This window comes from Phodopus roborovskii, unplaced genomic scaffold (genome assembly GCF_943737965.1).
Source record: "Phodopus roborovskii unplaced genomic scaffold, PHOROB, whole genome shotgun sequence".
Lineage (NCBI taxonomy): Eukaryota > Metazoa > Chordata > Mammalia > Rodentia > Cricetidae > Phodopus > Phodopus roborovskii.
Window position 1 is genome coordinate 547,581 of NW_026126724.1, and position 72,089 is coordinate 619,669.

The 72,089-nt window shown below is 39.7% G+C and overlaps 1 pseudogene; it reads right to left on the reverse strand.

Annotated features, from left to right (window-relative positions):
• Positions 1-9,899: 9,899 nt before the first annotated feature.
• Positions 9,900-22,315, reverse strand: LOC127214515 (kinesin-like protein KIF2C; annotated as a pseudogene).
• Positions 22,316-72,089: the final 49,774 nt, after the last annotated feature.

Sequence of the window (72,089 nt, forward strand, 5' to 3'; positions counted from 1 at the left end):
ATATTGAATTTCCTGGTTTCACAGTGAAATACGTAAGTGCAGCATTAGATGATGTGATGGTCTGGCACGATGGACGTCCATAAGGAGGCTCAAAACTCCAGTGATCACTGAATACATAATGACAGATTTTCTTCATTAAATGAATAAACATTACACAAGCGGATAGTGTTTTATAGGTGAAAGCTGAAAGATTGCTCAATACTGAAGGGTCATTGAGTTAATAATCATATATTTGAACAAAAATATATTTGAATAAAGAGATAATTTCTCATAATTCACCCCTAGAGAGTTAACAAAATGATATCAACATTGAATTAAATAAATAATTAAATAAATAATGAAATCACAAGAGACAACACCAATAAGGTAGATCCAAACTCCACTCTTCCTGGAGTAGAAAAAGACAGATTTGAATTATGAAATAATCAGAGAGTCAGATCGTCTGTCACACTTGAGTCACACAAGGTGGCACCAAACTTCAGGATTCACAGATTATATAATGAAACAATTTAATAATTACACCTTTAAATATGTAAGTCGCTGACCGTTTTTGTATCATCAATTCTAGGGCATACTTGCCAGGTATGAAAAAGTAGGCTGTCATCACGGGTTTTTAAAATTCCATAAGTTAATCATACTGTCTTGCCTGATGAATTCTGTTGGCCTGACATCATCACCAAGGACTGAATCTCTGTTGCGGTGTGACAGGGCCTGAGATAATGGGCCCATTCCTGGCTTAGCACTAGTAGCCAAAATGTTGCTATCAGCTGAAAAGATGGCTGCAGCAGGGGCATCACCATCATAGCTGAGAGAGAGATTTTCTTCAGTGTTCTGGGTCGTCATCCTCTTGCTAGGTCTCAGTGATGGTGCCGACCTCCTTGTGCCATCACTCCTTCTCATCGTGGATCACAACCGATGGGAAGATGTGGAGGAAGAGCAGGTAGTCAAAACCCAGACCACCATGCCAGCCTTGGTGAAGTCCTTGTCCTTCTTGGAGGGCACCATGCAATATTGTGGACTCAACCATCCAGCATTCCCAGTGCTCTGGGGTATGCATAGATCACTCAGAAAATGCTCTGCCCATGTCTCCAACTTTAATAACCTTGTCCCTGACAGATATTTGCACCTGATCGTAAACGGTGATGGCATTGTCTGTCGTTTAAATAATTTAAAGAATTAAATAAGTCAGTAATAGTTACCTGTCACAATAAGGAGGTGATGGAGCATTTAACTGGCAGGGAAGCATGGCCAGACTGCAGTCATGAAGGATATCATCATCATCCATTGAAACCATGAATCCTAAAATGTGATGATATTGCACATTAACTCCACAAGAGGGAGCTTTACAGGTCTCTTCATGGAATGGAGGATTTTTGGTTTACTTAAGTATACAAATATTTACATTATCTTGGGTATTAACACGAATTGTCAGTTTCAATACTGTAATTATGTAATTAGATGATCTGTGGCACCAAATTCCAGGTGTCATGGATGATATAATCATTGTTTTTTTATTACTGAATAATCAAATAATGAGTTTATGTAACATCATCCACTTCCCTAAGGCGGATCCAAACCAGACTTGTGAACGAGCTGTGGTGATCAATTTCAAAATTTTAACTACATAACTAATTTTTATATGGTCTATAATAATTGACTCCCACCCCGTGGATCCACATTCCACTGATCATGGATTATCTAATGTCCTATTTAATAATCAAATAACAACAGAATCTGAGTATGAAATGGTCTGCCATACTCGACACAATTGACTCTCACTTGACTCCCTCGTGATTGTCTGAAACTCCCAGATTCATCCACTTTTTTAATCATAGAGTTGAGTAGTAAATGATTGAAAGGCTGAAATGTCATTGGATATGCAGGGTTTTAGAAGATACCACATATTTAATGTTGGACGACTGCCTCAAAAGAGATGGACTGCAATCCAGTAATCCCTAAGTCTACTCTAACAAATTGATTATCACCTTTCTGAAGGAATTTAACAATGGAAAACTCACCTCTTGATGAATAATTTTGAGTCTTGTTATCTTTTTTCCATAGTTTTACTTCCTAGGTGAGAGAGCATTCATAAACAGAAGCCTTTGATCTGTTTATCCACAGACTCTGTTCTCCGAAAATTAGGTAATCTTGAATTTGGTAACCAGTCAAAGCTGTAGGCAAACTTCCCGAGGTTTGGCTATGACTTGGTTAGGTGAATCAAATGTTGTTATTAAAAGTTTTAGGAGATAGATGTCATGGGAGTCTTTAATGTCCCATGACAACTCTCTCTCTCGATACTGCTTACTGGTCCTTGGCCCATGATACCAGGATACAGAATGCAAGCAGGGTGTCCAGGCAACATTTATGATCCAACATTCTGTCACATTCTAGTGCCCCTCCCACATGGTAAAAGTAGCATACCCACCCTTGAACTAAACTTCCAGTCTAACTGATTTTCTCACCAAAACTAAGCAGGTCAATTTTTTTTGTTTGTTTATTTTTTTTGTTTGTTTGTTTTTGTTTGTTTTTTTTTGAGTTATACATATTTACCTGTCTCTGATGGTACAACATGCCTATAGTGACATAAGCATGGAAACGAAAGCATTATTATGCCATTCAAGTACATGGATGAGTATTTAAACCTTTTTTCTATGATCCAGTGTTCTAATTTCAAAAAAGTAAAAATACAATTAACCGCCTCTGCCATAATCCTCTTCTCTGTATTGAAAATAAAATAAAATCGCCTTCATTTTATTACCTTTAGAGGAGCTTAATCACATGGTTTCTCGGAATTGTTTAGATTTGCATTTGACTGTCTCGTGTTTCTTTCAGTCAGTTTGGACTCCTCAATTGATAGTTCTCTATTAAGTCCTGTACCCCGCATTCTCATATGGTTATTTAGAGTTATATATTGTTGGTGGTGTGTCATGTTATCAGCCCGACAGAGTTCATTAGATGAGATTCCCTGATCATGAGATTATTCAGTTATTCCATTTTTAATGTCGGTGGTGAGTGTGCCCTTCATGGGTCAGTTCCTTTGCAACCTCTCAAAAACTGATGTTGCAAAATAATAAAGTTTTTTAAATCGTGTAATCATTCGATTGTCAATAATCTACTATTACATAATCAGTAATCAGGGAATTAAGCACTGTCCCTTTTTCTCTGGGCACTGCTTCCTGTACCAATCTCCTGCTGTGTCAACCGCACAGCAGCCAAAGGATGGATGACACCATCATTACTTGTGCAATCCAATAAGTTAACAATTGGATAGTCCTGCATACTTAATTTTCAGAAGATGGAACCAAAATCCAGTTATTGGCAAGTAAGTCGTTCTTAGACAATTAAATAATGCCGCACGATTAACTCCCACACAGGAATGGCCAGACTCCACTCATGACGAACAACATCTTCATTGATTTAAACATTTAATATATAATGAAAAATGATTGAATAATGAGATAGTGATGCATAATTAAATCCCACATGGAGTAGTCAGACTGATCTATTCCTGGATTAATGACTTATTTAAAAAATTATATTGAAATTAATTAGTTGGCGTTTTAGATTAACACTGACGTGATAGTCCTAAACCTATCGCTGATGTAAAGATCTATTTACATAGCTAAATGATGAAGTAATGAGATGATGTTACATCATCAACTCCCAAAATCTGACTCCAAAAGGACTTATGGTCCATAACATTAACTGTATTTTAACCATGTTGATTAAGTGATGATTTAATATTGAATTTCCTGGTTTCACAGTGAAATACGTAAGTATAGCATTAGATGATGTGATGGTCTGGCACGATGGACGTCCATAAGGAGGCTCAAAACTCCAGTGATCACTGAATACATAATGACAGATTTTCTTCATTAAATGAATAAACATTGCTCAAGCGGGTAGTTATTTATACGTGAAAGCTGAAAGATTGCTAAATACTGAATAGTCATTGAGCTAATAATCATATATTTGAACAAAAATATATTTGAATAAAGAGATAATTTCTCATAATTCACCCCTAGCAAGCTAACAAAATGATATTAACATTGAATTAAATAAATAATTAAATAAGTAATGAAATCACAAGAGACAACACCAATAAGGTAGATCCAGACTCCACACATCCTGGAGTAGAAAAAGACAGATTTGAATAATGAAATAATCAGAAAGTCAGATCGTCTGTCACAATTGAGTCACACAAGGTGGCACCAAACTTCAGGATTCACAGATTATATAATGAAACAATTTAATCATTACATCTTTAAATATGTAAGTCGTTGACCGTTTTTGTATCATCAATTCTAGGACTTACTTGACAGATATGAAAAAGTAGGCTGTCATCACGGGTTTTTACAATTCCATAAGTTAATCATACTGTCTTGCCTGATGAAATCTGTTGGCCTGACATCATCACCAAGGACTGAATCTCTGTTGTGGTGTGACAGGGCCTGAGATAATGGGCCCATTCCTGGCTTAGCAGTAGTAGCCAAAATGTTGCTATCAGCTGAAAAGATGGCTGCAGCAGGGGCATCACCATTTAAACCTGATCGTAATCGGTATGATATTTTATGTCGTTTAAATAATTTAAAGAATTAAATAAGTCAGTAATAGTTACCTGTTACAATAAAGAGGTGATGTAGCATTTAACTGACAGGCAAGCTTCGCCAGACTTCAGTCATGAAGGATATCATTATCATCTATTGAAACCATGAATCCTAAAATGGGATGATATTGCACATTAACTCCACAAGAGGGAGCATTACAGGTCTCTTCATGGAATGGAGGATTTTGGTTTACTTAATTATAGAAATATTCACATTATCTTGGGTATTAACAGGAATTGTCAATTCCAATACTTTAATTATGTAATTAGATGATCTGTGGCACCAAATTCCAGGTGTCATGGATGATATAATCATTGTTTTATATTACTAAATAATCAAATGATGAGTTTACGTAACATCATCCACTTCCCTATGGTGGATCCAATCCAGACTTGTGAATGAGCTATGGTTATTAATTTCAATATTTTTACTATATAAGTATTTTTTAGATATTCTATAATAAATGACTCCCACATCGTGGTTCCACATTCCACTGATCATGGATTATCTAATGTCCTATTTAATAATCAAATAACACCATAATCTGAGGATGAAATGGTGTGCCATACTCGACACAATTGACTCTCACGGAAGGAACATATGCAATTTCTTGTTTTCTTTTGTTGGAGCCTATAATCAATTATAGATGTTTTACACAATGTCTGACTGGAAATTTCTTGGTGTCCTTAGAGAAGGACAATCAATAATCTTGATAAAGTACTGATGTGATAATGAAATCAAATTGCTGGCTTTTGTGTAGACTGTGCAATGAAATCCACAGCCCCATAGCATCATCATTGTGTAAGCTTCAGAGCAGGAGGAATAGACCTGCCTATCTGTCATTGCTGCAGGTACAGGAAAGGAACATTTGCCCTGTGCTGACCTGGGCAATGGCCTTTTTCCTCTGATCCTCCGTGAGTGTAGGTTCCCTTGGTTGAGTGGAATCTCTGTGTCCACACTGGGCTGTGGTGGTGCACAATTTTTATTCAAGCACTTGAGAGGGAGAGGCGAGAAGCTCTATGTGCATTTGAGGCCAGCATGATTTTCAAAGATAGTTCTAGGGTAGGTCCCAAACATAAAGAGGTACTCTGCCTTGAAAACCAAAACAATAATCAAAGGAAAAAAACAAAAAACAAAACAAAGCAAACAAACCAAAAGGAAACAAATATCGGTGTTCAATATGAATGAGAAGGTTTCTTTTGGTATGTGTTGGGAACATCCAAGGGAAAAATGGAAAGTTTGATTATGGAATTTATGAATATTGCATTCCACATTCAGATTTGTCTTTATGTGTCACACAGTTTAGAAACCAATGGAAATACGTCAAGTTAATCTTCTTTCAGCAATACATGATCGCAGCTCTTTTAACTTTCCACACTTACTAGCTACCATAGTATATTTCAGGAATGTTGAGTTCCTGGGAACAAAAGGAATTTCTTATCTGTTCTTTTCTCAAGTGTGCATGGTGTTCAGTGGGTGGACAAGACAGTTTCCACATGTTGTGTCATTATAAATGTGGTTGGAAGCAGAAATTACATTATTCTTCCTTATTAATTTTTGTGTGGGCATCATGGGGCTGGTTTTCCATTAAACCACAAGGAGCCCTGAGAGTTTGGAGAAACACAGATAGAGATTACTCCCATTTTTAGAGAGAACTCTAAACAATAAGGCATCTCTGTTGGGAAAAATATCAGAACCTGGAGGGTCAAAAGTAAAAGAGAGCGAACATTCTTCTGAATCAATTTTGTGGGAGTTGTGAATTCTTTTTATTTAAGATCTAAACAAGTAGCATGATGGGTAGCTGGTCAAGATCTTAGTTTTCCTGGCTGAGTTTTCTCTGGTCTGTGTTCTTTGTTATGTCCCCCTTTTTCAACTCTGATTTTGTGAATTTGCATGTTCTCTCTCTGCTTTTTCAGTAGTTTGGATAAAGGTTTGTCTATCTTATTGATTTTTTGAAAAACCAACCCTTTGTTATATCGATTTTTTTTGCATCATTTCCCTGGTTTCTGTTTTATTGATTTCAGCCCTCAAATTTATTATTTTCTGGTGTCTACTCCTCCAGGGTGAGTTTGCTTCTTTTTGTTCTAAGGCTTTCATTTCTGATGTTAATTCTCTATTGTGACTATCCTCTGTTTTTTTCATATGGGCACATTGTGCAATGAACTTCTCTGGTACCACTGCTTTCAAGGTGTACCATTAGTTCAGGTATGTTGTGTCCTCATTCTTCTTGAATTTTAGGATGTCCTTAATTTCTTTATTTCTTCTTTGACCCAGGTATTGTGCAACTGAACATTGTTCAGTGTCCATGAGTTTGTAGGGGTTCTGCAATTTGTATTGTTGTTGTATTCCAATTTTAAAGCATGCTGGTCATATAAGATACAGGAAACTATTCCAATTCTCTTCCATCTGTTGAGGTTTGTTATGCCACCTACTATTTGGTCGATTTTAGAGAAGGTTTCATGTGGAGCAGAGAAGAAGTTATATTCTTTTGTGTTTGGATGGAATGTTCTATAGATGTGTGTTAAACCCAATTGAGATGAATCTTCTGTTAATTCTTTTGTTACTTTAAGTATGTGACTGGTGGTCCTACCAATTGGGGACAGTGGTGTGTTGAAGTCTCCTAAGTGTGTGAGGTTTTATGTGAAGTTTGAGTTTTAGTAGCATTTCTTTTATGAATGTGGTTGCCTTTGTATTTGGATCATAGTTGTTTAGAATTGAGACTTTGTGTTGATGGATTTTTCCTGTGATAAATACGGAATGACTGTTTCTTCTCTTTTGATTAACTTTGTTTGGAAGTCTAACTTGTTAGATTTTAGGATAGCCATACCTACTTGCTTCTTTGGTCCATTTGATTGGAAGATCTTTTTTTTTTTCCTTGAACTTAAATTTTTGAATCAGAGCATTTATTAAAAAAAATTATTAATTTACATGTCGATCCCAGTTCCCTCTCCCTCCCTCCCTTTTGCCCTGTCTCCCCTCTCACATGCACCCTAACCACCCTCCCCTCCTATCTCCTCACCCCAATTCAATATGTAGGGGCATGCCATCCAGTTGGGGTCATGTAGATCTGACAGGTCTTGTGAACTAGTGACTAGGGCTTCTCTCCTATCTTTAGGTTAAGGCAGTTATCCCTCCATGGGGGATATGTTAGCAAGGTTTTTTTTTTTTTGTGCATCAGGGATACATTCTGGCTCCCCTGTCTGAGGTCCCTTAGATGCTCAGTCCTTCTGGCTGAGACCCATATTCAGGGGGGCCCTGAGTCAATCCCATGCTGGCTTCCCAGCTATCAGTCTGGGGGCCCTATAGTTCCACCTTGTTCAGGTTAAGTTGTTTCTGGGTTTCTGCAGCTTGGCTTGTCCTCTCCATCTGCATCTGGGTTCTATATCTCGACTCAGTGTTTATGTATGGGTGGTTGCTCCTGTTTCCAACAGGCATTAGGTGAGGGCTCCATGGATAAGTTAGTTGTTGATCTCACTATCCGGGAAGAGCATTTATGGCAGCCTTTCCATGGAAGCTCAAATTGTTAGTTGGCAGGAGTCTTGTAGTTCTCTAGACTTATCTTTGTGTTCAACTTTATCTTCAAACCAATATTGGCTACCTCTTTTATGCTCTCTCTCTCTCTCTCTGTCTCTGTCTCTCTCTCTCTCTTTCTGTCTCTCTCCTGTCTTCTATTCCAACTGGGCTCAATCTGGAAGATCTTTTCTTATCCTGAGGTCATGTCTATCTTTGAAGCTTAGATGTATTTCTTATATGCAGCAGTGAGATGGATTCTGTCTTCATATCCACCCTCTTAACCTGTGCCTTTTTACAAGCAAGTTATGACCACTAATGTTGAGAGAGAGTAAGGACCATGGATTGTTAATGCTTGTTTGTTTTAGATTTGTTGTTGGCAATGGTATTGTGAATATATTTGACCTCGTTTATATGCATGGTTTCTGGTGTAGCGATACTACCTGTTGCCTACAACTTTGTGGATGTAGTTAACCTTCTTGGGTTGGAGTTTTCCTTCCAATACTTTCTGTATGGCTGGATGTGTAGATACATATTGTGAAAATCTGACTTTGTTATTAAATATATTGTGTTCTCCATCTATAGTGATTGAGAGTTTTGCTGGGAATAGTAGCTTGGGCTGGCATCCATGAACTCTTTTGTACTTGTAGAACATCTGTCCAGGACCTTCTCACCTTTAGGCTTTCCATGAAGTAATTTTCATAGGTCTGCCTTTAAAATGTTACCTGGAAATTTTCCTATACTGCTCTTAATGTAATTTCTTTATTGTATGTTAGATGTTTTGATTATTATATTCGAGGGGTCTTTTTTGTTGTTTGGCATGCTCATTGTACTTTCATGGGCATGCCCTTCAGATTGGGAAAGTTTTCCTCAATGATTTTGTTGAATATGTTTTTGTCACCTTTGAGCTGGGCTTCCTCACCTTCCTCTATACCTATTATTCTTAGGATTGGCCTTTTCACGGTGTCCAACATTTTCTGGATGTTTTGTGTTACAAATTTGTTGGATTTACAGTTTTCTTTGGTCAATGAATTTATTTCCTCTACTTTATCTTCTTTGCCTGAGATTCTGTCTTCCATCTCTTGAATTCTCTTGGTTGTGTGTGCATCTGGAGTTCCTGATAGTTTGCCCAGTTTTTCTATTTCCACCATTCCTTCGGTTTACGTTTTGTTTATTATTTCCATTTCTGTTTTGAAGTCTTGAACCATTTACTTCACTTGCTTAATTGTTTTTCTGGCTTTCTCTACTTTCTTCAAGATATTTGTTCATTTTTTTCATTTTTGTTTGTTTTTTCTTCCATTTCTTTAAGGTATTTTCTCACCTCTATTTTGAGGGTCTCTACCATATTTTATGGCAAGAATTTTTAATTTGTTCTATTCTACTTCATCTGCTTTGTTGTTTTCCAGTCTATTTTGTGTAGATTCCATAGATTCTGGTGCTGTTATTCTTATCATTCTGTTGTTAGGTGTTTTATTATATTGCCATCTTCCCATAGCTTCTTCCCCGGTGTGTTTTGGTGGGTCAGAAGATTGATGTCTGTAGCTCTTTGATGATCCAAGCTCTCTAGGAGGCCTCTCCACAGGCAGGGCCTGGCAATGGAGCTATAAGTTCAGATTCCAGCAGAAGACTGGTGATGCAAGTCAAAGATATTGAAGGCTGGGACACAGGATGCTCCTTACCTGGCATTTACCAAAACCCATCCAACTCAGTCCCTACCAAAGCCAATAGGTGCCTAAAGTTTTCTGGGTAGGCGACGAGGCTGGTGTGAAACTAAACAGATCTTTATTTGAAGTCATCATGGTGCCATTTCTTGCTGTTTATTTATTTGCTTGCCTGTTCTTCCAGCTGCATGGCCACTCGCAGGGCCTTGATGACCTCTCGCAGGGCTGAGAAGTGCTTAGCCTGCTGGGCCAGGGCAGACTCTGCTTTGTTCACGAAGGTCTCCAAATCATAGTCTGGCTGATCGGTCATCTCAGAGAGCTCAAGCCAGCCAGGTCCTTGCTGTATGATCTCCCTGAGCTCCTCAATGGCCCTCTCTTCCAGCTCCCTGATCTGAGTCATGGCTTCATTGAAGCTGGACATCTGGGAAGACAGCTCCTCCTCTTCCTTGCAATCGACTGCCAGTGAGGTCCCATTAGAGCTGGCTTCCATCTCTTCTGTTTCCATTTGAATTGGCTGCTCTCTACTGGGCCCACTTTGGGACTCAGCTTCTTGACTCTGTCTGCGTATCTCAGTGTGTTTAAAGTATATTCACAGGAGCTTATGCCTGGTGAGATCATGGCAATCATGCAAGTCCTGGAGTTCTCCCCAATGAATGAATCCCTTAGCACCTGTGTGAGCTTGCTCTCACAGAATGGGGTGTGAGCCTAGTTCTTTCCCAGTGCCCTGATGCACTCCTTTAAAGCTAGGAGAGACTTGTTAATCTCTGCACCCTCCTTGTGAGTCTGCTGGTCAGCACTGGAAGTGTCAGCCCCTCGTTGATTCCCTGCTGGATCCACCAAGGGGAATTTGCCATGTAATCTCCCTTTGGATCGAAGAAGAATCTGGAAGCAGGCATGGGAGCGGGAAGAATTGGAGTTGGCAAATGTCTGTCCAGACGTCCTCCAAGCACTGCCCATGTTGATCATCTTGATGACATCATCAGCACAGTTAACCAGGTACTCCTGCAGTCCCACAACCTGCACCTGCTGCTTACTGTCTTCTAGCACACGTAACTTGGCCTTCTTGTTGAGCAGATCAAACACCTTCCCATTATAGATCTCAAAGAATGTCACATACACTTCCAAGTTTAAGTTCCAATAGCGAGGTTGACTCTTCAGAAGGAAGACATCCCGGGAAGCCATTGCATAGATCCCTTTAGATGCATTGTGAGATTTACCGGACAGGTCTTGACCCATTGTATGAGTCTTCCCACTGCCAGTCTGCCCATAGGCAAAGCAGATTGCTTTCCCCCCTTCAAAAATCATATGTACCAGTGGTCTTGCTGTGAATCTGTAGACGACTTCATTTGAAGCTGTTTCATCACAGGCAAAATCGAAGCAGAATGCCTGCTTCTCCAGATACTTTGTCAAGTCCACTTTCAATTTGGGTTCATGCACAAGGAGGAAACATTTTCTGGGGACAGAAATCACATCGATTTTTTTCTTGTTCTTGTTTATTCAGTGGGTGCTTCCTAACAAACACACAGATCCTGTGCTCTTCAATAGGATCAGTCAGATTAAGTGGGTGACATTCCATAGTAATCCAGAATTCTTTAATCATCCGGGCAAATTCCAAGTTTGCAAAGCTGCTATCATATTCCTGAGCTGGCTTTATTCTTATTTCCAAGTTCTGGGCTCTCTTCCCGTTTGCTCTTCATTTTTTCCATTTCCTTCACAATACATGATTTCCTCTGAACTGAATTCCCAGGGTTTGCAGATATGTTTCGGTTGGGGTGGACTTGCTCTTCTGCCTCCTCGCTGACCATCAACAATGGTAATTCTGTCACTGCAGAACAGGAGGGCCTAGGAAGGCTAGCGACAACTGAGAACCACTTCCAAAAGTGTGTAGCCACAGGCAGCTCCACCTCCATCTCATTCTCCTGAGTGGCAAGTTGAACCTCTGGGATAGCAGGTATGCAAATGGACTGGCTTCAAAGACCTTCTTTTGGAGCTGGAGTTTTGGAATTGACTGATCTGCGTTTTTGCTTCGGGACTGCCAAATTTTCTGGCAGTGGCAGATTGTCCTTTGGGTATAAGGGAAGAAGCTGTAAAAGCTCTGGGTTTATTGCAGCCACATCATCAAAATCAATCTCTTTGCCCTTCGGGTTACCTCCTTCTTTCCATTCCACCAAAACACAGGATTTCTCTATGTTCACTGTGCTTATATTGGTACTGTGAATTAAGCCATTACTGTGTTGAATCTTGATGGAGAGAAGAGGAAACAATCGGGCAGGAAGCGACCCATTGACTCGGGGACAGTAGCAGGTAAAACAAACCCAAGAAACTTGAAAGAGACGTCTCTGCTAATACAGCGCAATCTAGAAACACCTTTTAAGTCAACTTCTACATACTTCAGGTGCACCCACTGAAAGCATGGCCACAAACTTCCAGAGACCTTTTCGTTAAGTACCTTTTAGAAGGTCAGCTCTTTGCATTATAATTTTATGTGTAATATCCATGTATTGTTAATTTTCTGCAGGTTGTAAAACACATCTCATGTAAGGGTAGCACTTCACTATTGAGCAGTGATGTACAGGAGTAGAATTTTTAACACAAAGGATTTAAAAATGCTTTGAAGATATTACGTCTCATAAAGTAGAATTTAACTGAGGTAGTACTGCCTCTAAACACACGAAGATATGTGTATGCTGACCAGTCATGTTAGAATTTTGAATCCTAGCTACACATTTGTTCACCATGATTTTCCAGACATTTGACTCCAAACCATTACACAGAAGCTACTCCTGTTTTACAACAACATCTAGTCCCTTACCCTTATCATAGAACTTCCCCATAACATGATGCTCAGGGAGATATTACAGGGTCACAAGCAACCTTAAATTTTATTATATCATATCATATAGTTGTAGTTTTCTTCTCCAGAAAAGCATAGTTCTACCAGTGTGGTAATTGGACACTAGATTTTAAAAAGTAAGCAAATGATATATGAGTGGCCTGATAATGCAAAGCGTTCACTTAGGTCCTCATGCAGGGATGAGAAACATTCTTAGAAGAGATAGTAACAACCAGGAGCCTAGGCCTTGAAAGCTTTTACTAAGGGCCTGGTGTATTGACAACAAAACAGAGAACCTTGTCAAAAAACACGATATTTGCATGAGAGAGCTGGTAATTGTATGCAACAAAACCTTTGTGGACAGGTTGCTTCAGATCTGTAGATATAAACTACATAGAGCTATGGTTCTCAGTCCCAAGGCTTATTCAGCAATGATAATGAGATACACTGTATTCCCTAGCATTGCATTGTTTTAGTGGTGTTCTCCTGAGTTTGTCCCACTGAATGGGACAAACTTTAAGAACAGTACTGGGAACACATTTCCTGTGTAATCCTCCCATCTCCCTAAGTAGCTAGACATGCTGTCTCCCGTCCCTACTGAAATTGTTCAATGTGTAAAATGGAGCTTCAACTTAAAAGCCATTTAAGAAGGATAGCATATATGAAATGCAAACTATGTCTAGGCAGGCTCCTCTTTGAGTATTTTCCAGAGATAGATACATGTTATGTTAGAAATATTTGTGTTTATGGATGGCCTCTGTGGGTGAAGTGATTTCTCCCTGGGAAGGCATATTAATTCTAGAACAGATGCATTTTCATCCTGTTAGAAGAATGTTTATGAGATAAGCTCTTATGTTGATTCAAGTAGCATTAGTTCCAGTCTGTTGCTCTCCAAAGCAATGGCCTTACTGTCTTCTGTACTATACCTTCAAAATTCTTAAATTACTGTAACACCTCAGAGATTTAAAATTTCCATTAGAGTCAAGTAGCCAACTATCCAGTGCAATCACAGGAAAAGGATTTGCATATGGAGCATTGCTTCTGCCTTCAGACCAGAATAAGGAAAATTTTTTACGTTGCAGGAGGATTCAGGGTAAGAAACCAGGTGCTGGAGTCACCACTATGAAAAATTACATGACTGTTGTAGGGGGAGTGATTTTGTAATTTCCCAGCATGTTTTAATCTATGTCATGTGTTTGAACACAGACCAGAGTATGTATTTGTACAGTTTGTGAAAGTTGTTCTGAGCCAATGAATATTGATTTTGCTAATAGGTAACTCTCTGTTTGCAGATATGTTCAGTCCTGCATGACAGTATAATGTCAGCTCATAGGTTTGGGAAGCAGGTCATTGACTGTAACTAAGTGTCAGGTTACAGAGCTTAACACAAAATAACAGCATATTGGCAGCATCAGTCTGTCTCTTCTTAATTACTGTTCTGATAATTTGTTTGTGATGTATCAAATTTCTGAAGATCAGATTACTAAGCTAAGTCACTATTTATCTACACCCATGGTTAAGTATAAGTCACTAGTTAGCCACAAACTAACCCATTAGTTAGCCACACATACTAGCACACTAGTTACCGACACACACCATGCCACTTGTTAGCCATATACTTAACTCACTAGTTAGCCACACAATGAAGTCACTAGTTAGACAAACACCTAAATCAATAGCCAGCCCCATACCTCAGTCACAAGTCCATAAAACAAATAAAGCAGTACTTAGCCACACACACTAAGACATTAGTTAGTCACATCCCTAAGTTACTATTCAGCTACATGCCTAAGCAGTAATTAACCACATTGACTAAGTCACTAGTTAGCCACAATGCTAGGTTACTAGTTAGACACAGTCACTATGTCTTTAGTTAGCCACACATAATATACCACTACTCACCCACCCATAAAAAGTCACTCTAGTCAGCCACATATCTAATTCACTAGCTAGCCACAAACCCCAAGACAATAGTCAGCCTCACACACTAAGATAGTAGTCTATGTATTTCTATGTATTTAGTCACCTACACATCTAAGTCACTAGTTAGCTACAAACACTGTCACTAGTTATCCACAAACAATAAATCAGTAGTTAGACACACACACTATGACACTAGTTAGACACATACTAAGTCTGTCTAAAAGACTAACACTAAGGTGGACCCAGGACTTGGGAATCAGGCCTTTAATCCCGGCAGCAGGGATTTGGAGATAGGAGTGGCATGGCTGGATAGGGAGAGGAAGATAAGTTAGAGGAGCAAGAAGAGCATGCCGTAAGATGATTTTGTTTGAGAAGTTAGTCTGAGGGATCGAAGTGATAGCAGTCAATCTGAAGAGGCAGTGTGAGGACAGGAACACATCCCTTGTCTGGGAATAGGTATAGGTAACAACTCTAGTAGCCACATGCTCTGAATCTGTGATCCTTCAGTTTTCACCTTCCCCTCCCTGTTAGATTATTGTGAGTTTTTATTATTAAGATCTATTAGAACTTGTGCTGGAAGTGATGTTCTCTATGTGGAAGTGTGATATTTCAAAGTCAATAGAGGTAAAAATTTTAAATTATTAAAATATGTTAACTTTGTTTTTTGAAAATTACATTGGTATCTTTTTAATGTTTTTAATTTGTAAAATTTTTTTATTACACTTATCAAACCAGTTATCTCCAACTTACTCCCACCCTCCTTCTTCCCCTCCCAACTTCCCGGGCCCCCAGCCACTCTCCTCTCCCATCCAACCAACACTATACATGTAGGTGGATGCCTTCCAGGAGGGGTCATCTAAATCCTTCAAGTCATTTTATGTAGACACTAAAATGTCTCTCCTGTCTCAAGGTTAATGGAATATCCCTCCATGGGGATTTCCCCCCAATGTCCTTTTTGCAACAGGGATACTTCCTGGCCCCACTCTCTGTAGACCCTTAGACTGCACAGGCCTTTTAGCTGAGACCCATATTCAGGGTTCTGTGTCAGTCCCATGTTGGATTCCCAGCTATAAGTCTGTTGCCCCATTAGCTCCTCCTTGTTCAAATCAGCCGTGTCTTTGGGTTTCTGCAATATGGTCTTGTCCTACCTCTCTGCATATGGATTCAATTTTGGCTCAGTGTTTAGTTGTCCAAGGTTGCTTCTGTTTCCATCAGCTACTAGATGAGGTCTCCATGATAGTGGATAAGTTAGTCATTGATCTCATTGACAGCGAAGGGAATTTATGGTAGCCTTTACACTGTTGCTCAAATTGTTAGTTGGGGTCATTCTTGTAGGGCTCTGTACATTTCTCTGGGTTTTGTTTCCTCTTCTAACCTATAATGGCTCCCTCTTTTATAGTCTCTTTCTTTCTTTTCTCTCCTCTGCTCTCCTCTCCTCTCTGCTCCTCTCCTCTCTTCGCCTCTATTCTCTTCTCTTCTCAAGTCTATTCCTCCCCTGACCAAATGTTCCAAGACCCACAATCTTTCCTATCCTCCCATTTTCCTTATGCTAGTTCCCTCTCCACTCACTACCCACCAATACCCATATGCACTGAGGAACTTGACCCTTCCTGCTTATGTGAGTGTCCTTAAATGTAACTCTTAGAATCCTCCTTCTATCCTAGTTTCTCTGGCAGTTTGATTTGTAGGGTGGTTATCCTTTGCAATATGTCTAAAATCCACATATGAGTAAATACATACCATGTTTCTCTTTCTGTGATTGGGATACATCATTCAGGATGGTTTCTTCAAGTTCCATCCACTTGTCTGTGAGTTTCAAGAATTCGTTGTTTCTGCCCACCCCCACAGAGTAGTGTTTCATTGTGTAAATGTGGCAAATGTTCTTTATTTATACTTCAGTTGAGGGACATCTAAATTGATTCCAGGTTCTTGGTATTATAAATAATATTGCTAGGAACATAGGTGAGCACAAGTCTTAGTTGCATGGATTGGGATCATTTGTGTATATACATAAGAGGGAGAATACTGGGTTCCGTGCTAGTCTGATTCCCATTATCCTGAGGAACTGCCATGCTAGTCTCCAAAATGGCTGTACAAGTTTGCAGTTCAACCTGAAGTGGAGGAGTGTACCCATTTCTGCACATCCTCTCAAGCATAAGTTGACATTGCTGTTTCTAATTTTAGCAATTCTGACAGGAGAATGATGGTATCTCAAAGTTGTTTTAGTTTGCATTTCCTTGATAGCTAAGGATGTCGAACACTTTCTTTTTTTTAATTATTTTTAAAATTTAATTTATATAACAAAGTCCATTTAAATGAAAACAAATATTTATAGAAAATATTTGAGAATTTGGGCCTTGTTCTTTCAAAACTACTTCATGCTGGTAAGGGGCACTGTCATGGGGGATTCAAAGAAGATTCCGAAATCCTGGCTGTAGTCTGTAAGGCTGATTTGTCCAACTGTTTTGAATGTAGGATCACCTGGTACTCTTTTTCAGGTGGTCTGGCTTGATCAAACCACATTAGTCTGGAAGTAATCCACATCTTTTCATTTTCTGTGGAAACAAAAATAGAAATCCTTTTCTGCAGTAACTTGAACTTAAATTTTGGATTCAAAGCATTTTTTTAAATTTAATTTATTATTTTACATGTTGATCCCTGTTCCCTCTGCCTCCCTCCCTCCCTCCATCCTTCCCTCCCTTCCTCCTTCCCTCCCTCCCCCCTTCCCTCCCTTTTACCCTCTCTGCCCTCTCACATGCACTCTAACTACCCTCCCTTCCCATCCTCCCCACACCAATTCCATATGTAGGGGAAGGCCATTCAGTTGGGGTCATGTAGACCTGACAGGTCATGTGAAGTAGGGACTAGGGCTTCTCTCCTGACTCTAGATTAAGGCAGTTATCCCTCCATGAGTGATGTGTTCACAAAGTCCTTTTGTGCACCAGGGATACACCCTGGCTCCACTGTCTGGGGTCCCTTAGACTGCTCAGTCCTTCTGGCTGAGACCCATATTCAGGGGGGCCTTTGTCAGTCCCATGCTGGCTTCCCAGATATCAGTCTAGTGGCCATTAGCTCCTCCTTGTTCAGGTAAGCTGTCTGTATGTGTTTCTTCTGCCTGGTCTTGTCCTCTTCATCTGCATCTGGGTTCTAGTTCGACTCAGTGTTTATGTAAGGGTATATTCTCCTATTTCCAACAGGCATTAGTTGAGGGCTCCATGGATAAGTTAATTGTTGATCTCAGTCTCTGGGAAGGACATTTATGATAACATTTCCATGGAAGCTCAAATTGTTAGTTGGGAGCAGTCTTGTAGTTCTCTAGACCTTTCTTTGTGTGTTGAACACTTTCTTAAATGTCTTTCATCATTTTTTAATTTCCTCTATGAAGAGTTCTCTATTCACTTCTGTGCCCCATTTTAATAGAGTTATGTGGTGTTTGTTGGCTAGTTTCTTGAGTTCTTTGTATATTTTGGAAATCAGCCCTTTGTTGGATATAGGATTGGTGAAAATCTTTTCCTAGTTGTGGGCTGTGGTTTGTTCTTGTCCATTGTTTCCTTTGCCTTACAGAAGCTTCTAAGTTTGAAGAGATCCCATTCATTAATTGTTGATCTCACTGTCTGTGCTCCTGGAGTTATGTCCAAGAAGCAGTCTCCTGTACCAAGTTGTTCAAGAGTACCTCCCATTTTCTTTTCTAAGTGTTTCAGTGGGGATGGATTTATTTTGAGGTCTTTCATCCTTTTGGACTTGAGTTTTGTGCATGGCGATAGACATAGGTCTAACTTCAGTCTTCTACACTCCATCATCTAGTTGTACCAGCACCATTTTGATGGCAGATGTCATTCTGAAAATATGCTTCCCATACTGGTTAATGAATAAAGCACTGTTGGCCAATAGGAAAGCTAGATAGGTGGGACTAGGAGATAAGGAGGAAAGAGGAAGTAGGAAGGAGGAGGCAAGATTGAGAGACTGGGGTGATGAGATGCCTGCCCTCTTCCCCGGTAAGAAGAGACCATGTGAAAATACATAGAGCAAGAGAAATGGGCTAATACTTAAGACAGAGCTATTCAATAAGAAACTAGTACCTGGCCAACAGCATTATATCAAATACAGAGTGTGTGTATATTAATTGGTGCTGGCACAGCAGCAGGACAAGACCAGTGGCGGGCGGAAAACCTTACCATTTTTTGAAGATGCTTTCCTCATCCCATTGTATACTTTTAGCTGTTTTGTCAAAAGTCAGGTGTTCGTATGTGTGTGTGTGTTAATATCAGGATTTTCTATTCGATTTCATTGAGCTACTTGTCTATTTTTGTGCTAATACCAGGCTGTTTTCAGGACTATAGCTCTGTGGTAGATCTTAAAGTCAGGGATAATGATCCCTCCTGAAGTTCCTTTATTATACAGGTTGTATTGGCTATTCTGGTTCTTTTGTTTTTCAATATAAAGTAGATTATTATCCTTTCAAGGTCAGTGAAAGTTTGTGCTGGGATTTTAATGGAGATTGCATTGATTTTTTTTTAAATTTAATCTTGTATCCTCATACTTTACTGAATGTATTTTTCAGCTGTAGGAGAACACTGGTAGAATTTTTTGGTTGCTTATGTAAACTATCATATCATCTGACATAGAGAAACTTTGAGTTCTTCCTTACAAATTTGCATCCCCTTGAACTCCTTTTCTTGTCTTATTTCTTTAGCTAGCCCTTCAATTACAATAATGAAGAGATATGGAGAGATAGGGCAGCCTAGTCTTTTTCCTGATTTTAGAGGAATCACCTTAAGCTTCTCTACATTCAGCTTGATATTTGCTATGGCTTTACTACATATTGCTTTTATTATGTTTACATACATTCATGTTATCCATGATCTCCCCAAGACCTTTAACGTGAAAGTATGTTGAATTTTGTCAAAGGATTTTTCTGCATCTAGGGAGATGATCATGTGACTTTTCATTTTCAGTTTGTTTATATAGTGGTATATTTGATATATTTTCATATGTGAAACCATCCCTGCAAGCCGGAAATGAAGCCTACTTGATCATAGTAGACGATGTCTCTGACATATACTTGGATTCAGTTTTCTCACATTTTCTTGAGTATTTTTGTATCAATGTGCATGAGGGATATTGGTCTGTAATTTTCTCTCTTATTTTTGTCTTTGTGTGGATGGGTATCACGGTGATTGTAGCCTCATAAAAAGAGTTTGGTAATGAACCTCTGTTTCTATTGTGTGGATCAATTTCAGGAGTATTAATATAGCTCTTCCATGAATTTTCGGTAGAATTCCTCACTGAAGAAGACATCTGGCTCTGGGATTTTTTATGTTGGAAGGCTTTTCATTATTACTCCTACTTTGTTAGTTGTTATAGGTCAATTTAAGTTGCTTGTCTATTCTTGATTTAATTTTGGAAAGTAATAGCTATCCAGAAATTTGTCCATATCCTTTGAATTTTCAAATCTTGTGGAGTATAGGTTTTCAAAATATCACCTTAAAATTGTCTAGATTTCCTCAGTGTCTACTGTTATGTACTATGTTTTGTTTCTGATTTTGTTAATTTTCATGTTCTCCCTATGCTTTTTGGTTAGTTTGGATAAAGGTTTCTCTAAATTGTTAATTTTCTTGAAAAACCAACTCTTTGTATCATTGATTTTTTTTTTTGTATTGTTTTCCTGTTTCCTACTTTATTGTTTTTTAGAGACCCCCATTTATTTTTTGGCTCTGCTGCCTGTCCCACAAGTATATCTTGTGGAATAGGTTGATCTTGAACTCACAGATCCTCCTGAGCAACAGCATTAAATGCATTTGCCACCACCACCCAGCTATTTGTACCTTTTTAAATGTCTTCTTTAAAAATATTACTGTTTTTATCTCTATTTTGCTGCACTCCTATGTTTCTTAGATTTTACTTATTTCATTCCTTTTCTCAAGTGAGGCTGATTATTGATTTCTGTGTAGAGCAAAGTGTCTTCTAACTTTGGCTTGTCTTATGCTATGTAATTGAGAATTGTTTTGAACTCCTAATCCTGCTTCTCCTGTACAGTGCTGGGAAGAAAATCCTACACTTCGTTCCAGTTGGACCCTTGCCTGGTCAGGGAGAAGGAAATAGACCAGAAAATGAGTGAACTCCCAAGATCTCTGATTATTGTGGGGTCTTATAAATAAAGAGTGATTTGTGCAATGATTTAGTTCATGTCCTACTTGGATACTGGTGGAGTCACAGTGCAGAAAGGGAGAGGCAGGATGGAAGCTGAGATTTCCTCCTTCAACAGTAGTTGAGGTGAGCAATGTGGAATTAGATAATCATTCCTAGAAAATCCATCATTATCTCGGTGTGCAGTTTCTTGGAATCCACAGATGAGGGCTATCATGACTTTGGCTAGAGGGGAGACCTTATCATGTATACAAATTGCTATAATTACAGCATTTAGCCAAAACCGGTCTGGGTGAACTCTTGTGGACTATGTAATAGGACTATTTTTTTGTTTGTTTGTTTGTTTGTTTGGATGTACAGTCTGAGAGAAAAGGTTTGAGGAATCCTTGGTGTGTTCTAATTCAAACCCCTAGTTTCTGGAGCACATGGCCAGGAAGCTACTTTCAGCTTTTCAAAAAAAATTTTTTTTAGATCATAACTACATCTTATCCACATACACTTTTCTGCCAACAAGCTCTGCCATGGTTACTCAGTGTTCTCTAATTCACAGCCTGCTTTTCTTAAACAGGAGTTTCACATTAAAAACAGTCAATATTGGAAGGTGTCATACATTTGGCTGCAGTATTTCCCAGCTATGAGGTCAATGGTTACTGGCAAGTAACAATGAGTGTGTAACAAAATGTGCACACAAATTACACTGTGATTTTCATAATAAGCAGCTTGACTTCCAGGACAGTAGAAGAATGTATACTAAAACACAAACTTTCTGGACTTAGCCGCTATCTGCTGGGTGGGTAGTGCAGAGCTACAAGGACTATGCAATCTGAGTCATTGATTTCTGATTCCTTTTTAGTGCACTGCAAAATTTTTGGTCCTACTAGGTGGTCTCAGCCCATGCTGGGCTCTGAGAAGGCTTCTTTCCATGACTCTCTTCTCCTTATGCTCTATCGAGTTGTAAGGAAGAACACAGGGTTTTCAAAAAGGTCTGTTCAGATGTCATTTCTGCAAAATTTGTATGGACCATGAGACATACTGGGGTTCTTTTGGTCCATGTGGTAACCTGGGCAGTAACCCTTGTCCTCTGAATCTTCCTCTTCATGTGTTTCTTGGTTTGGGGGAGACTCTGCAGCCCTGGCATTGGAGGGTGTGTTGCTTATTATATAACTGTTCAGTGTGCACATGCATGCAGTGCTGTTGGTGTGCTGTGTGGGCTGACGCTGGATAATTGAAGGACTGATTTCTTGAAGTTCTGAATATTCCATTCCACTTTCAGGTTTGCCTTATATTTTAAAAAGTAGTAAAAAATGGTGATGCAGATGTCTCTCAGCAATACAAGATTATAATGTTTTTAACTGTCTGCTACTAAGAGTTACAATACTGTGTTAACTGATGTTTAATTCCGGTGTACAAAATGAGTCTCTATTCTGCAGAGATATCTCAGGTGTGTATGGTTTGGGGTAGAGAGTTCGGTCAGGGTATTCACCTTGGGCCATAAACCACTTGGCAGGATGTTGATTTAAATTATTCTTCCATGTTGTTTGTGGAGTGTGCATCAGTGCGGCTGGGTTTACCTGAAACCATAAAGGGGTATAAAGGTCTATAGAGCCATAGCAGAAGTTCAGCTCCTTTTGCATGGAGAGCTCTAGAACAGGGACATCCTGTCTTTGGAATAGATATCCATAGCTACAGGGTCAAAAGTGTTGAAGAGTCACTTTTAGTTGATTTAATTGGAGTGTTGAAGTCTGTGTTTATTTAATCTCTGTACACATGGATTCATAGGATTTGGATAACATTGGTCAAGATCACACTTTTCCTGGCTATGTTTCTTTTGTACTTTATATTAATACTTGATATTTTTTGACTTTGCTCTTGGGTTATTCTCTCTATCTTATTCTTTTACAAATATTATACATATTTTGATAGTTGTTGCTTTGTGGTAAGTATAAAAGTCATATTATGTCAGTTTGTGTACTGTGTTTTCATAATTCCATTGAGAATTCTGAGTATTTCCAAAAGAAAAATGTTACTGTGTCTTTGCAATCTGCATTTTGTTATTAATTGTTGTTCATTGTCATTGGATTGTATTCATTTCATGTTACAAACTTACCATGTATAGGATCTTAAATTCTGATACTTCATGTTCCAAAACCATTATTTAATTCTTTATTTAATTTGGTTTTATTGTTAATCTGTGGAAGAGTTTTGGTTCATCAGATAAAACATGTTTATCTTGACAAGAGACTCAGCACATCTTTTGGGGATGACCAGAGTTCAGATACTGACACTCAACTTCACATAATTATCTACATCCCATAACCTGTATACTTATACAAACTATTTTCTCTCAAACTCATACATACAAAATATAGCAATAAACTTGATAAAATGGTAAAGATTAGTACTATCAATATTATTGCCATAAATTCTAGTCTTGTACACTACAGTTTAGGTTTGACACACTGCACTGGAAATTGTAAAGCTAATTCTAGTTTTTCTTAATAATCAAAATGTGGATTCAGATATGCAATTAATGACAAAAGATCACAGAAGCAAAGCAACCAAGCCCCAGCTCTTATTTCTACTGAAGTACTCATACCAAAGGGGTGGGCAATTCTGATACTAGGAGTCTTCCCTCAGAAAACAATGAGCTTTTTTTCTTCTTCCTCCTTATATTTCTTTCTCCTCCTAGCTATATCTACCTCCCAATTTCATGGATAAAGGAATGAGTCACTACTTGTCTCTCTCTTTTAGACTGGATCAATGTGGTATAACCTGGTTTGGCCATGAAATTACAGACATGCTCCTGATTATGTCTCCCAAGTGCTAGGATTAAAGGTGTGCTCCATCATGGCCTGTCCTCTATGGCTAACCACTGCATAGCTTCACATACTATTCTTATATCAAGTTTGCTTTTTGTTTATATATGTTTATGGTTGAAGAAGAGAATCGTTTCAGTCTCAATTGTGTAATGGTCATTGCAAGCTCTGCACATTGCGTGGAGAGAGAAAGAGAGTTTGAAATTCTCCTCTGCAGGAACAGAGCTGGTTCATCTACTGATGACATGGGAAAGTGACATCTAAATTTATGCAGTGGTGGCTTTTGCCTTTGGTTCCAGCACTCAGGAAGTAGATTCAAGTGGCTCTCTCTGATTTAGAAGTCCGCCTGGCCTACAGAGTAAGTTCCAGGACAGTAGGGCCACTAAGGGAAACTCTGTCTCAAAAAATCAAAATAAATAAATAAATAAATAAATAAATAAATAAATATTAGGCAGTTAATGAAAAAATCTATTAGAAAACAACAATAAGATTAATATTAATAATTAGGATGAAATTTACCAGCGCAGTTTACTAAGCAAGGAATAGGATGGTAGGAGCCACACAGGGAAATTCTGTCAAAAAAACCCAAAAACAAAATAAATTCCTATTTGTGCAGATCTCTGAAATGTCTAGGTCTGGAGTAAAAGCCAGGGCCAAAGGAGGTGCTGGTCTTGGTGTGTCTTTAAGAACACTCTAACCCTTGAGGAAGAGCTCTTGTCAATCAAGCCTCACTAGCTAATGAAGTACACTGAGCTGTGATGTAGAGGAGTGGAATTGTTGATATAAAGGATTTACCAATTCTTGCAATATAGTGAGTCACAAAAAAATATTTACCTGAGATTGTGCTGCCCAAATTAAAAAAAAAAAAAAAAACAAACAAATGAGTTTTGTGCTAAACAGGCATGTTATAGAATAGGATATAAAATACAAATTTGTTCCCCAGGATTACCCAGACATTTGGCTTCAAACCATGGCAATGGAGAAACCAATGGTTTACAAACCCCCAAGGTCCACATCCATAACTTTGAGTAAGGCTGTTACAAGTTGTACAAGGTTTCATTATTGGGTTACAAAGAGCATTATGCCTGATGTGCCATAAACATCCATTTTCTTCTAGAGAAAATCATAGCTCTGTCATATGGGCAAGATGATCCCAGGTTACAACAGTTTGAAAGAAAACAGTGATGTGTTGAGAGCTGGACAAAGCAAGGAAGAATTTCTGGTTAGGTCTTCATTCATGAGGAATGAACATCTCCTTCTGAAACCGAGAGCCAATAGCACCCAGGGTTTCTAGGCTTTTAGGATTTTTCCATCAGGTCCTGCGCTATCGAAAATGACGTAGAACTCCTCTTTAAAACAAGGAAAATGCTTGGGAGAAAATGCAATTGTCTGGCACCAGTTTCTTTGTGGAGGGGTTGCTCCAGATCCTGAGAACACAACTCTTCCCACCACATGGATCTGTGGTTATTAGGTCCATGGCTACTGTGGGCTTAGTTGGTAATGTTTTTGGAAATCCCTGTGTTCCCCTAGTACTTCACTTTTTGAGTATTCTTCTCCTGAGTTTGTGCTATTGATTGGTAACTCCTATTGACGTCCTAGAGTCTCCCATTTCCTTCCATTTCCCCATGAAGAAGCTATTCCTCATAAGAAACGTACATAGAATATGGCTTAAGCAATAAATCCCTATTCCAGCTTTCAACATTTCTTTGTTCTGCCTTCCCTTCTTTTATCATCTTCTGACACTTCTCCCTCAGGTCCTGCCAGTAAAATGTGACCTGCTGTCTCACATTACTCCTGTACTATGAAATAATTATGGTGCTATCTTTTCTGTTTAAAGCTTATAATGCCTTATTGGCCCAACTTGCAGTATTCTTTCACCATTAAATTCCTAAAAAGAAAAAAAGGAAAAACAATAAAAAACCAACAGTAACAACAAATTAACATCTGTTGTAGGTTCTCTCCTGTTTAAACATTAGCCAGAAATGAATGCAATTTGTCATTACAGACATATTTCTTTATTAATTTCTTAAGTCTGTGCACAATGTCCTTATGTCCTCTTGATTACCCCTTCTTTAATTAAGTGACTGTGTGTCCTCAGTGGGTTTTTTGGAACCAAGCTTCTTAAAAACTTTATTTGTGAATACCAATTATTTTTTGGATATATTTAATAAATATAGCTCATTAATTCGTAACATTGCTCATTAAATGAATATATAATTTTCTGAATGACAGCAGACTATTAACCCCATTTGCACAGAGATCTAGACAATACAGTGTCTCTCTTTGAAACAAATATCAGTAAATGGAGGGTCAGATGCAGAACAGTTGAGGCGTCCTTTTGAGTTAATTTTGTTAGACTCTGCGTATTTAAGTACTGAACACATGGAATCATGGGTAGATGAGTAACACTGCACAAGATCTCAGCTTAGCTGGATGAGTTTCTCTTGGTTTTTTGACAAAAAGTTGATGGAATATAACTCTTATTGTTCTTTTCTTTTTCTTTTTCTCCCCGTAGTTCTTTCCCTAATATTGTATAACTCTCAATCACTGCATGGTTGTTGTAGGTATAGAAGCCATGCTGTGTCAATATATATATATATATATATATATATATATATATATATGTATGTATATATATATATATATATATATATATATATATATATATATATATATATATACATATACTATGTTTTTCACAATCCTATTGGGATTCTAACTGGTTCCCATTTGCATGAATCTTTGTAATCAGATAACATTTTAGAAAGGGTGTCAGGAATTTAGTTTGCAGTATATTTGACTCATGTTGCAAATTTATCTTATTCAGAATAGGCATACTAATGCATCATGTCCTCAATGATTATTGCTTAATTTTTTATTTATGTACTCTCTTTTATTCTGGTTGTTTTTCAATCTGGAAATCACATTTACTGTTTTACCTAAAAAGTACAATGAGTCTTAGAAGTTGAGTCATCACATATTCTACTTGGGGATGACCTGAGTTCAGATCCCAAAACCTAAAATTCTAGGCTCAATACAACCTCACCTCCAGATGCAGGGTATCTGACAATCTGTGGTATGTAATAAATACACATGAGAAACATCTCTCACACACAATCTGAATAGATAAAAGCTGGGAATGAATTTGTGTTCAAAATCCCTGTTACAGAAACAACAATGAGAGCAAAATCAGTCACTTTGAGTGCATGATTCTAATAAAACTTGTTTCTATTTTAATTTTATTAAAAATTTAGTTTTCATTTAACATACCAACCCCTATCTCCCTATCTTCTTCCCCAACCTCTCTCCCTTCCCTTCAACTTTTAATAGTAAGGGAGGGTAAGGCCCTAATTCAGGACTCAACAAAATCCGGCATACAAAGCTGAGGAAAGAGCAAGCCACTATATCTTTTATCTAGACTGAGCAAGGTATCCAACTATAGCATGTGGGCTCCAAAACCACTGTTCAAGCAACTAGGATGGGTCCAGGTTTCACTGCCAGGTCCCCCCTAACAGATCAAGTCATCTACGTGTCAACCACATTCAGAGGGTCCAGTTTGTTGCTTTGAAGGTCTCTGAGCTGTCAGTAGATGTGGTGTGGCTTTGTTGGAGAGGGCTTTTCCCTGTTAGAGGAAGCACATCACTTTAGGGTTAGGCAGAGATTTTTCTTATTCCCAGCATGCTGCCCTGTGTGTCAGACAACTCCCTGTTGCCCCTGAGTCATGCTGTAAGGACTCTAACCTCGAGGGCTGCAGCATCCTCAATTCTGACATGCCCCTGCCATAACAGAAACTCTGAAATTTTAAGTGTCACACTTCAATTAAATGTTTTCCTTGTAAGTGTTGCCCTGGTCCTGCTGTGTCTTTACACAGCAATGAAAACCTAAAAAACACAGATGTTGGTTCTAGGGCCTGGGTTATTTCTATGATAGCTCTTTCTCAGGGCTATATGCTAAATAAACGGCAAAGAAATGGTACATGTGGACCTCTTATTCTAATGTGACTGGGTGAGTCCATTAAAATGTCCATGTATAAAATATATGAGGGAAGCACCAAGAATTATATGACTATATTGTCAATTAAGTTTACATTTAAGATCTCTGCGGGTACACTCTGAGTTCCTACGGGCAAGATCCTTGACCCCCAAATCCGGGCCTCTGCTAAAGAAAGAGGCCTCAGCTGGAGAGTTCCAGTTTCCAGTGAGATCAGACTATCCTGCAAAACCTGCCCAAGTTTCAGCTCAGCCTTTGTCCTCTTCCGCCAGCTATTGGCCAGAGGTGAGTCTGGGCCAAATCGGAGCTGCCTGTCCCCTACAACCTCTCCCCCCCCTGCACAAACTCCCTGGGTTGGCCCTGATCCTGCTGATCCTGTCTCCTGTCCCCATCGAGAACACCCTTGGAGATCTGATACACCCCCACTCATCACCACCATGAGCCTGCCCACCCTACCCTTTGGCCTACTCTACCCATGGTCCTGGTGCTCTGGTTGAGCACTTGGACAGAGGGTGGAGTCAACAGTCCACCCCTACTTCAGAGACTTCTTGGAGCAACTCTGAACAAAGGAGACCTGCCTATCCACATGGGACCACCAATAATTTCCACCTGCTTGGTCTGTGACCCCACCTCCACTCCTCTGCTTTAGTCCCGGGCCCCCAACCCAGAGATATGCCTATCTCTGCAGCACCACTGTGAGTTCCTGCTGGCATCTTCTAGTGGATCATCATCCTTAAACCCATCCCTGGGTCCCTGTGTGCAGAGACACCTCCTAGAGAGCTTGGACCACACAGAGCTACAGATATTGAATCACTGACACACATAAGCCCACTGGGGAAGTACCATAGAGAGAAAGGGAGACCCTACCAACACCTATTGGAAGAAGCTATGGGAAGAAGGCAATACAAGAAAACACCTAACAACAGAAAGAAAAGCATGACACCACCAGAATCTAGGGAATCTACACCAACTAGAACGTAACACAACAACAAAGCAGAGGAAGCAGAAGCATACGACTTAAAAATCACCATCATAAAAATGATAGAGGCCATCAAAGAAGATGTCAGAAATTCCCTTAAAGAAATGGAGGAAAAAACAAATGAAAAAGTGGAAGAGATGAACAAATTCTTTAAAGAAAGTACAGAAAGCCAAGAAAAAACAATTAAGCAGGTGAAGGAAACAGTTCAAGACTTGAAAACTGAAATAGAGAAAATAAAGGCAACACAAACCTAAGGAATGCTGGAAATAGAAAAACTGGACAAAAAGTCGGGGACTACAGACACATGCATAACCAACAGAATTCAAGAGATGGAAGAAAGTATCTCAGGTGCAGAAGATAAACTAGAAGAAATAGATTCATCGACCAAAGGAAATCATAAATCCAACAAATCCTTAACACAAAACATCGAGGAAATGTGGGACACCATGAAAAGGCCAAACCTAAGAATAATAGGCATAGAGAAAGGTGAGGAAGCCCAGCTCAAAGTGCCGAAAACATATTCAAGAAAATCATTGAGGATAACTTTCCAAGTCTGAAGAAGGACATGAAGTACAAGAAGCATACTGAACCCCAAATAGGCTGGACCATAGAAAAAAGACCCCTCCACATATAATAATCAAAACATCTAGCATACAGAATTAAAAAAGAATATTAAGAGAAGCGAAAGAAAAAGGACAGGTAACATATAAAGGCAGACCTATCAAAATTACATATGACTTCTACATAGAAACCCTCAAGGCCAGAAGGTCCTGGATAGATGTTCTAAAACTATTAAGAGAACATGGATGCCAGCCTAGGCTACTATATCCAGCAAAACGCTCAATCACTATAGATGGAGAAAACAAGATATTTAATGACAAAATCAGATTTTCCCAATATGTATCTACAAATCCAGCCCTACATAAAGTATTGGTAGGAAAACTCCAACCCAAGGAAGGTAACTACACCCACAAAATGTAGGCAACAGATAATCCAACTACACCAGAAACCAAGTGTAAAGCAGAACTAATATATTCACAATACCACTGCCAACAACAAACCTAAACCCAACAAGCATCAACAATCAATGGTCCTTACTCACCCTCAACATTAATGGTCTTAAATCACCTACAAAAAGACATAGGCTAACAGAATGGATACAAAGAAAGAATCCATCCTTCTGCTGCAAACAAGAAACACATCTAAACTTCACAGATAGACATTACCTCAGGGTAAAGGGTTGGGAAAAGATTTTCCAATCAAATTGTAGGCCAATGGAATCAAATCAAATCAAAAAAATCCTGATATTAATCCACGCACCTAAGAACACCTGATTTTCGAGAAAACAGCTAAAATTATACAATGGGGTGAGGACAGCATCTTCAACAAATGATGCTGTCACAGTTGGATGAGGGTGTGTAGAAGACTGCAGATAGACCCATGTCTGTCAACATGCACAAAACTCAAGTCCAAATGGATCAAAGACCTCAATATCAATCCAGCCACATTGAACTTCTTAGAAGAGAAAGTAGCAGGTAACCTTGAACAAATTGGTATAGGAGAATGCTTCCTGAACATAACTTCAGGGGCATAGACACTGAGAGGAACAATTAATAAATGGGACCTCTTCAAACTTAGAACCTTCTGTACGGCAAAGACACAATGGACAAGAGCAAATGGCAGCCCACAGACTGGGAAAAGATTTTCACCAATCCTATATCCAACAAAGGGCTGATCTCCAAAATATACAAAGAACTCAAGAAACGAGTCAACAAAACATCAAATAACCCTATTTAAAAATGGGGTACAGAACTGAAGAAAGAATTCTCAATACAGGAAATCAAAAAGGCTGAAAGACACTTAAGAAAGTGCTTCACATCCTTAGCTATCAGGGAAATGCAAATGAAAACAACTTTGAGATACCATCTTACTCCTGCCAGAATGGCTAAAATTAGAAACACCAATGATGACTCATGTTGAAGATGATATGGAGAAAGGGGAACACTCCTCCACTGCTGGTGGGAGTGCAAACTTGTACAGCCATTTTGGAGATCAGTATTGCGGTTCCTCAGGAAAATGGGAATTAGTTTACCACAGGACCAAAAATCCCCCTCTTAGGCATATACCCAAAGGATTCACATCCATGCAACAAAGACATCTGTTCAACTATGTTAATTGTAGCACTGTTTGTAATAACAAGAACCCGGAAGCAACCTAGATGCCCCTCAATTGAAGAGTGGTTAATGAAGATGTGGCACATCTACACAATGGAATACTACTCTGCAGAAAAAAAAAAATGATGGTATCTTGAAATGTGCAGACAAGTGGATGGCACTTGAAGAAACCATCCTGAATGAGGTAACCCAGTCACAAAAAGAGGAACACAGTATGTACTCACTCATATATGGATTTTAGACCTAGATCAAAGGATCACCAGCCTATAATTCCCATCACCAGAGGAACTAGGAAACAAGGTGTATTCTAAGAGATTTATATAAAGTCCCTCACAGAACTGGGAAGGGACAAGTCCCCCAGAGCTCAGGGAAAGTGGGGGGGGACAGCGAATTGAGAGAGAAGTAGGAGAAAACAAGGAGGAGGAAAGGAAATCATGTGAGACCAGGAAGATTGAGCCTGGTTAGGAATAGAAGACAGGAAAGAGAGAGACAGAGACAGAGAGAGGAGAGAGAGAGAGAGAACATAAAAGAGGGATCCAATATTGTTTTGAAGATAAAATAGAACATAAAGAAAGGTCTAGAGAACTACAAGACTGCTCCCAACAAACAATTTGAGCTTCCATGGAAAGGCCATTATAAATGCCCTTCTGGAAGAGTAAGATCAACAAATAACCTATCCTTGGAGCCCTCAACTAATGCCTGTTGGAAACAGGATCAAACACCCATACATAAATACTGAGTTGAACTACAACCCAGATGCAGATGAAGAGGACAAGACCAGACAGCAGAAACACATACAGACAGCTTACCTGAACAAGGAGGAGCTAATGTCCACTAGACTGATACCTGGGATGCCAGCATGGGACTGACTCAGGCCCCCCTGAATATGGGTCTCAGACAGAAGAACTGAGCAGTCTAAGGGTCCTCAGGCAGTGAAGCCAGGATATATCCCTGGTGCACAAAAGGTCTTTGCGAACACATCCCCCATGGAGGGATAACTGCATTAATCTAGAGACAGGAAAGAAGCCCTAGTCCCTACTTCACATGACCTTTCATACCTACATGACCCCTACTGGATGGCATTCCCCTACATATGGAATTGGGGTGGGGGATATGAGGGGAGGGTGGGTAGAGTGCATGAGAAAGGGCAGAGAGGGTAAAAGGGAGGGAAGGAGGGAGGGTGGAAAGGAGAGAGGGAGGGAAGGAGGGAGGGAGGCAGAGGGAACTGGGGTCAACATGTAAAATAATAATTTAAATTAAAAAAATCTTTGACTCCAATATTTAATTTCAAGGACAAGTTACTGTGGAAAAGGATTTCTATTTTTGTTTCCTCAGAAAATGAAAAGGTGTGGATTCCTCCAGGCTAATGTGGTTTGGTCAAGCCAGACAACCGGAAACTGTGTCCCAGGTGATACTACATTCAAAACAGCTTGACAAAGCAGCCTGACAGTCTATAGCCAGGATTTCTGAATCTTCTTGGAATCCCCCATGACAGTGCCCCTTACCAGCAGGAAATAGTTTGGAAAGAACAGTGCCTAAATTGCCAAATATTGTCTATAAATGTTTGTTTTCATTTACATTTAAATCTGGGATTTCTCCTGATCAAATGGCACTCAGCGGGAGTGTTTCACCCATTACTTTCTTTAATGAAACAATGTATGATAGGTGAAAATGCATATATTATTCATGTGTTAAACTTATTCATTTGGTGTATTGTGTGAGGAGTCTGAAATTCATTAAGTATTTGTAATGAAGAAATGGTATCTTCATAGAATAGCGGCATGATACAAAGTGTAACAAAGGATATTATGAAATAATATTTGGATATGAAATCTATAATGGAATCACACTTATGTTTGGATATAAATATGTGCAATTGTAAATACATGAAATGATGAAAAATAAAAGAAAATACTGACAAAAAAAGAAGACAGGAAAGAGAGACAGAGAACATAAAAGAGGGAGCCTATATCGGTTTGAAGATAAAACTGTACACAAAAAAGGTCTAGAGATCTACAAGACTCCTGCCACCTAACAATTTGAGCTTCCGTGGAAAGGCTACCATCAATGCCCTTCGCAGAGAGTGAGATCAACAACTAACTTCTCCATGGAGCCCTCAACTAATGCCTGTTGGAAACAGGAGCAAACACCCATACATAAACACTGAGTCGAAGTAGAACTATAAATGTTTGTTTTCATTTAAATGGACTTGGTAATATAAAAGAAAAAAGAAAAAAACAATGATTTTATCATCTGTGACACATGGAATTTGGTGCCACCTTGTGGGGTCAAGTGGGATCATCTAATTACATAATTAAAGTATTTAAATAGACATTTGTGTTAATACCCAACATAATGCAAATATTTATATAATTAAGTAACCCAATAATCCTCTATTCCATGAAGTGTCCTGTAAAGCACGTCTTGGGTAGATAATATGCAATGTCATCACATTTTATGACTAATGGTTTCAAGTGATGGTGATGACAACCATCATGCCTGGAGTCTGGCCATTCTCCCCTCCCAGTTAAATGTCACTCCACCATTTTATTGTGACAGTTAGCTAGTAGTGACTTATTTAATTATTTAATTCATTTAAACGACAGACAATGACATCATCGATTCCAATTAGGGTGCAAATGACTGTCAGAGACAAGGTTAGGAAGGTTGTAGACATGGACTCAGCCTTTCTGAATGATCTAATCATCATGCAGAGTACTAGGGATGCTGGATGATTGAGTGCAAAGGATTCCATGGTGCCCTCTGAGAAGTAGAAGGACTTCAACAAGGCAGGCCTGGTGGTCTGAGTGTTTGACTCCCTGCTATTTTTCCACATTTTTGCATTGGTTGTGATATGAGATTAGAAGAAATAGTGGCACAAGGAAGTCGGCCCCATCATGGACAGAGACCATGCAAAAGGATGATGGGCCAGAACACGGAAGAACTGCTATCTCACAGCTCTGCTGGTGATGCCCCTGTTGCAGCCCTCTTTTCAGCTGATAACATTTTCTCTATTTTTGCTATGCAACGTATGGAGCCATCATCTCAGGTACTGCCACAACACAGTGGAGATTAAGGCACTGGTCATGATGTCAGGCCAGCAGAGTTCATCAACATGACAGTATGATTATCTGATTATTAACTTATGAAATTTTAAAAATCCGTGAAGATAGCATACTTTATCCTGTCTGGAATGTCTGTCCCAGAATTGATGATACAAAAAATTTCAACGAATTAGATATTTAAAGATGTAATTATTAAATTGATCCATTATACAAAATGTGAACCCTGAGGTTTGGTGCTACCTTGTGTCATTCAAATGTGACAGGCGATCTAACTATCTGATTATTTCAATACTCAAATCTGTCTTTATCTACTCCAAGAAGAGTGGAATCTAGATCCAGCTTGTTGGTGTTAATTGTCTCCTGTGATTTCATTGTTTATTCATTTAAATCAATGGTGATATCATTTTGTTATCTCACAAGGGTTGAATTATGAGAAATTATTTCTTTATACATTCATGTTTTTGTTCAAATCTATGACTAAAAACTCAATGATCTCTTCAGATTTGAGCAATCAAGTAGGAGTCACATATAAAACAACATCCACTTGATTCATTTTCATTCATTTAATTATGAAAATGTGTCATTATTTATTCAGTAATCACTGGAGTATTGAGCCTCCTTATGGGAGTCAATCATGCCAGACCATCACATCATGTAATACTACACTTACTTATTTAATTGTTAAAGTAGGAATTTAAATGATAATCCATCATTTCTTTAACGTATACAAAATTATGATTTTATCGACCATAAGTCCCGTTTGAAGTCAGGTTTTGAGAGTTGATGAGGTAACATCATATCATTAATTTATTATTTAGCTATTGAAATAGATCATTACATCAGCCATTGGTTTATGAGTATGGTGCCATCTTGTCAGAGTCAATATAAAATGCCAACTAATTAATTATCAATATAAGTTTTTAAAGAAATCATTATTCCAGGAAGAGAACAGTCTGACTTCTCCATGTGGGATTTAAGTATGCACCACCATGTCATTATTCAATTATTTTTCATTGCATAATAATTATTTAAATTGATGAAGATGTCCTTCCTGACTGGAGTCTGGCCTTTCCTCCATGGGAGTTAACCGTGTGGCATTATTTAATTATCTAAGTATTACTTCCTTGACAATCACTGGAGTTGGGCTCTATCTTATGAAAATTAAGTTTGCAGGACTACCCAATTATTTACTTATTTGATTATGTAATTAATGATGGTGTCATCCATTATGGGTTTGGCTGCTGTGCGATTGACACAGCAGGAGATTGGTACCAGAAGCACTGCCCAAAGAATGAGGAAGACTGGATTATCCAGTGATTATTGATTATGTAATAATAGATTGTTAACGATCGTACCATTAAACGATTAAAAAAAACTATTATTTACCATCATCAGTTTCGGAGAGGTTGTGACAGAACTGATCCGAGAAGGACACAATCACCCCCGATATTAAATATTGAATAATTTAATAATCTCATGATCATAGCAACTTATCTAATGAACTTTGTCAGGCTGATAACATGACACTCCTCCAAGTCCAAATAACTCTATATAACCATATTAGAAAGTGGGATACAAGACTCAATAGAGAATTATCAATTGAGGAATCAAAAATGACTAAATAATTGATATTCAGATGGTCTATAATAATTGCCTCCCACATCTTGGATCCACAATCCACTGATCACGGATTATCTCATGTCCTATTTTTATAATCAAATAACAACATAATCAGAGGATGAAATGGTCTGCCATACTCGACACAATTGACTCTCACTTGACTCCCACATGATTGTGTGAAACTCACAGGTTCGTCCCTTATTTAATCACAGAGTTGAGTAGTAAAATGTTCACATGCTGAAATGTCATTGTGTATGCAGGGTTTTTAGAAGATATCACACATTTAATGTGGGGCGGCTGCCTCAAAAGAGATGGACTGCAATCCAAGAATCCCTAAATCTACTCTAACAAATGGATTCTCACCATCCTGAAGGAAGTTATCAATGGAAAACTCACCTCTTGATGAAGAATTGTGAGTCTTATGATCCTTTGTTCCATAGTTTTACTTCTTAGGAGAGAGAGCATCAATAAACTGAAGCCTTTGAACTGTTTCTCCACAGACTATGTTCTCTGATAATTAGGTAATATTGAATTTGGTAACCAGTAAAAGCTGTAGGCAAATTTCCAGAGAGTTGGCTATGACTTGGCTAGGTGAATCAAATGCTGTCATTAAAAGTTTTAGGAGATACTTATCTTGGGAGACTATAATGTCCCATGATAACACTTTCTCGAAGCTGCTCTCTGGTCCTTGGCCAGTGATACCAGGATACAGAATACAAGCAGGATTGCCAGGCAACTTTTATGATCCAACATTCTGTCACATTCTAGTGCCCCTCCCACATGCTAAAGGTATCATACCCAACAATGAACTAACCTTACAGCCTCACTGATTTTCTCACAAAAACAAAGCAGTGCTCTTTCTTTGGAGTTATACATATTCACAAGTATCTCAAGCTACAACATGCCTATAGTGACATAAGCATGAAAATGAGAGCATCATTATGCCATTCATGTATATCGATGAGTATTTGAAACGTCTTTTCTATGCTTCAATTTTCTAATTTCTAGAATGGTATCAATAAAATTAATCACCTCTACCAGAATCCTTCTCTCTTTATTGAAAATAAAATAGACTCCTCTTCATTCTCTTACCTTTAGAGGAGCTTGATCCCATGGTTTCTCAGAGTTGGTTAGATTTGCACTTGGCTGATGACTAAGGATTTTGAGTACTGTCTTATGTTTCTTTCAGTCATTATTGAATCCTCAATTGATAGTTCGCTATTAAGTCCTGTACCCCACTTTCTAATATGGTTATTTAGAGTTATTTATTGTTGGTGGTGTATCATGTTATCAGCCCGACAGAGTTCATTAGATGAGAAACTCTGATCATGATATTATTCAGTTATTGCATTTCTAAAATCGGTAGTGACTGTGTCCTTCATGGGTCAGTTCTGTTGTAACCTCTCAGAAACAGAAGATGGGAAACAATACAGTTTTTTTTTTTAAATCGTGTAATCATCCAATTGTTAAAAATCTATTACTACGTAATCAGTAATCACTGGATAACGCAGTGTCCCTCATTCTCTGGGCACTGCTTCTGGTACGGATCCACTGCTGTGTCAATAGCACAGCAGCCAAATGACGGATGTCACCATCATTACTTACACAATCAAATAAGTTAATAATTGGATAGCCCGGCATACTTAACTTTCAGAAGATGGAACCAAAGTCCAGTAATTGTCAAGGAAGTAGTACTTAGATAATTAATTAATGCCACACGATTAACTCCCAGGGAGCAATGACCAGAATCCACTCAAGAAGAACAACATCTTCATCGATTTAAATAATTAATATATAACAAAAAATGATTGAATAATGACATGGTGGTGCATACTTAAATCCCACATGGAGTAGTCAGGCTGACCTCTTCCTTGAATAATGATGTATTTAAAAAATTAAATTGATAATTAATTATTTGGTGTTTTATGTTAACACTGACGAGATGGCATCAAAGTCTTAAACCTATCACTGATGTAATGATCTATTTAAATAGCTAAATGGTGAAGTAATGAGATGATGTTACAAGATCAACTCCCAAAACCTGACTATAAAAGGGACTTATGGTCCGTAACATTACCTGTATTTTAAATACATTAATTAAATGATGAATAATTATTTAATTTCCTAGTTTAACAGTTAAATAAGTAAGTGTAGTATTAGATGATGTGATGGTCTGGCACAATGGACTCCCACAAAGAGGCTGAAAACTCCAGTAATGACTGAATACATAATGACAGTTTCTCATAATTAAATGAATAATTATTCAACAAGTGGGTGGTGTTTTATACGTGAAGCCTAAAAGATTGCTCAATACTGAAGAATCATTGAGTTCTTAATCATAGATTTGAACAATAGCATGAATGAATGAAGAGATAGTTTCTCATAATTCACCCCTAGAGAGATAACAAAATGATATCAACATTGATTTATATTAAAAAAAATAACTAATGAAATCACAGGGGCCAATTAACACCAACAAGTTGGATCCAGACTCCACTCTTTCTGGAGTAGAAAAAGACAGATTTGAGTAATGAAATAATCAGAGAGTTAGATCATCTGTCACACTTGAGTCACACAAAGTGACACCAATCATTAGGGTTCACAGATTATATAATGGAACAATTTAATAATTACATCTTTAACCATGTACGTCGTTGACCTTTTTTGTATCATCAATTCCTGGGCAGACATGCCAGATATGAAAAAGTATGCTGTCATCAGGGATTTTTCAAATTCCATAAGTTAATCATCAGATAATCATACTTTCTTGCCTGATGGATTCTGTTGGCCTGCCATCATCACCAGCGCATGAATCTCTGTTGTGGTGTGGCAGGACCTGAGATATTGGGCCAATTCCTGGCAGAGCAGTAGTAGCCAAAATGTTGATATCAGCTGAAAAGATGGCTGCAGCAGGGGCATCACGAGCATAGCTGAGAGAGAGATGTTCTTCCGTGTTCTGGGTCGTCATCCTTTTTCCTGGTCTCGGTAATGGTGCCGACTTCCTCGTGCCACTACTTCTTGTCATCGTAGATCACAAACGATGTGAAGTCGTGGAGGAAGAGCAGGGAGCCAACACCCAGACCACCATGGCAGCCTTGGTGAAGTCCTTGTACTTCTCGGAGGGCACCATGCAATCTTCTGGACTCAATCATCCAGCATCCCTAGTACTCTGGGAGATGCACAGATCATTCAGAAAATGCTCTGCCCATGTGTACAACTTTCCTACCCTTATCCCTGACAGATATTTGCACCCTAATCGTAAACCGGTGATTGCATTGTCTGTCCTTTAAATAATTTAAAGAATTAAACAAATAAGTCAATAATAGCTAACTGTCACAATAAAGAGGTGATGTAGCATTTAACTGGCAGGGAAGCATGGCCAGACTCCAGTCATGAAGGATGTCATCATCATCAATTGATACAAGGAATCATAAAATGTGATGACATTGCACATTAACTCCACAAGAGGGAGCTTTACAGGTCTCTTCTTGGAGTGGAGGAATTTTGGTTTACATAACTATACAAATATTTACATTATCTTGGGTATTAACATGAATTGGCCATTAAAATACTTCAATTATGTAATGAGATGATCTGTGGCACTAAATTCCAGGTGTCATGGATGATATAATCATTGTTTTATATATTAAATAATCGAATAATGAGTTCCTGTGACATCATCCACTTCCCTAAGGTGTCTCCAAACCGGACTCAGGAACGATGCTGTCGTGATTAATTTAAATATTTTAACTACATAATTGATATTCATATGGTCTATAATAATTGCCTCCCACATCTTGGATCCACAATCCACTGATCACGGATTATCTCATGTCCTATTTTTATAATCAAATAACAACATAATCAGAGGATGAAATGGTCTGCCATACACAATTGATTCTCACTTGACACCCACATGATTATGTCAAACTCCCAGGTTCATCCCTTATTTAATCGCAGAGTTGAAAAGTAAAATGTTCACATGCTGAAATGTTATTGTGTATGCTGGGTTTTTAGAAGATATCACACATTTAATGTTGGGCGGCTGCCTCAAAAGAGATGGACTGCAATCCAAGAATCCCTAAATCTACTCTAACAAATGGATTCTCACCTTCCTGAAGGAAGGTAACAATGGAAAACTCCCTTTTTGATGAAGAATTGTGAGTCTTATGATCTTTTGTTCCATAGTTTTACTTCTTAGGAGAGAGAGCATCGATAAACAGAAGCCTTTGAACTGTTTCTCCAGACTATGTTCTCTGATAATTAGGTATTCTTGAATTTGGTACACATGCTTTAGCTCTGCAGATCATTGACATCTATGAGACCTGAGTGCCACTTGCAAATGCAGAAGGCCTTTTACAAGGACGTCAACTTGTGGGCAGAACATTGGTGTTTGTAGCCCTTGCACTTGGTGCTACTTTGCCACAGCATTAAAAAGGCCCAGGCCAACTTTCTAACAAGACAGATACTGACTTTTGCTCAAGAGAAAATGCCTCTGCCCATGTGTGGCTGACAAACTATTCACCAGTGACGGGTAAGGCAGAGGGGGCAAATATTCAACCTAAGACAGAAAGGTTACAGGTCTGGGTGACCTCTCAAATGACGGGTAAGGAATTATGCTGACGTCTTCTGTCACCTAAGACAGGTGTTAGTTTATTAAAGTAAGGGGGACCTGTAGGGCCCCAAGGCACCTTGAGCTAGCCTGAAGCTGTTGGTGGGACTCCTTGTCCCAAGGCTTTTGTTCCTATTCTACCCGTGACACACACCTCATGACAACACATCTTGTGACACATACCTCATGACACACACCCCATGACAACCACACCTCGTGACAACACACCTCATGACACACACCCTGTGACAACCATACCTCGTTACAACACAGGGAGGAGCTAGCCAAAAAATCCTGTAATTTTCCACTGTGCTGTAAGTCAGTATTTAAGCCCGTTCTTGCCCCTCAATAAAGGGCATTCGGCATATGGCATTCCATTGAACGAATGACCCGGTGTCTTGTCTTTATTTCAATCTCTAGGCCTTCACCCGATTCGTGGAACAGATTGAAGCGTGGGCGCTAAACTCTATATACAAAATTTGGTGTAAACATTTCTTGTTACTTATGAAAGACCCGCAGAGGGCATGGACCCTCTTGCCTGACTCAGGAACGGTGCTTGCCCCACCCCAAAAAAACTCATGAGAAGTAGTCTTGTTGCAAAAGCATGAAGTCTTTTATATTCCAGTGCACAGCCATACTCCACTTGGGGTAGAGGACTGGGAACCCTCGTACAGGGTTTAGACAGCTTTTATAGGGTAACAACAAAACCCATGCTTCATAAACCAATCATCTCATAGCATCCAGTGCGAATCAATCAATTTGAACTATCCCAGCCTGCGCTTAGCCCAAGAAGTCTGCTTTTTCTAGGGCTTCTGGGTGGTGTGAAAGGCTCATTTCCTGTGTTCAATCACTCACAGGTGCTGTCAGAAAAAGCCCTGTCATAAACAGTCTACAATGTGACCGTTTGCCTACTCACTGCTAGTGTGCAGTGTCTAGGGAGAGTTAAGCTAAATTTTTCCATCCTTATGCTTATAGGGAAACGAGAACAAAACCAGTTACTTTGGGTACATGATACAAATAATACACTGCTTCTTTTTAAATGTTATTTTAAAAATTTAGTTTTCATTTTAAATACCATCCACAGTTCACCTTCCTCCCCATCTTCCTTCCCCAACATCTTCCACTTCATAAGCCACATCCAATCCTCACAGTTGAAAAGAACTTCCTTTGGGAGTCAACAAATTGTAGCATACCAAGCTGAGGAAGGCTGTAAGCACTCCATCCTGTATCATGACAGAACAAGGTGTTTCTCCATGGGTGTAGGTTCCAAACAGCCAGTTCATGCATCTGGGATAGCTCCTGGTTTCACTGCCAGGTTCCTTGAACAGAACAATTTAAATAATTATCACAGACATTCACAGGGTTTAGTCTGATGCAAGAAAAGTCCTCCAACTCTCAGTCCACAGTCTTTGAGTGCTACTAAAAGAGTATTAGGGGGTGGGGCATTGTTGGAGTAGGCTTTTCTAGTTAGAAGTAGTATGTTACTGGATGTGGGCAGAGTCAGGCATTGATGTTTCTTATATACAGGATGCTGGCCAGTGTGTTGGTGAACATCCTGTTGGCTCTGATTGAAGATTTAAGGACACTAACCCCCAGTACCATATTCACCTGCAGGCTGCCATGCCCCCCCCATAATGATGATTAACTGAATCTTTGAAATATTAAGTGAGACAACTCAATTAAATGTTTTCTGTTCAAGAGTTCCCATGGTATGTAGTATCTCTTCCCAGCAATAAAATCCTAACAAAGACAGATGTAGGTACCAGGGGCTAGGATATTGCTGTGAGAGGCTGGCCCTATCATAAAATTTCTTTGATTTTTTTTTTTATGAGTGTAGTTGATCTGCTAGCTTGTGTCTCCCTTTATGTCTATTTGTTTTGATTTTTTTTCTCAGTGCTATAGGCTTTTTAAAGGGCCAAGGAAATATCTATGTGAACTTCCAATTCAGTTTCCTTCTAAGGAAACTTGATTAATACATTATAATGTCCTTGCAATGAAATAATGTGGGAATTATATGACTATATTGTCAAAGAAGAAGACATTAACAATTTGTTTATCACACTTCCTGTATAACACAGTTATAATGTAGGACTCTGCATGGACCCCCGAGAGAACTTGAGCAAGCCTGAAGCTGTTGTCTAGAACTCCTTGCCCCAAGGCTGTGTTGGTATTCCTCCTGTTTTGATAGCACACCTCATGACAGCACACCTCATGACAACACACAGCTCGTAGGGAGGAGCTAAGCCTAAATTTCCTGTAATTTTCCACTGTGCTGTAAGTCAGTATTTAAGACCATTCTTTCCCCTCAGTAAACTGCATTGGGCATTTGGTGTTCCATCATTGCCATTGAATGAATGACGCTTAGTCTTGTCTTTATTTCAATCTCTAGGCCTTCACCCGATTTGTGGAACACATCCTGGCACAGGTGCTACAAGTGTAGGTCCCACCAATATTGGGAAATAAAGGATCATCTATGAGATCACCCTCAAAGGCTGGCCCACAAAAGTAAGTGAATGAGGGTGTATTGAAGGATGAGTGCCACTAACTGTAAGGAAATGCTCAGTGGACTATTAGTGGCCCTATTGAAAAGACAGGGCAATAGGACTAAAACAAGACAGGTAAAGAATTCATTGCAAAAATTTAAAAGAAAATTTGGCAGAGATGAATAGGACTTTTGAGGAATTACCAGATTTAGAATCTGAAGAGTCTATCAGGGAAAAAGAGGGGGTCCCAACTAAGAGATGATAGTCATGCTGTAACTGATGAAGGGGATACTTTGGAATCAGAAACTGAAGCTTTTAAACGCATATGCCAACCACCAAGGCACAACCCTTTTGTGATTCTGATTCCTTTGTAGGTCCTCTGTACCTCAAGTGTTAGAGGAAGAGTCCAAAAATTTAATAACCAAAGTAGAAGCGTTAGAATAGGAAAGACAAGTGTTTCCAGTGATTGAGAAACTGAATCTGGAGGATACCATGGTAAGGGAGAACAGTCCATTAAATTTTAAAGATATAAAACAGCTTAAAGAGGCTTTCACTGTTTATGGGACCCATGATCCTTTTACTCAGACAATTTTTGATTCTTTTGCAGCATTAAATTGCACCCCAAGTGATTGGATGCAGCTCTATAGAGTTGTGCTGAGTGTGGGTGACTATTTTCTCTGGAGAGGTGAATTTCAAGAATTTAGCAAGGAAACCACGCAAAGTAATGCTGCTACTGGATTTCCTGCTAGGAATTTAGATATGTTCACAGGCACTAGACAATATTCTACACTTGCAGCTCAAATTCTTTTTGACCCAACAGTTCATGCACAAAATGCTGTTGCTGCTACTAGACCTTGGAAAGCCCTGCCTAATAAGGCTGCAGGAGATCAACTATCTAAGGTATGGCAGGGACTGTCTGAGCCCTATTCAGATTTTTCAGACCCCCTTCTACAGCTGCCAGGCCACATATTTGGTGATGTTGGAAATGCCATACCCATTGATAAACAATTCACATTTGAAAATGCAAACAAGTTTTGTAAAGAGGCTTTAAGTCCCCATAAGGCCAAAAGTCTTAATGAGTATGTATGCATATGTTGGGACATAGATTGTCATCACATTATGGGCCAGGTTATAGCTTCAGGCATGCAAATAGATGGGAATGATGGAGGAGCCAGACAAAAGAATTGCTTTGGATGTGGACAACCAGGACATTTCAAAAGGAACTGCTGTGGCTCCAGAATGTAGTACTCGATTTCCTAAATGGTCAGCTGATAGACATACAGGTCTTTTTTCAACTTTTGTGTTAAGTCATATATCTGTTAATCTTTGGGGAAGAGATGTGCTTTGGCCATGGGAGCAGTTCTTACTACTGAGCCTGTGAAAAATATGCTGGCTGAACAATGCTATATACAAGGAAGAGGACTGGGTAAATTCCCCCAAGGTGACCCTCAGTCTGTTGTATCTAAAAATTTAATTATCAAAAGAGCCTGAGATGGCTCTGAGCTGGGAAATTTTCCCTAGGGGCTATTGCTATGCAGCCTGGTCCCATTTCTATTATCTGAAAAACTGATGACCAGGTATGGGTGGAGCAATGGCCACTATCTATTGAGAAATTACAGGCTGCACATCAACTTCTAAAGGAACAATTAGAGGCAGGACATATTGTTCCTTCTACTTCCCCATTGAATACTCCAATCTTAGTTATAAAGAAAAAATCTGGAAAATGGAGACTCCTACAAGATTTCTGAGCTGTTAATGATTGCATGCAAATTATGGGAGCCACATACCTGGCTTACCATCCCCTGTAGGTATCCTCAAGTTTATAATTTGTTATTTATAGACCTAAAAGATTACATTTTTAGCATTGCCTTGCATCCTGAGGATAGTGAGTGATTTGCATTTGGCATACCTCCTATTAATTTTAAAAAAGCCTTATAAGAGATATCAATGGGTGGTGTTGCTTCAAGGAATGGCCAATAGACCCACTATTTGTCAAATTTATGTAGCATTGGCCATTGCCTCCATTAGAGAGAAATTTCAATCCCTGTATATTTTACATTATATGGATGATATTCTTTTAGCCAGCCTGGATTCTAAGGAAATGAAAGAGGCTTTTGGAGAATACAACATAATCTTCAACTAGCTGGTTTAAGAATAGCCCCAGAAAATGTGCAACATTTTCTCTATCAATACCTGGGTCACCAATTGTTATATTCTGGTATCAGTCCTCAAAAGAATACTTTAAGCCTGGATAAACTGACCAACATTAATGATTTTCAAAAATTATTGGTAGATACAAATTGGGTTTGATCTATTTTGGCCCTAACCACTGGACAGCTTAGACCCTTATTTGATATTTTACAAGGAGATTCTGATTCCACTTCTCCTCACTCCTTTAATGCCAGCTGCATGAGAATGCATACAATATTTGGCAAATGGATGTCACTTACCTGCCTTAAGCAAGAAAGTTAAAATATATGCAAGTTTCTGTGGATACATATTTTAAGGTGGATTTTTTGCATCTCTAACCTGTGGAGAAAAGTTTAAAGATGTCATGTCTCATTGTTTACAGGTCTTTGCCTGCCCCGACCAGTGGGGCCTAATTATTCGTGGGTCGAGGTGGGCTAGAACCTGAAAATAATGGGAGAGAAAGAAGGAATGAGACCAAGCAATCTTTGTCAAGGTCTAACTTTATTAGGCACAAAGAGGGGTTTTTAAAGCAAAGCAGGGAGGAAATGGGGAGGGGTAGCTGTGCTGACTCTGGGGCTCTGGTATTGTCCCAGGCCATAAATGTCTATTTATCTCAGTTCCTGGCATCTTGGTTCATCTCAGTTCCTGGGTTGAATGGAATAAACTGCTTTTTTAGCAGTTTTCTGTTTTGCCAAGATAATTAGAGTTTTAAGGTGTAAGTAATTCTGCAAGAGCATGTGACTCAAGGCCAGCTCCCAACATTTGCCTATATGGGTGTCCCTGATATCTTAAAAACAGACAATGGCCCCGCATATGCTAGTCATCTCTTCTTGGCCTTTTGCAAGGAACATCTTATTAATCATGCATTTGGCATCCCACACAACTCTATGGGACAAGCCATCATGGAACACACTCATGCCACCCTTAAGCAATATTTTAATAAAATAAAAAAAGGGGGAATATAGGACCTCCCCCAATTCTCAATCATCCACTATACTTTATAATTTAAATTTTTTTGACTGTAGATAAAAATAACTTGCCTGCCATGGAAAGACATTTGAACAAACCCTTCCAAACATTTGGATGGGTTAGATGGAAAGACATAATTACAGGACAATGGCAATCGCCTACCACCCCTATTAGCTAAGGAACAAGGGCCTGTTTGTTTTTATCCCCCAGGAACAGAGAAACCTATTTAGATACCAGAGCAATATGTTCATCCTGTGGATCCTGACCAGGAATCTAATCCTGCTGTAGTGGAATCCCTGGCCCATGGAGGAACAAGTGGTTTGGGCCTTAGTGAGGAACTCCACATCCTAATGCCAGTTAGTCAGGAAAGAACATTCTCTGGGAATACTGGCTGCCAATGTGCCAATAGAAACTTCATTAATGAGTAATTTGACCTTTCTGACACAGGCGATTCTTCGCTTCCAGAGAGTGCTTAATTTTTAACAATTGCCCAATGGGTGATTCTCGGTTTCATGCATAGCTTTGAGTAATGCCTCCCTTGCTGATTTTCACCCCGATGCCAGCATGAGCCATTGCTGGGGACTCTGAGAGGTCCTATACCATAAACTTCCAGTGGGAACAGAAAAATGCTGCTATGTGACCCCTAGGTCTGGGCCCCTAAACTGGAAGTCATGACATGCAAATGTTCTTGCCTTGGAGACACTGTGGTCCACCTTTAATGGGTCCTTGGGGGAGGGAAAGTCTCTCAGTAGTTCTTCCAGAACCTGCTTCCTGAGCAATTTCTGGCCCCCGAGGGACACCGGAGCCCTGGTAGTTCCAGTTCCTGACCTCACCCCCATGATAATGGAAGACTGACATGGGGGAGAAGAAATTATCCTCTACAGCCAAGAGGGGACTTTGATATTGCCCTGCCATCATTCCTGTCATTGCTGTGTAAGCTACTGCTGCTGTCCTTGGGGGGATTGCTGTCACTCAGTTCATAGCCAATGCAGAGACTGTTAACAGCTGGTGGACAGAATCAGCAAAGTCCTAACTGAGCAGAATGCCCTGCCTGAATGCTCATATTCGATTTGGATAATCATATTCAGTTTTGACTCTTTAACAAACTGCCTTACTTCAGGAACAATTTGGGGTTTTGCATTGGTGTAGCAGGCCTCCTGCTTTCACTCTGTCATTCCTCTTGTGTCACCATGATTGGAATCCAAATGTCTCTGTACTAGTCAACAGCTTCAATGCTGGTGGGGCCTTGTCTTTTGTAAATTTTACCAGTGTTTTGGCTGACCAGAGAGTAGAGGTCAATAAGACCTCTATTTCAGCAGAGGGCTGGTGGAATGCCATGGCCCAAATTGGAGGTTGGTTACAGATTTTGAGTGGCACATTGTCTCTCAGCAAGTTGGAGCCAGAAGTGGTTGTGCTATGCATGATCTGACAGTTCTTTTCACAAAAGAAGCATAGTCTGGCCCATGGAGCTCCCAATAGTCATGAGGTCTGGATACAGATGCTACAGAAATGAGGTACCCCCATGATGGGCAACTTGCAGTGAAGCCCGTAGCCTAAAACATGTGGTTGTTGGGGCCCATGAAGATGGGTAAGGGGTGCTACACACTGCAATACCTAAGCTAGGGATCTCTCATAGAAAATAAAAAAGGGGGAATTATAAGAATTAAGACCTAGGCTAAGAATTCACTCCCCCTCTTGCTGCCCTCAGGGCAGGCAGGTGTAACAGCTAGAAAACACATGTTTTCTAATGCAAAATGCTAATGTTCCTTTGGCTTCTGCAACCCTGAATGCACACTAACCTGTTCTTGGAACCTGAGATGTCTAACCACAGGCTCGGGTTCCCCCTCCTCAATCTAGTGCTGTGATATATAAGCTAGCCCCCAGAATAAAAGGAAAATAATAAAGAACCTTCTTAATATCAGCAAGATTCCTGTGTTATTAACCTCTGCACAATCCCCAGCTTCTCGGGCTTTGACAGCAGCGCAAGTGCCACATAGAGATGTGTTATTAGATAGCTACACACCTGGTTAAGTGCCAAGTCACTAGTTAGCCACACAAATAAGCCATTAGTTAGCCCACCCACACAAAGCCACTAGTTACAACATACACTAAATCACAAGTTAGTCACACACCTAAGCCATTAGTTAGCCATACAGGCAGGAAATGAAGTATGCAAGGTCATCCATAAACAGGTAGCAGTGGGACACAGATTTAATCCCAGCTCTTAGGAGAAAGACACATGTATCTATTAGCTCAATGCCACTCTGGTCTACTAGAGAAAGAGAGGAGAAAAAGTGAGTGAGTTAGGGAGATATCTACAGAGATACAAAGGGAGAGGAAGAAGGAAAGCCATTAAAAAAAGGAGAGAGAGAGAAGGAAGGAGGGAGAGAGAGAGAATCTGTCTAAAAGAGAAACTGCTAACAGAAATGTTATCCCAGCATTGAGATGGCATGTCTTTAATCCCAGCACTGTCCATGGTGAGATAGAAGGGATATTACTGGACAAAGAGGTGAAATATAAATTGGGAGGAGAGAGGAGGACACTCAGGGAGAGGGTTCAGTCTGTACAGTCATTCTGAGCTTTCATAAAGACAGCAGTCAATCGAGAAGGCCTTGCCACAACAGGATCAGTCCTTTGGTATCAACACTGGTAGAGGTAAGAACTCTAGTGGCTGGCTGCTCTGCTTCTGTGATCCATCAGCTTTCACCCTCTGAGAGCTGGCTCCAAGTTTTATTATTAATATCTATCAGAACTTGTGCTGCAAATGTTGTTCTCTCTAGGGAAGTGTGACTTTTTTGAAGTCAGTATAGGCAAGTTTTCAACATATTAAAAATATGTTATTTTGATTTTGAAAACTATCAATTATCAGTATCTTTTCAATATCTGATTTAAGTGCATTATTGCTTTTATCTGTGATTGTTTATGCTGTCCAATATTTCTAGGTTTTATATGTTTCATTTCTTTTTGCTCATGTGATGTTGATTATTGATTTTTGTGTAGAAAATTCTCCTGTAGTTTATGCTTGCTTCATTTAGTGTAATTGATAATTGCTTTAATTTTTTTTTTCTTTTTTTCAGAATATTTTATCTCCAGAAACTCAACCATTTATAGAATGAGGAGTCTTCCAGTTTTGGTTGATACCCCAAGAACTCAATGTCCAGTCCAGTTGCTGCAAAACGCAAGAGGCTTTAATGAACAGGAAACGTGTTTGCACAAACTGGCTCCTCCAACATGCAGGCTAGAGAGAAGCCCCCTCCCCTGGGTGTTTTTAAAGGTAAACCCACAAGCTTATGGAATGTTTGGGACCCTCTGTCCATTGAGTACATGACCCTTGGAGGCCTGAATATCTGCTACTAGGGTCAGCAGACCTTAGGGCCTCAAGGTGGGCTAATTAATCTTGTCTGGGCAAACCAGAGTTACAGCTATCTCTTTGTTTCCTAAGGCCCCTATTTACCACCTGTTGACTCACAGGAAAGGAGGGGCAGAAAGGAGGGGCAGTGTGAATTCTTATCTCAGGGCCTTGTGAGGGGAAGCTAGCAAATTCCAAGGAACAGATATTGGTTTCCAGGTTAGTACATCATTTGCATTAATTTTTAGGTCTTTCATTCCCCCCTTTTTCTCTTGTCAATAGTTCTAATCTTGTAACTAGGGAAATTAAGAAGCAGCCTCTTGGCTCAGGAGGCTCCTGTACTGCTATCTAATCACCATAATCTGGACAGCACTCATAACAAAAGTAACAATTTTTTTCAATAGTAAGCAGCAAGAGAGACATAAAAATGGGCAGTTGTAAGAGGCTGTCCCTGGGTCCTATAACCTGGAGTGGTGTGGGGGTGCGTCCAGAGGAGGAGGACATAGTCTGGACCAGCTGCAAAGTGGGCATTTTTATGGAGTCTCGAGGTTTCTGTGCAGTGACATCTAATGTAATCTGGATCTCCAACTTGGAAGTGATGTGAAAATTCCAAGTCTCCTGCCGTGTAGGTCTCTCAGAGTTGCTTCCATGCGCGCTGTCTCACCCACTCAAGCATCTTAAGCCTAGCAAACAGAGGCTTAAGAGAACAGCACATCAGCACTATGTACAGAGGTAATTTCCACCAGTGGATGGCCCCCACAGAGCCATTTACAGGGGCTCAGACCAAACAGTCCAGGGATGTTTCTAACCCTGAAGAGCATAAAGTGTAGGAGAGCTATCCGATCATTAACGCCAGTCTCCGCAGTCAATGTAGTGAAGGTCTCCTCAATGGTTTTATTTATGCTTTCTACCTGAGCTTTGGGGTCTGTATGCACAATGTAATTTTAATCAATCCCCAATATCTTGTCCAGTGACTGACTTACCTGGGCAACAAAAAAGCTGGACCATTGTCTGACTTTACTACCTTAGGTATTTTAAATCTTCGGAAAATTTTCTTCAGTAATTTTTTAGCCACATGGTTGAGATAGTCCCATGCGCATGAAAAGATGAAAAAGCATACCTGTTGCCTGTTAATGTTTATGGACTTCCCTTCGTCTAGCAATACCACCACCTCAGCCCTTTTTTACCTTTTACAATGTAACTGCTCCCAGCAGTGAACTGGTCAACATCTCCCCAGCCAGCAGGATGTCCTTAAGATCTTTTGCAAACTCCAGTCTCTTTAACCAACAGTTGATGGCAGTCAGGAGTCCCTGGTTCACCAGGCAGTAGAGTGGTGGGATGAGGCTGGCTGGAGGAGTGAACACAATCTGCTCAGTCTCTCAATGAGAAGCAGGCTTTGGTGGTGAGTCACACTGGCATTGGTCATCATCAGTCGGCGGCTGCCAGACAATGCTCTTCAATGCATGGGGGCTATTATACTTGCTTTATGCCCCAAAGTCAACTTGTCAGCAGAGATAGCTTTGAGACAGCCAGGCCCTCCCCTGGCTACAGGATCAAGCTTCTTTGACAGATAAGCAACTGGTCTGTTCCACGGCCCTAGGGATTTGGTCAAAACTCCCCAGGCAACCCCCTTATGCTTGTCCACATAAAGGGTAAAAGGTTAGTTACATTAAAAGGCTTAGAGTGGGCGCTTTCACCTGGGCCTTCTTAATGGCATCAAGTGACTCCTGATGTTCTGGGGTCCAGGAGAATTTTTTCCTTAGTCAGCCTGCAAAACCCAGATGTCCCCAGAAATTCTCTTACTTGCCTGGCCATCGTTGGGGAATTTTAAACCCTTGGGAGAGTCGGGTCCAGATGAGCTGCCCAGTTCTGCATGTGTCAGATATTGGTTTCCAGGTTAGACCATCATTAACATTACTTTTTAGGTCTTTCAGGTTTTCCTTTTCAAAACAGGTTTATCTGTGCAGCTCCAGAACTGATTCTGTAGACCTGGCTGGCCTCAACCACAGAAAATCAGGCAGCCTCCTTTGTCCTGGGATTAAACATTCACTGCCACCAAGCAGTTAAAAGTAGATCCCATCAGATATATCCTTACATGGCTTCTGTGTGCTTTGGCAGTCCTGGAATTTAGTCTGCCAGTCTGACTTTTCTCAACCCCTATATGGGTATGCATTCCAAATTTTCATGAGTTCATTGAGCTCCAATAACTCCTTTCGTCCTTTAGACATTACCTTTCCTGCTACAGGATGTATGTGCCTTGATGATGAATGTCTCCTATCTAAATAACAATAGATTTGTCCTAGACATGTTTGCACACACCCTGAAGGGAGGGAGTAAGTGCAGTTATGGGGAGCCTGAAGGCAGATGGTATGTGCAGTTACAAAGTGCCTTTATCAATAGGGGAAGTAATTTCTGTTTTCCATTCATACATACTAATAGAAGTCCCCTTCCATTGCCCTACCTTTGTTTGACTACTTAAGTTAAATATCCTCTGGTTATTGACCTGGTCCATAGTGTTCCTCGAGGGGCCTCCTGTTTTTAAGCAACTTCTTGGATAAATATTCACTGATGGTTTCATATGTTTTTCTATACTGTGGAAGATACGGCCTCTGACCATGGAGTTAAATATCTTCCCCAAATGTATAGGCTTTTTAAATCTAGAGACAGAATACATTTATTTCCCCATTGATTTCTCATTACAAGTATGTCCCAATTAACACTCATTAATTTCTGCAATCTAATGAAATGTATCTACTATACCAGTATAAAACTGAGTATGATAGCTTCAATGGGAACTTCAACATCTGATAATGAATGTTCCAAAACATAAATGGGAGACAACAAGAGGGAACAAAAGTACAAAAAGTTCTAGAAGTAACTTAGTTATGTAGACTGAGAGAAATAATTTTCCTAATGCTTAAGACTATTTGTTATTGATGTAATTCTTTTTGTCTAGATAAAATGTAACTTCAGTAAAAAGATTCAAATATGCTACTATAGCTTTGTATATTCCTATACTTGCACTTTTATTACCTCTTTTATTAGTAATTATTGTTATAAAACCTAATATTTATGTGTTTTCGTGAATATGCAATCTGCATATTCAATGAATTCCCCATAAAATCCCAGCAAAATACTTCACTGACCTTGAAAGGATAATACTCAACATTATGTAAAAAAAAAGAAAGACCCAGGATAGCCAAAGCAAAAAAAAAAAAAAACTTCAGTAGGCATCACCATCCTCAACTTCATGCTCTACTCTAGAGCTATAGGCCTGATAACCACTTGGTATTGGCACAAAAATAGACAGGCATACCAATTTAATCAAATAAAAAATCCTGATATTAACCCTAACACCAACAAACACCTGATTTTTGACAAAACACTGAAAGTATAAAAGGGAGAGAGGAAAGCATATTCAACAAATGTTGCTAGCACAACTGGATGATGATGTGTATAAAAGTGCAGATAGACCCATGTCTATAGCCATGCTCAAAACTCAAGTCCAAATGGATCAAAGAGCTCAACATAATTCCAGCCAGAGGGAACTTCTTAGAATAGAAAAGAGGGTAACATGTAACAACTGGTAGAAGAGACCTCTTTCTGAACATAAATCTAGGAGTACATTCAATGAGATCGACAATTAATAAGTGGGACTTTTTCAAACTGAAAAGCTTCTGTAAGGGAAAGGACACAGTGGACAAGAACAAACGGCAGCCTACAGACTGGAAATTGATCTTCCCAACCCTACATCTGACAGAGGACTGATGTCCAAAATATACAAAGAATTCAAGAAAATAGTCACCAAAACACCATGCTTGGCCAAAGAACGTTAGACATGAGCAGTAGACTCCAAGATCCTCCAGTAACACTTGCCCCCTTTCCTCATTCCCTCACAGAGACATATCACCCTTTGGGTTGAAATGAGAGGATGAAATGAATAGAGCTTTCCCTGACCCTGCCCAGAATTCCTGTTCCTCCATGGACACCTTGACCTCTCCATTTTATTAAATTCAAAGGAATCCAGCCCTCCTAATCCAGGAGAAGTTTCCCCTTGTGTTGTGGTTTCTAGTTGATTTTCTCCCTTCCATGTACCAGCCAGATAATCTCTGGTGTCCTACAAAGCTAACCACTCTGGAGGTGCCACCTGTCTCCAATTCTTTTCCACCAGTTCTCTCTGGAACACTCCAAGCCACCACTCTGAAGCCCTTTATCAAAGTTCTCATTGGTCTCACAGCAAGCTGCTGAGTTCAATGATGGGTTTCAGCTGTCATCTCCCTTACTATTAGCAACAGGAGACACAGCTGACTGTCTCTCAAGTACTAGAGTGTGTGCCCCTGGTTCCACCACAGCAACCACTACTGTCTTTTTTGGGACTAAAGTTTATACCTATTTTGCAGCACTTTGTAATTTGACTTGAGATTTATACCTGGGGATGTGCAGTAGCTCCTTTTCATATTAGAGATGCTACAGCATACTAGTTTGTAATTAACTGAGTATTCATCACTGAATTTAAGCACTGAAGACTCAGCTATAAAGTGGATTCATGAAGGTGGCATGCATCTGGTGTAATATATTTCTCTTAATTATCTGCATTTGTCTCAAAGTAATTGTGAGTAAATGGAGGATCAACACTTCCATTCTTTGCCTTACTGACAACAACTACTTACCTAAGTTTTTAAATTTTGTTTTCATTTCTGCGGTGATGCCATGGCTGGTGTGGAACTCCTGGGTATATGGTATATGGTAGCCTACTTTACTGTCTCACCTTCTGTAAGACCCACGGAGGGCGTGGACCCTCACACCCCGACTCACTAAAGGCAGCCCCCCAAATCACTCACGAGAACCGGTCTTGATGCAAAAGCATGAGGTCTTTTATATTCCAGTGCACTGGGGTCCGCAGCCATACTCCACGTGGGGTACAGGACTGGGAACCCTGGGTAGAGGGTTCAGACAGCTTTTATAGGGTTACAACAAAGCCCGCACATTACAAACCAATTATCTCAATAGCATCCAGTATGGACGAACCAATTTGAACTATCCAAGCCCATACTTAGCCCAGGAAGTCCGCATTCGCTGGGGCTCCTGGGTATTGTGGCACAGCTCATTTCTTGTTCTCATTCAATCACAGGTGCTGTCAGTAACCCACCCTGTCATAAATCAGTCAAGAATGACCTCTTGCCTACTCACTGCTAGGAGGCAGAGTCTAGGGAAAATTGGGCTAAATTTTTCCATCCTTACAGTACCTCACTACTCATCTTTAAAGTGCATGTGGAGAAAGAATGATACTTGATATCATTAGGGTTAGGGATTGATATTTCTTTTTAGAGGTGCCCTATGTATGTGACTGTGTATGTATCCTATGTCTGCTTTTGTTGCTGTTCAATGTTGCCCTTGCGAGGTTTTTATTTTTTTCAGTTCACAAAATACTGCCAATATTAAAATGTTTTTAAAATAATGAGGATATTGTTTGCAATACTTTGTTGACTAAGAATAGATATGAAAGATGGTAAGGATTTGATTTGATTTTTTTTTTTTTTTTTTTTTTTTTTTTTGGTGAAGTTTTTGCGTCAGTCTTTGGGTGTCTTCCTTCCTTATACAAGGTTTCATACAGTCCACAATCATCTTGAGCTCTCTATGTACCATAAAGAACCTTGCAGTCCTGATTCTCCTACCTCTACTTCCTAAGTGCTGGATGACAGCAGTATGCAACTTTGCCTCTCAGAATGTGTGTGTGTGTGTGTGTATGTGTGTGTGTGTGTGTTTTCTTTTTTTTTTTTGAGAAAGTGGCTTACTGTGTTGCCTAGACTGGAATCAAACTCTGGCTGTCTCCTTTCCTTAGCCTCCTGAGTATTGGAATTACAGGTAATTCAAGGTTGAGGCACCAGACCACTTATGGCCTTGTTTTAAAAAAGGTGTCACAGAGGAAGTGTGGAAGTGACCGCCATTGTAGCTAAAGATACTTAATCGTTGTTCTCTGCAGTTATACACAAGTTACATAATTTAAGGATTTTTTTTTTTAATCTACAGGAAAGAAAATGCAAATATAAAAGAATTTAGCAGGGCAATGGTGGTTCTGAAAGTCTCACACAGTGTGGAATAAGATGGTTTCTCAAAGATGTTTTGATTTGCATTTCCCTGATAGCTAAGGATTTAGAGCAGTTTCTTAATTGTATTTCACCCTTTTTGATTTCCTCTATTGAGAGTTCTTTCTTCAGTTCTGAACCCCATTTTTACCCAGGGTTATTTGGTGTTTTGTTGACTAGTTTCTTGAGTTCTTTGTATATTTTGGAGATCAGCCCTTTGTCGGATGTAGGAATGTTGAAAATCTTTTCCCAGTCTGTGGGCAGCCTTTTGGACTTGTGGACTGTGTCCTTTGCCTTCCAGAAGCTTCTAAGTTTGAAGAGGTCCCATTTATTAATTGTTTCTTTCAGTGTCTCTGAGTGTTCAGGAAGTGGTCTCCTATACCAATTTGTTCAAGGGTAACCCCTACTTTCTCTTCTAAGAGGTTCAATGTGGCTAGTTTGTTGTTGAGGTCTGTGATCCATTTGGACTTGAGTTTTGTGCATGGTGAAGGACATGGGTCTATCTGCAGTCTTCTACACACCATCATCCAATTGTGCCAGCACCATTTGTTGATGATGCTGTCCTCGACCCATTGTATTCATTTAGCAGCTTTGTCAAAAATCAGGTGTTCATAGGTGTGTGGGTTAATATCAGGAATTTCAATTTGATTCCATTGGTCTACATGTCTATTTTGGTGCCAATACCAAGCTTGTTTCAGGACTATAGCTCTGTGGTGGACCTTAAAGTAAGGGATGGTGATTCCTCCTGAAATTTTTTTATTGCACAGGGTTGTTTTGGCTATTCTGGGTCTTTTGTTTTTCCATATAAAGTTGAATATGATCCTTTCATGGTCAGTGAAGAATTTTGGTCAGATTGTAATGGTGTGTTGAGTTTATCTGTTGCCTACAATCTTCGGGGGCATAGTTAATTTCCTTGGGTTGGAGTTTTCCTTCCAATACTTTCTGTAGAGCTGGATTTGTAGATACATATTTGGAAAATCTGGTTTTATCGTGATATAACTTGTTTTCCCCATCTATAGTGACTGAGAGTTTTTCTGGGTATATCATCCTGGGCTCACTTCTGTGGTCTCTTAATACTTGTAGAACATCTATCCAGTACTTTCTGGCATTGAGGGTTTCCATGGAGAACTCAAGTGTAATTTTGATAGGTCTGCCTTAATATGTTACCTGTCTTTTTCCTTCATTTCTCTTAATATTCTTTCTCTATTCTGTATGCTAAGTGTTTGATTAATATATTTTGAGGGTGTAGAGAGCTACGAAGTGCCATGCCTTAAGATGGTGCAGGCTTCTACCTTCCACCTTCCCGATGGTGAGCACTCTCTGTTGTAAAAAAAGTCCTTATTTGGCCAAGCCTATTGAGCTTGCTTGCTTCCTTATAAGAGCAGACTATCTGTAGGCTCCCCGTGGCTCACTGGGGTTTGTCAGCACAAGAGGATTTAAGCCAGTGCAGGCATTTCCCTGGAGTCAGAAGAAGAAGCATGTTCAAGGATCCTGAATAAACTACTTGAAGAAGATCTTGCCCGAGTTGCGTCTTCTTTGCAGGCCAAGGTTGGGCGCGACAGCTGGTGGCCCTTACCAGGACGGAGATCAGAACTTCTTGCAGTCAGGGCAGCACTGGAAAGTTCCTAAGGTAAGGTGGGACAATAAAGACCACAGAAATAAGTGGCAATGAGGTTCCCTAGGAAGAGTGGGATAATAAGGACTGCAGGGATAAGAGGCAATAAATTCTCAGGCATTGAGCAAAAGGTTCTAGTGAACTGAAAGTAAATTTTTTTAAAATGGGGACATCTCCATCTCATCCAATTTTTCTGGCTCTCCAGTAGCTACTTTTGTCAAAGAAACTTAAATTAAAGAAATGCACATTAGAGAGGTTTCTGGGCAAATGCGATGCCATTGCACCTTGGTTTGCAGTTTGGGGAGACCTTATGGTTAGCGTGCTGGGAGAAGTTAGGCAGGGATCTTGACTTCGCTTGGGAACAAGTGATGCTAAAGCCTGGAGTCACACCCATTTGGAAGTTAGTGCATAGCTGCATTGAGGACCAGAAATGCTGTAGAGAGGCAGTGGAAAAGCGGCAAGCTGTGATAGAAATGCTACAAGAAGAAAGATCAGAAGAGGTTAAGAGCACAGGGGAGTCTGAAATGGATGAAACAGACTCTGAGGAATTGCAGGCCCTTGTAGAAAAGGTTCAGAAACAATCCCTTAGAGAACAGAGAGGGGAAGAAAAGGAGAAATGGCGATGTAAGGAGGAAGAGGATCCCCCTTATCAGATGGAGGAAGGATGAGGTGGAAGGACAGGGCATTCCTTTTCCCTGAGGTGTGGAGAGCAGTGCAAACTGACCTTGCTCTAGCTTTTCCGGTTTTCCAGGATGCCCAAGGCAATAGATATGAGGAGCTTTTAGACTTCAAGGTCATCAAGGCTTTGGCTGAGTCTGTGCGAACATATGGGATTTCAGCTTCTTTTACTGTAGCCCAAGTTGAAGCCCTGAATAGACACTGCATGACTCCTAGTGTTAAGATGGAAATTTCATGCCTTGAAATGCATCTATTATATGGATGATATACTGTTGGCGGCCAAGGATGAACAAAATTTAGATAAGGCTTATGAAGATTTGGTTAAATTATTGGAAAAGAAAAGCTTATTTATAGCTCCTGAAAAGGTTCAAAAGGATAATACTGTTGATTATTTGGGAGCCAAAGTGTATGAAAGACAAATTTTTCCTCAAAAAATTGAGTTGAGAAAGGATAATTTGAAAACATTAAATGACTTTCAGAAGGTATTAGGAGATGTTAATTGGATTAGGAGTTATTTAAAGTTGCCAAATTATGAATTAAAGCCATTATATAATATATTAGTAGGGGATCCAGCTCTTGATTCTCCTAGACAATTGACTGTTGAATCGAGAGAAGCCTTATATAAAGTTGAGGAAAGATTACAAAATGCATTTTTATTTAGATGGAAGGAAGGTCAAGCTATCACATTATGCATTCTCCCTACCTATAATCAGCCTACAGGGTTGTTATGTCAAGACAGATCATTGCTTTGGATTCATCCCAAAATCTCCCCAGCGAAAGCAATAGAACATTATCCCACAGCAGTCGCTAGTTAGCCTCATAGTGGAATTCAACAAAGCATTCAATTTTTTGGACTGCCCCCAGTGCTACTTGTGGTGCCTTATTACTGTCACCAGGTTAAGAACTTGTGTGGCACTATCGATAATTGGGCCATATTGCAATGTGGGTTTGAAGGAACGATAGATAATCATTATCAAAAACATCATTTAATATCATTTTTTATGGAACATCCTGTGATTTTTCCAAAAGTAACTTCCTCAGTCCCACTTAGTGGAGTGCCAAACAAATGTTTTTACTGATGGTAAAAAACTGGTTGTGGGGCATATATGATTGCAAATAAGCCTCCTGTGTTGTGTCAATTTCAGGCAGGATCCCCTCAAATTGTGGAATTGAAAATTGCAGTCGAAGTATTCAAAATTTGCCCATTTGCATTTAATTTGATCTCAGATTCAGCATATGTGGTGAATGCTGTAAAAATTTTGGAATTAGCAGGCCCATTAAAATTAGTAGTGTTGTTTGTTCACTCTTACAAGAGTTACAAAGATTTATTAGGTTGAGAAAGAAATGCTTTTATATTCATCATATTAGAGTTCATACATGTTTGCCTGCCTGGGCCCTTAAGTGAAGGAAATTACATTGTTGATCAATGCACAATGGTGGAATGTATTTTTTATAGCTCATCTTTAGATCAGGCTAGGCAATTCCATCAGCAATTTCATGTGAATGCAAGGACTCCTCAACAGAAATTCCATTTGTCAAGAGACTACGCCCCAACAGGTGGTTTTGAACTGTCCACAGTGTATAATATACCAACACCCACTTGGTGTGGGAGTAAACCCTAGGGGGTTAATGCCTCTAAAGGTATGGCAGATGGATGTCATGCCTATTTCAGAAATTCAGAGCTTTGAAATATGTACATGTGTTTGTGGATACTTGTTCAGGTGTGGTACATGCTACGCCTTTCAGTGGAGAAATGTCATTGGACACTGCCTGGAAGCCTGGGCGGCTTGGGGAAAACCTCAACAGCTAAAAACTGATAATGGACGAGCCTATACATCTCAGAGATTTACTTCCTTTTGCAAACAAATGGAAGTTCAGCTTGTCCATCGATTACCATACAATCCTCAAGGACAAGGGATTGTAGAGTGAGCTCATCGCACCCTAAAAGAATGCTTAATAAAACAAAAGGGGGGAGTAGGCCAAGGCCGAACTCCCAAGGAAAGAATATCTTCAGCCCTTTTTATCCTTAATTTTTTAATTTTGGATGTTGATGGCCTTTCCGCTGCTGATCGTCATCAGCAGCAAGGAGGGAGCCTAAAAGGCTATGTGAAATGGAAAGATGTGATCACCGGGTTATGACATGGTCCTGATCCGGTGTTGGTATGGGTGAGAGGGTCTGTTTGTGTTTTCCCCCAGGATCGCCAAGAACTGTTCTGGGTCCCAGAGAGGATTGTAAGAAAGTGCAACAAACATGAAGAGCCTGCTGTTGCTGTTGATCATCAGCCTGATTTGGCCACCAGTGCAGATGAAGCTTAGATTTACCTTATTTGCCTTATGATAGTGAGATTGCTAGTATAAATGAAAATAGGAGGTTTGTTTTAACAGGAAGCCTATGCCTTTATGTGATATTAGTGATAAGAGTCAGTGCATTATGTTATTTAATCAATCTGCAGCTTGGTTTGATGTGCCCACCACGGGAGGCCTCATTAAGTAGGTCAACGCCTCCTGGGTAAGTGGATGGTGGCCTGCTAAAAGTGAGTTTGACAAGTCAGCACCCCATCAGCCTAAGTGGGCCCCTCATTGTTCGAGTAAACAAGGAGGTGGATTCCTTCCCTGGACAGGATGTCAATCAAAAGAGGTTGTTTGGGCGAGCAAGGGATATTTTATCTTCTCACCAAGAATTAGTACCAGCTTCAATAAAACATTTGCTGGGAGAAACTTTACTGATGGGGATTCGCAGCAGGTGGATATTTCTAACCCTTTTGATCTCTGGCTCTTGCCTGGCATTAATGGCAGCTGAACAGATTTGTCCCCTTTCCTTATGAAAAGGGGCATAGTTCATGGGGTGGCTGAATTTGCTTGGTCTGCCACTGAGCGTTTTGGTGAATGATTCAATCCTAAGCCTCCTCAAGCTAGCAGATGGATTCCGGTGCCTGTTGATGCCCCGAGTGCTATGACAGTGTTTAGACTTCAGAGAGATTTTGGCATTACAGCAGCAATATTGGGCTCTTTTGCATGTGTTGTTCAGTCACGGCTGCCGTGGCCATGAGCACATCAGTACAGACAGCCTCTAAGTTAAATGAATTGCCCAAGAATGTTTCTACCGACTTGGATGCTCAGTCCTCAATTGGTGCTCAGTTAAAAGGAGGCCTTATGATCATGAAGCAAAGAATTGATCTGGTGCAGGAGCAAATAGACACTTTGTGGCAGTTGGCACAAATAGGATGCAAATGGAAGATGACAGGGCTATGTGTGACCTCTGTGCCATATCAAAAATATTCAGTGGCTACCAATATGCCTAACCAGCTTTCTCAGTATTTTTAGGCAATTTGATTAGTTAATGCAGGACCTGAGACTTTCCATCATGCATGTGTATTACACCCGGGTCGACATCTCGGTTGCAGAGGGACTATCTACATGGATCACTTAAGCCATAAACCACCTGAAAGAATGGGAGTGAATGGGAGACATAGCTATACTCTTGCTGCTTATCTCCCTTCTGGGCCTGTGGTGCCTTTGCAGGCTGAGGCTTGCTCAGAGGCAGCATGCAGCTATAGTTTTCCAGGCATTTACAGCCATTGAGGAAGGGCAGTCCCCCCAGGCATGGCTTGCAGACATGAATAAGAATTGATCCTTCACTCTCAGGATGTTTGGCTTAGCACTGCACTCCAAATTGGCTCTGGATGCAAGCAAGTCTGAGAAAGGGAATTATGGTTGCATGTGGGTTGTTGTCTGAGGCCCCACCTCCAGGAAAAAGATACCGGATAGGTGTGCCACTGACTTGGCTGACTACCAGGATTCAGGGTCATTACAATGTCCACTAAGTTACTGGAGATCAGAACACTACCCTTGCCTGTTGAATTAATAAAAAAAAAAATGGGGAACTGTAGAGAGCTGCAAAGTGCTATGCCTTAAAGATGGTGCTGGCTTCTGCCTTCCACCTTCCCAATGGTGAGTGCTCTCTGTCGTAAACAAGTTCTTATTTGGCTAACCTGTTCAGCTTGCTTATTTCTGTATAAGAGCAGACTATCTGCAGGGTCCATGTGGCTCACTGGGGTTGTCAGAGCAAGGGGATTTAAACCTGTGTGGGTGTTTCCCTGGGGTCAGAAGAAGAAGCTGTTCAAGGATCCTGAATAAACTGCTTGAAGAAGATCTTGCCCGAGTCATGTCTTCCTTGAAGGCCGAGGTTGGACACGACACCATAGAAACAAACTGAAAAAGAAAAACCATATGATTATCTCCCTAGATGCTGAAAAAGCCTTCCAAAATATTCAATACCCTTTCATGATAAAGGTCTTGGAGAGGTCAGGGATAACAGGACCATACCTAAACATAATAAGAACAATATGCAGCAAACCAACAGCCAACATCAAACTGAATGGAGAGAAACTTACACCTATACCTCTAAACTCATGAACAAGACAAGGCTGCCCTCTCTCTCCATATCTCTTCAATATTGTACTAGAAGTTCTAGCTAATGCTATAAGAAAACAAAAGGAGATAAAGGGGATCCAAATTGGAAAGGAGGAAGTTAAACTGTCTCTATTTGCAGATGATATGCTAATTTACATAAACGACCCAATAAAATCTACCAGGGAACTCCTACAGCTGACAAACACCTTCAGCAAACTAGCAGCATACAAGATAAACTAAAAAAAAAATCAGTAGCCCTACTATTTTTCAGATGACAAATAGACAGAGAAAGGAATCAGAGAAACATCACCCTTTACAATAGCCACCAAGCAACATAAAGTATCTTGGTGTAACACTTACCAAAAAAGTAAAAGACCTATATAATAAGAACTTTGTGGCTAAAAAAAAAAAAAATTAAAGAAGATACCAGAAGATGGAAAGATTTCCTATGCTCTTCGATAGGTAGGATAAACATAGTAAAAATGGCAATCTTGCCAAAAGCAATCTACAGATTCAATGCAATCCCCATTAAATTCTCAACACAATTCTTCACTGACCTTGAAAGGATAATAATCAACTTTATATGGAAAAACCAGGATAGTCAAAACAACCCTATATAATAAAAGAATGTCAGGAGGCATCAACATCCCTGACTTTAAGCTCTACTACAGAGCTATAGTTCTGAAAATAGCCTGGTCATGACATAAAAATAGACAGGTAGACCAATGGAATGGAATTGAAAATACTTAATATGAACTCATACACCTATGAACACCTGATTTTCAACATAGCATCTAAATTGTACAATGGGGCAAGGACAGCATCTTCAACAACTGGTGCTGGCACAATTGGATGAGGGTGTGTAGGTAGACCCATGTCTGTCACCAGGCACAAAACTCAAGTCCAAGTGGATCAAAGACCTCAACATCAATCCAGCCCCATTAAACCTCTTATAAGAGAAAGTAGGAGGTACTCTAGAAGAAATTGCTATAGGAGACCGCTTCCTGGGGCACAAACACTGAGAGCAACAATTAATAAATGGGACCTCTTCAAACTTAGATGCTTCTATATGGCAAAGGACATAGTCTACCTGACCAAAGGGAAGTCCACAGACTGGGAAAAGACTTTCACCAATCCCATATCTGTCAAAGGAGTGATCTCCAAAATATACAAAGAACTCAAGAAACTAGTCAACAAAACACCAAATAACTCTATTAAAAAATGGGGTACAGAAGAGAAGAAAGAATTCTCAATAGAGGAAATAAAAAAAGCTGAAAGACACTTAATTAAGTGCTCCACATCCTTAGCTATCAGGGAAATGCAAATCAAAACAACGTTGGGATACAATCTTACTCCTGCTAGAATGGCTAAAATTATAAATACCAATGATGACTCATGTTGGAAAGGATGTGGACAAATGGGAACACTCCTCCACTGCTGGTGGGAGTGCAAACTCATACAGCCATTTTGGAGATCAGTATGGCAGTTCCTCAGGAAAATGGGAATTAGTTTACCACAGGACCCGGCAATCCCCCTCTTAGGCATATACCCAAAGGATTCACAACCATGCAACAAAGACATCTGTTCAACTATGTTCATAGCAGCACTATTTGTAATAGCAAACACCTGGAAGCAAACTAGATGTTCCTCAATTGAAGAATGGATAATGAAGATGTGGCACATCTACACAATGGAACACCACTCTGCAGAAAAAAAAATAATGGTATCTTGAAATTCGCAGACAAGTGGATAGCATTTGAAGAAACCATCCTGAATGAGGTAACCCAGTCACAAAAAGAGGAACACAGTATGTACTCACTCATATATAGATTTTAGACCTAGATCAAAGGATCACCAGCCTATAATTCACACCATGAGTGGTGTATTCTAAGAGATTCATATAAAGTCCCTCACAGAACCGGGAAGGGACAAGTCCCACAGAGCACAGGGGAAGTGGGGGGGGGCAGTGAAGGGAGAGAGAAGTAAGAGAAAATGAGCGGGGAGAAAGGAAAACACATGCAACCAGGAAGACTGAGTCCGGTTAGGAATAGAAGACAGGAGACAGAAAGAGAGAGAGAGAGAGAGAGAGAGAGAGAGAGAGAGAGAACATAAAAGAGGGAGCCAATATTGGTTTGAGGATAAAACTGAACACAAAGAAAGGTCTGGAGAACAACTACAAGACTGCTGCCAACTAACAATTTGTGCTTCTGTGGAAGGGCTACCATAAATGCCCTTCCCGGATAGTGAGATCAACAACTAACTTATCCATGGAGCCCTCAACTAATGCCTGTTGGAAACAGGATCAAACACCCATACATAAACACTGAGTTGAACTACAACCCAGATGCAGATGGAGAGGACATGACCAGGTGACATAAACACATAGAGACAGCTTATGTGAACAGGGAGGAGCTAACGGGCCACCAGACTGATAGCTGGGAAGCTAGCATGGGACTCACTCAGGCCCCCCTGAATATGGGTCTCAGGCAGAAGGACTGAGCAGTCTAATGGTCCTCAGACAGTGGAGCCAGGATGTATCCCTGGTGCACAAATGGACTTTGCGAACACATCCCCCATGGAGGCAGGAGAGAAGCCCTAGTCCCTACTTCACAAGACCTGTCAGATCTACATGACCCCTACTGGATGGCATTCCCCTACATATGGAATTGGGGTGGGGGAATGGGAGGGAAGGATGGTTAGAGTGCATGTGAGAGGGCAGTGAGAGTAAATGGGAGGGAGTGAGGAAGGAAGGAAGGGAGGGAGAGGGAACTAGGATCGACATGTAAAATAATAAATTAAATAAAAAAAAATGCTTTGACTCCAAAATTTAAGTTCAAGGACAAGTTACTGGGGAGAAGGATTTTTATTTTTGTTTCCACAGAAAATGAAAAGCTGTGGATTCCTTCCAGACTAATGTGGTTTGATCAATCCAGACCACCTGAAACAAAGTACCAGGTGATCCTAAGTTCAAAACAGCTGGACCAAGCAGACTTACATTCTTCAGCCATGTTTTCTGCATCTTCTTAGAATCCCCAATGACAGCGCCCCTTACCAGCAGGAAGTAGTTTTGAAAGAACGATGCCCAAATTCCCAAATACTGTCTATTAATGTTTGTTTTCATTTAAATGGACTTGGTTATATAAAATAAAAAAAAAGAGAAAGAGAAAGAACATCTTGAATGCACTGAACAAACTGGACCTCTCCATGTTCTGCAACTTGCCTTCCATATTCATGAAAAGCATGTTGGTGCTGACTATAAAGACATTTCCATACAATGCCCCCTGATTGAAATCAATCCTCAGATTCAGCCCAAAAGTAGAAGTAGTCATATTCTGCACCATGATCTGCATAGCTTCTAGGAATACATGGGACCTCACAAATTTGAATGACTCAATAGGTTTTCAACCATCCTCAGGGAAGCCCTGACTCAGACTCTCTGCCTCCAAATACAATCCTCTTCATCTTAGGATAGCACTCCCTTGCTTACCATTCTATGTCTTCCTTGCTCATCCATGCTCTTCACAGTTTTCTATAACAGCACTCACAGCACAGCAACCAATCCAGTGGAGCCTGTTGTGCTATAAAATCAAGATTGCAGCATGGCTCCAGGAAGTTTCCTGAAAATCTTAGGTTAGCCTTTGGGCCCAGATTCCCTGATTGGGTAGTGAGGCTTGGGTGACAAGAGTAATTCCTCAATGGTTAAAGTTTTCTTAAAGACAAAGTAAAAACATGCATATCTTTTTCTTTTTTATTCTTATTTATTTATTTATTCATTTATTTTGGTTTTTCAAGACAGGGTTTGGCTGTGTAGTACTTTTTGTCTTGGAACACACTTTGTGTACCAGGCTGGACAATTCAGAATCTTAATTATTATTATTATGATGATGATGAGGAAGAGAATGATTATTGGAATTACAACTATAACTACTCTTTCTGTCATTTTGTAGATTTTTTTTCTCATTTTTTTTTTTTTTTTTTTTTTTTTTTTTTTTACTTTATCGATTTTCCAACACAGGTTTACAATACTGGCTGATCCCGGAACTCTATCTGTAGATCATGCTGCTCAGAATATTAAAAAAATAAGGAGGCTTAGGGCATAAAAAAATGTCTGTTTTATGGATTCTTGCAGAGATCAAAAGTACTGAGGGTAATATTTACCTGGTTGCCACAGGCACCTCCAAATACCATGAGAAAAATGCAGGAACCATATCACAAACAAGATGATATATTGTCCCTGACAGACACCTGGGTGATACCTCCTTTGCATTGTGAGTTTTAATCCTGAAGTTAGTGTCAAATTTTTCAGAAATGAATAATAATAAAAAGTGTTGTTTCATGGTAACTTGAATATTCAGAGAGAAAGTGGCTGGGAAGAATGCCTCTATGAGCACTATAGTGAGCCAGCTCAGCTTCCACATTGGGCAGGTGAAATCAGAGCTGAATTATTCAATGTTTTCTACTTGAGCAGGAATGGAATAATTCAGCCCTCTGTTTTTGTTGAAAGTGGATTTATTGGGCTGTCTCAAAAGCTGAGGGCCACATACTTAATATTTGCCTAACAATGGAAATTTGAAGAATTCTGTAGTTTGGTTTATGAGTCTAGATGTCTCAGCTGGTCTTCAGCATACACGAGTATTTCAAAGAAATGCTCTCTAAAGCTATTAAAGGAATAGACTCAGTAGGATCCATATGGCTTCCACTTTGTGGATCCTGTAAAATATTTCTCCAAGTATGATGGTATTTCGTGGTCCTTTAAAAAATGAAGCTCCATTTTATTCATTCACTAAACTTAAGTCATCAACCAAAGTTAGGTCAATGCCAGAGGATTTCTATTAATATCTAGAAATGGCTAATAGGAATTGCTTCCCATAATACTAAACACACTCCATAACTGCAGGCACTGCCTGCACTTACTCCCTGCCTGAATGGTGTGTGTAAAACTGACTGGGCCCAGACATATTGTTATTTAGATGGGAGACATTCACCATCAAGGCTCAGGCATCCTATTGCAGGAAAGATTATGTCTTAAGTACAAGAATGTTATTTGATTTCAACTTTCCTGCTTGAAATGTGGTAATGGAAAGTTAAAAGCACTCTGGTCAAATCTTGCTGAAGGATGATCCCCATCTCCTATTTCCACTGATTTTTAAATTGTACATGACACATGTAAGACAAACCTGAATGTGGAATGCCATATTCCTAAATTCCAGAAGCCAAAATTATAGTTTCTCCCTTGTGTGTTCCAAACATGCCTAAAGCAAGCCTGTGATGCACACAGGAAAGCAATATTTGTTTCTATTTTGTTTTCTTTTGGTTTGATTTGGTTTTTCAAGGCAGGGTTTCTCTGTAGGATTGGAATTTTCTTTGAAAATCAGCCAGGTCTAGAATTCACAGTGATCTATCTGCCTCTACCTCCCAAGTGCTTGGATTCAAGTTTTGCACCACCACAGACCAGTATGGATACTGATATGCAAGATATCTCATTCTCCTCAGGGAACATATATACAGGTAGGCTCAGAGCACAAAGGCCATTGACCTGGTCAGCACAAGTCACATGGTCCCTCAAAATCCCAATAGCAATGACAGCTAGGCAGAGCTGCTCTTTAAGCTCTGAAGCCTAGACATGCATCATGCTGTGTAGCAGTGGTTTACATCAGAGCTCCCACAAGGGGAGCCTGAAATTTCCTTTCATATTAACGTCTGTCCATTATTCAGATCATTGATTACACTTGTCTGTGGATGGACACAAAGTAATGGCCAGTCAGGCACTTTGTACATCATCTAAAATTGAAAACAGGCTCCACAATGCTAATTGCCACCAATGGAAAACAGGAAATTGCTCTTGTTCCTTCTGTCTCCCACATCTTTCTGCACATTGTCTACAGCAATATCAAAGTTCTTAAATGAACTCAATTCTTTCATATTCCTCTCTTTATTTGCAGTCCCCAATACCAGGCACAGGGTTTGGTAAACCATCAATAAATGATCTGTATTTGCTTCTCAATGAACATCCAAAGCCTCATCCTGAAGGATTTGCAGTAGTTTCTTCCCAGCACAGGGTAAGACAGGCACGGTTAAATGTGATCCATGCAATTTTCATTGACCTAACCTTGTGTGTCATGGCCCAGTTCAATATAAACATCCAAAATTTTGATCACACAAATCTAGTCTGTCTTCATTCACCTGACATGAATTAATGCACCCTGAATATGTAAAGAACACAATCACCAAATATGCATTAGTTAAGAATTTTTTTATTGTTTTGTATATGCACAAACAAATTCCACAAGTCTTGTTGTTGTTGTTTGAGAAAGAGTTTCTCTGTGGCTTTGGAGTTTGTCCTGGAACTAGTCTTATATGTCAGTCTGGTCTCCAACTAACAGAGATCCGCTTGCCTCTGCCTCCTGAGTAGTACTCTCCCAGTTAGGGAATCCAACCCTGGTCTCACCAATGGCAGGCAGGGATGAGATATTCACCACTATACTATCCAAGAGAGATCTTATATAGAAGACACTTAATTGCAGTCACTCAAAGTTCCAGAGGTCTAGTCCATTGTCATCATAAGAGAAAACATGATTGGAAGAAGAATGTGATGCTGGTTTCACCTTGATACACAGGCCAGAGGACATCATCTAACGCACTTGCTCATATCCAGAACATGGAAACCCAGAAAGCCCATCATCAGTGATGCTCCTTTTACAAAAAAGCAAACATAACTGCAGCAAAGCCTCACCTTCTAATAGTACCACTCCCTATGACATCATCAGCCCAATCACACTCAAACCATCATGTTTCCTGAAGCAGGGCCTTTTTCATGATGGTAACTTAAGCAGCTGTTTACCTACCCTGTTTCCCCTTGCAATACACTCAGAAAAACTATTCATTTTACTCTAGTCTGAATGCAGAAAACATGCTACTCATGAAATTTTTGTTTTCCTGTAAATGCAATGGATAGTTTACTCCATGACATAAATGTACAATTTGAAAACTCTAAGGACATAATTTTTCATCTTCTGGTATTTTTAGATCATTTGTGATTTTGGAGTGGGTTATATTTTAAATCAATTTGTAGTGTTACAGATTAATGAGGTCTGTTAATTAAATATTTCTGCAAAAATAATCGGTATCCACAAATAAAGTGTTTAAGATACTTGGTCTAAAGCATGTACTGAAGGAATACATTCATTTATTTAAGAATGGATAATCAAGAGAAGCAACCAACTGGGAGAAAGGACACCTATGTCATAAAGAGTGAGCCTGTCACAGAAACATAATTCTAAAAAGCTGGAAGTGCAGCTGTTCTATAGTTTGCCATTCCAATGAGAAATAACTCCATAGACTTAAGAGATAAATAAAGAATATCTTTGTAATGATAGCATGCATCTTTTTCTGGCAAATGGGCAAATGGGACATAGCCTAAAACAGATTTGTTAGGGGATTTTGAGACAGGATATCCCTGTCCAATAGCCTCAGTTGTAGTGAGACTAGCTGTGATCATGACATTGGTTTCAAACTCACAGAAATCTGCCTGCCTGTGTCTCCTGAGTACTGGGGTTAAAGGCAAGCACCACCACAACCTGGATCCTAAAACAGACTTTTGCATTACATAGATACTGCCATTTTTAAATTCTTTCAGGGTCAGATTACAACTGAAACGTTGAAGAATTTAAATAGTAATAAAAAACAGCAAGTAAGGCCAGGAAGGCAATTAAAAACTGCAACAAAAATTTTCTACCATAATTATTTAATAATACATGAGTGACATGAAACAGATGTTCACACTTCACTGACCGGTCTTGGGGTAGAGGTGTGTGAAGATGAGGGAAATAGGAAAGGCAGAACAAAGAAAATATAAAACCTGGGGAAGGGATGGCTTGCTTAAAGTATGTGTTATTCTAAATAAGCATCTTATCCGGAATAGCTTCCTGTTCCCTAATTTCAGGGGGAGATGGAAGAAATGGGAGAATTTTAGGAAGTCAGGAGGAGTTTTCTTTTAATTTGACCAGCTCATTAGAAGGCTACTCACACATTGCATCATGAGGAGAACACAGTGCATCTAGGGAACTTTACTGACTATGCCCTCAGTTCCTTTGGACCGATAAACCCAGCTCCATGTGGTGGGAAGAGTAGTGTTCACAATATATGAAGCAACCCCCTCCACCAAGGCTGTGGATTCCAACAATTACATGCTCTCCTATGCATCTTCATTATGTTAAAGGACAGAAACTATTTAATTCTCAATACCTGGGGGTCTAAGTCTAGGTCCCCAGGCTGATACTGAATCTGCTAAGCTCATTAATGGGTTTGAGAAGGAGATATGTTCCTTCTTTATGAGTCAGGACCTAAACAGATGACTTTCTTGCTCAGTCAAACTCTCAACACAACAGTGTTTACTTTTTCAAACACTTCTCCTCTGGGCTCATCTTGCCCATCTGGCCAAAATATGATTTTCTCTAGAAGAAAACTGGACCATCTGGCAAACCAATCCAATAGTTCCCTCTTAAGCAGCTTGAGAATGACTTCTTCTATGATATGAGGATGGGCCTAGGGTCTATTTGTAAATCCGGAGTTTCTCCTTTGACATGATTTGCAGCCACACTCCTACAGAGACATATAGGGATAAAAAAATTAATTGTTACATAGCTTAACATTGAGTTCAGGTGAACTGAATTTGCTCTTTACCTGGTTGGCACAGGCACTTAAAATCAGGAAAGAGAAGCAGGATCCAGATGACAAAGAAAGTAGTAGCTATTTCTCCTCCTATAAAGCTGGATGATGGCTCTAAGAATGTAGGAATTTTAGCCTTGAAACTCAGAGCAAATGCTTGGAAAATGAACAGTAATGAAAACAGTAGTCTTCCTACTGTTGAAATTAGGAAGTTTGTATTTATGAGCAATATTGTTAGTAAGCACATGATCATTACCAGGTTAAAATCAAAAGAGAGCAAAAACTAACTGCATTATTTAAGGTTCTCTGCATGAACAGGGATGGTAGGATGAATCTCTCCATACATGTATTACATGGATTTATTATAATGTCTCATAGGCTGTGGTCCAGGTAGTTAAAAATTGCTGCCTAAGAATGGATATCTGAAGACTACAGCAATTGTTTAATTCACCAGGATGCATGTCTCACCTGGTCATCATTATACTCTTAAAGTCCAAAGAAGACAGCTCTAAAGCTAGTAAAGTAATAAACTTAGTAGCCATAGCTAGGACAAGCAGAAACCAAAGGAAAGCCTCCTCCTTCAATACCCTTTATACATGCAGGATACCACCAGATGGTGTGACTCATATTAAGGTGAATCTGATTCTTCCTTATGTGTTTTGTTTTATTATTGTATTTAATTTTTGATTCCTGACAGCCTCCTTAGTTCTGATATTAAACATGTGTACTGTCACCATGTAGTTAAAGATGGATCTCATCATCTAATTCCATATAAAGCTTCTCTGAGTGGCTTTGACAGTTCTGGAACACATTCTGCCTGCCTGTCCCATCTGAAATCCTATATGACAACACATTCCAAGTTGTCATGGGTACAGAGAGCTCAAATAACAACTATTGTCCCGAAGATATTATTTTTCCTACCATAGGTTGTCTGGGCCTTTTTGGTGAATATCTCGTATCTAAAAGCAATATATTTGGGCCCATACAGGCTTATACACACCCTTCAGACAGGGAATACGTGCAAGTATGCCATTTCTTAAGTCAGATAATATGTGCATTTATGGAGTATCTTTAGTATTGGGGGAAGCGATTCCTATTTGCTCTTTATACATATTAATAGAGCACCTCTGCCATTGCCCTACCATTGGTTGACTAAAGTTTGACATATGAATTAAATGAAACATTCAGTATTTGTAGTGAGATAAACACCTTGTCCCTCACTGTGGCATAGACCACGCCCAATGGGGGGTGGAGACAGGGCCCGATGTGACCAGGGGGAACTAATTTTAAGGAGGATACTGGGAGAGCTCTCTTGCCTGCAGCACAGGAACAGCTTCCTGGGACCAAGAACCTGCTGGAGTTCATCTGTCTATGTTGTAAGTTATTTTTCCCTAAATAAACATCTATTCAGCCTATGTTTTTCTCCTGATCCTTATGGAACATCAATATCTGGTGTCAGAAGCGGAATCTGGATTTTTACCAGACCTGGTTTTCACCAAGGTGGCAGACGCCCTTCCCACACCATCCCCCGAATGGGCAGGGTTCCTTGCCTAACCAGGTGGCCCTACCACAGCTTGAGGGACATTTGCCTCTGCCCCACAACTTTACCTGGACCTCAGCGCTGAGAAAGCTCACACTGCTTCTCATCTTTTGCCAATTCCCCATTTTGCATTTGCAGCTGTGGCGCAGCTGATGTGTTTTT